The sequence below is a fragment of the Amblyomma maculatum genome, chromosome 10 (genome assembly GCF_055883805.1).
Source record: "Amblyomma maculatum isolate TAMU_Amacu chromosome 10, ASM5588380v1, whole genome shotgun sequence".
NCBI lineage: Eukaryota > Metazoa > Arthropoda > Arachnida > Ixodida > Ixodidae > Amblyomma > Amblyomma maculatum.
The window spans coordinates 104,998,005-105,070,093 of record NC_139353.1 but is presented as its reverse complement, the minus strand read 5'-3'; the positions used below and the strand labels follow the sequence as shown (position 1 = coordinate 105,070,093).

The following is a 72,089-nucleotide window of genomic DNA, read 5'->3' as shown; positions in this document are numbered from 1 at the left end:
CGGCAGACTTGCTCGACCGAGTGTGCGACGATCACAGGAGGAGCGTCTTGCAGTACGCCATCGAAACTGCAGATCATCGGCGAAACTGCGCTTCCTTCGTTAAAGCCATCGAAATGTATATAGATCCATCGTTGGATTACATCGCGGACGAACATCGACGTGCCCGCGCGCTTATTGCACAGTTTGGCAAGCTAGTGACTCGGCGCTTCTGGCACCTCAGTCGCATATGGGGGGAATTTGGCAACACAAGTTTTGGACTCTTGCCCGCAGAGTCGCTCGTAGCAATAGCCCAGCATTTACATCTGGGCGACATTCTCGGTGTCCAATAAAGAAATATGTGTGTATCTCTCTGTGTGTGTCACTCGCGAAATAATGGCATACGGCGCTGCTTCGCCACCCAACTCTTTATTTCAAAAATTAGTGGTCGCCGTCATTGTCCGGAGTACTGCGCTGCTTCTTGGGAGGGAGGCGGCGATGAGGGGTCGGATCTTTGCGGTAACGACGGTGCTGGTCCGGCACGACGTGAAACACGGGCACGAGCAGTGGCGGCTGAGGCAGAGGACGCATGCCGAGCCTGATAGCTTCCTCAACCTGTTTCCAGGCTGGGTGACATTGCAACGGGGTGAGCTGTGTGCCCACGTTGTCCGTCATGGCCTGCAACAGAGAGAGCGCATTGTTGGTATGCGGTGAGGACGGCAGGACCGGCACGATGCGCTTGGCCGGTGGCAGCGGAGACGGCGGCGTCGAGCGCTTCTCGCTCAGGCCAGCCACGAGCAGATGATGCATTATTGAAATCTCGCTGTCGCTGCACTGGCACGCGACGCTGACTTGCGTCGGAGTGCGGCCCCACTCGCCTTCCTCGGCGTCTTCCCACTGCGTCTCGGCGTCGACGGTGGCGGCGTCCTCGGTGCTCGTGCCGCGGTCCCGAAGTCGACGGTGAGCGGTCTGGGAACGCACGTGGGAGCTTTGGCAGGCAGCGTTTGCCACGGGGGCCAGCAGCGCAACCTGGGTGGCCCGTTCGTAGGTGAACTGTCGCGGACGCACTTTAGTAGAGACGTTGCGAACACGCAGTGGCAGCGTTTGCGTGCCAGAGTTTCGCGTGGCAGCCAAGCGGGGATCCCTAGCGTTGTGGGCCGCCATCCACTGTTGCTGTTGCATGGCCGTGGCTAGCATGGACCACTGGAGCCACTGCTGATGCTGGCTCGCGGCTAACCATTGGGTCATGGCATGTGGCAACGGCGCAGGGAGACAGTATTGCCAGAAGAAGCTCGGAGAGGGGTGCTGCTGCTGTTGAGGAGACTGGACAAGCACGGGCGCAGAGTCCCTAGGCGGCAGCGGAGGTGGGGGAGGCAACGGCAGCAGCGCGCGCCGGTTTCGCTGATCGGGACTCATGCTCCAACGTCCACACTGCACTCGCTCTCGTGTCGCGTCGGGCGAGCACGCCTGCCATCTGTGTCCTCCCGAGAGTGACGCGATACCACGCCCCTGAGGTTCAGTGAACATCAACTCTGAAACTAGCTCGTCGATGACGCATGCACCGATGACGCGCAACTGGTGAAAGCCTCGTTATAAGGAAGCCACCCCAGTTCTCCGCCTCAAGCATTTTGCCAAACATGACGGTGTTTCTGAACTTGTCGCGCAATCTGCCCCGCCTCGACGTGTCGATTCTAGGGGATTTGACTCGCGGCTCTACAAGCTTCGAGCTCGCCGCCGCCGCAATTGCCGAGCACGATCCTCTTCTGCGACTGGGCGCGCACGTTGCGCCCTCAGCGCTGGGCGTACTGCGTCCGAACCTCGTCTACTATTTTGGCGTCTCGACGGCGTCCGTCGAGCGAGGGAGCGCCGTGCAAGTGGAGCACGCGAGTGGGCCGCTGTATCGCATCGCGGCTCAGGGCACCGTCGGCTACTCGCTGGACAAGGAATCTCTCCAGAAAAAGAGGCCTTGGTTCGTGTACGTCATCGAGGCGCACACGCGCTACCCGGTGTGCACGCTCGACTGGCTCGTACTGGCAAGCGACGCGTGCCCGCTGTCCTACAGGCCGCCGATCGCTTTCCTCAGCCCCGACTGGCGCGAGGACGTTGAGCGCGTTTCGCCTATTTCGCCTTCCATACACCAGGTGAACTGCTTCAGCTACACGCGTTGGCACCTGCGAGAGCGGGGCCGCGCAAACGACGAGCCCACCGCGGTCGCGCACGGGCGCAGCGAGGCCGTTCTCCGCGGCCGCGCTCCTCCGCTGCTCGTGGAGCCGGAATATCTGCGGCTGCTAGCCTGCTGTCGAACACAGGAAGACGAAGGGGATGGCCTGACAATCACCTAGGTGGCGCAAACACCGAGCCTGACCACTCTGGCCGCGAACCTGGGCTGCGCGGCGCTCGCCCGCCGACACACAGGCGTGGACGACTTTGTGAAACGAATGCCCGGCGACTTTTTCGAGCTGTGCGTGACGCTGGGCATTTCCGAGGACTGGGCCGTAGACACTCTAGCAAAAAGGTACGCGCAACTGGAACAGGTCGTTTACGCGACCGGTGGAAGCAGCGGGCGCGAGGAGTACATCGCCCGGGCGCTGGCCCGGCTGGCCGCGCGGGTGCAGGCCGGCCACGAGGAGCGGTGCCTGCCTGTGATGTCGGCCTTTTACAACACGGTGTACGCCTGCGGCCGAATGCTGACCGGCGGCGCGTGGTAGAACGCCTGGCTGACCAAGCGCGTTATCGACGAGCACAGCACGAGCACTTCTAACAACGAGGAGGACCTGTACAAACGAATCACAGAGCGCGTATGAACGGAGCCGTCGTGCTCAACGCATACGACGTAAACGAAGAGTACAAGGCATACGCGTGCCTGGCTGCAGCCCTGCGCGAAATGCCTCTTATGGCTCCGTCTTGTTGAAAGAAAAAGAGATTGAACACGGTTCCTGTGTGTGTTACTATACCAATCCTGCGCTCCGCGAGTGCAAAATGGTATCATTACAAAATAGGAGTGTGCTAGCTCCCCGTGTGTGTACCATTACAAAAATAGAGCGCTAGCTCCTCGTGTGTGTGTATCGTTACAGAATAGCAGTGGTAGCTCCCCGTGTGTGTACCATTACAAAATAGGAGCAGCTCCTCGTGTGTGTGTACCATTACAAAATAGGAGTGCAGGAACTGTCGAGCGCTCCTCGGGTACACACACATAGGAGTGCAGGAGCAGTCGAGCGCTCTTCTAGTACACACACAATTACAAAATAGGAGTGCAGGAGCAGTCGAGCACTCGCCGAGTACATTCGGAACCCTCCCCGTGTGTCTAGGGTGTCTAGCTTTGTGACCACCCAATTGCTGAGCACTCGTATGCGTGCGGCCATCGTTCCGGGGGGAACCGGTGGTTAGGATGGGCGGAGGAAGGCAACGGAAGCCAATGCGAAACATGGCCAAACCCAAACCCTGATACAGAGCCCTCTGTTTCCCGACGCCCAGCACCCCCCCCCCCGCAACCGCCCACGCTGCTCGAATTTACAGTCCGGAGCTTCATCGGCTGCGTGGCTATCACGGGGGTGGAGTGCGTTGACGAACCGAACGAGCATCAAGTCTCGGGTGGCTGTCGAGTGGAGTCCCAGCACGGGTAGCAGAGGACCGGTGTACGTTCGCGCCGAAATCCTCCTGAGAAGAGGGTCCCTAGCGGAATGTGGGAACCTCGTGTGTGGCGGCACACTGACTGGTGCGATTCATTCCCCTCTCTAAGTGCTAGCAGGATCGCAGTGAGGTTGGTAGGAAAGCGAACGGATGACGGCACGCGAATCGCATAGCTGTCAGATTTCTCAAAGGCCCGCACCAGCGCGCGTCACACTCTTATCGTTGCCAGGGGCCCGGGCAGCGGTAAGAAGTGTGGCGTCGGGGTCAGTTGGTACCTAGCGCAAACGCGGGTCGTAGACCGTTTGTAGGCCGGAGGACGTCTACGATAATAACCAGCACCAGCGTGGCGTGTGCGCGCGATTGCGCTGGGCGTAAGACACACACTTCTCGCGTCGCGCGTAACCGCTTCCCCTGTTGCTGGAATGTGTTTGTGTTTCCCTTGACTGGTCGCGCAGTACGTGTTTGTAATTATGTGCGTGAAGAGGAGCGAAACACTAGCGCCGCCCGCGCGCTTCTATATCCTTGCCAGCTAGCTGCTTCTTCGTTCTTGTGAGACCGGCAAGGAAAATGTCTCCACTACTCTCATTGTTACTCGTGCTTCTTTGTGACCACGTCAGCGCCGAGGATCGCGCACTCTACGAGATGGGGCCCACGCTGCGCGAATATGCGGCTCGAGTCGCACCGGGATACTTTCGTGGCGGGGATGCCGATCTGTTTGTGGAGCACGACTTGTACCTGACGCGGCTGGCCAACTACGAGATGCACAATTGCGACGACGGTCCCGCAGACGAGTGCGTGCTCCTTGACATCGAAGGAGGATTTGAAAGCCGCTCCAGCAAGCACGTCGAAACGGACCCCGTGCAAGTGCTCCAGTGGGTTAACAACAAGAAGCAAAGGGTTCCCTGCAATTCCGATCATCTGTCCACGTACGTTCTGGCCTACAATGTCATGCGTGGCAAATTCGAAGTGCGCGACGCGACGTGGTTGCTGGCCACGTTTGACGCGTGGGGCATGAGCGTTCCCTTGAGTTTCGAGGACGATATTCAGCTGTGCACGAGCAATCCGCGAGAGCGACAGCGAATCGAAACGCAATGCCACGTTAGGGCCGACGGTTCCATGTACGTAGTGCCTGTGGCCTCGGTGCTGTTTGTGCCCCTGCTTCACCTAAGCGTTTCCTGCGAGCCCAAAAGTCTGCCCGCGACCGAGCTGCCCTTCAACACCACGGGTTACTGTCCTCTGAGCAGCGCATCGGGCACGGTTTCGGTGGGATCCAACGCCAGTCCGGCACTAGGATGCAGCGGCGACTTAGTCCAGGTGCGTGCGCGACGTCTTCCGTGTCCCCCCCCCCATTCACCCCCGTCTTCTTTCTTCCTAGGTACGCAAGGCTAGATACACTTGTTCGCGAGCCGGCACTTGGAACCTGTTGGAGGGACTGCTGTGCGAGCAAGCGTGCGCCGTCCAAGCGGTGCGCGACGTCGGACGCAACGTTGCCACCATGCCGCCCCTTTTGGGGCTGGACGGTCGCGAATACGGCTTCACCGTCCGCTGCAAAGAAGGGATGCTCGTGAACGGCCTGTACGAGTCGCTCCAGGTGCTGTGCGACGGACCCAATGGCACGCTGACCGCCAACCTGGCAGAAATGTGTCAGTTACCGCTTCGCTGCCCGGCAATGCGGTACATGTCGAACGAGTTTGCGTTGGCGGAAGCAAACAAGAGCTCTGCCGTGCTTCGCTGGCACAGCTACCCAACTCTGTCAAACTCTTCCTTGGTATTGGAAGTGGGCCAAATGCACGTGCTCTCTACGGATGAAGGAGCGGGCTCGGCATGGTGCGCTCCGGGCCAACACGGGATGGCGGCTCTGTATATGCGCTCGGCCGGCGTTACACACGGTAAGAGTTGGGTGGGGGGGGGGGGCATTGAAGGGGTGTCGTGTAACTGCCTAGCTTTTGCAGGTCCGATGCTGACGGCCGACCAAGTGAAACGTGCGGTCGCGCGGCTGCACGTTCGCAAGCCGGACAACTGGGCTCCGCGCATGCGGCTCTACCAGTTGCACCCCAAAGAAAGAGCGCTAGCTTTGGTGTGGCCGGCGTCCGCCACGCCCAGACTCGTGGGCACAGTGGTGTACCGGGACCCGCGTTGGTTCCTGAGGCAGCCGGCGCACGTCATGTTCTACGAGGACGCCGTGGCCTGCCAGCACGAGGACCGCAGTCGCAAACTCATACCCGTGGGTTACGGCAGAGTCGAGGCGTTCGCCGTCGGAGCCATGTGTAACGGCGGCAATCGCCAAACCATGTCTCTGCGCGAACCGCTCGCCACGCTGCTCTACACGCTCAACGACGAAACGGGCGAGCGGTGGCACGGGGTCGTGTGCGGCGGAAGCGAGATGAGCGTGCGGGTGCCTTTCCCCAGCGGCCGACAGACGGTGGATAACGGCACGGGCGTCCACTTTGCGAACCTGCCATCGGCGACGACCGGGAAACCCAGGGCCGGCACGCTCGTCGGCGTGGTCGATTTTCGCCGCTGGATCTCGGTGGCGTCGAGCACCCTGTTTAGCGATTCGTGGGCTTCGGGCCACATCACTGTATACGGCGCCGAGGCGGTGTACGAGGCCGTGTGCGGGGCGTCCGCGTACGGGGTGGCTCACGTCGATCCCGTGGATGGCACCTTCGAAGTGACTGCCCGGAACAGCTACTACCTTCCCCGAGATCCCGGAAACGGCACGGACAACGTTACAGAGATGTACCTGTCTTCAGGCGGCGACAGCCAGGCTGCAGCGCAGCACTACGAACCGGGCCTGGTCATGTACGCCGAGGGCCACGGCGTGGGATCGTGGGCTCCGCGACAGCTACCGCCCGAATTGCGCTACGGAGATCATCACACCTTGCTGTTGGTGGTTGCCGTGTTGACCGTATTTGCGGTCGTGTGTGCGATAGTTGTGTTGGTCGTGTTTGTAGTTGTCACGAACCGCATATACAAGTACGTGACCGATAACAATGGCACTACCAGTGAATCGTTGCTGCTGCGCGTGTTGCCTAGCGAATGAAAATAATAAAGACGACACCGAGTATCCGTGTGTGTGTTTCTTTATTAGGCGTCCATCACCACGGATGGCCCGTGTCTGCGAGCACGGCGAGCTTGGCGATGCGGCCTAGATTTCTTTGCAGGAGTTCCGCAAAGCCGCTGCACAGCCAGGCCGCCTGGTCGGGGCTCGCGCAGCCGGCCGCGTGCATGACTGCTTCGACGAATTCCTCCCGGTTCCTGACGGCTTCGGCCAGGCTTAGCAGCTCGGGCGAAACGGGGCCGAGCAGACAATGAATGGCGGCTGCTCGGGCGACCTGCAAGAGCAATTCTTTTAGCCCCTTGCGGCCTTACTGTATCATCGCGTACCATGACCGCGGCACGAGAAAGACGATGCCAGTAGTGTAGATCGTGAATGGATAGATCTGCATTGTCGGCGCGAGCCCGGGCCAGCGTGTAGTTGCCTTCTAGTAGGCTCGCTGCGTCCAGAGCCCGTAGCGGATCGGCGAAGCGAATCCCTTCGACGGTGTGTAAAGTGCGGCTGCACAGGAGTGCGGCAATTTGGCTATCGCATCCGCCCCAGGGCATCTTGTCTGCCGTGTGCAGTACCAGCTTGCGCAGAGTGCGATTGTTGGCAGCCACCGAAAGCGCCTCGGCCAGGCTGCGCACGGCTACGAGAGCGTGCGCCTCGAACGTAGTGCACAGCGCCAGGCAGTCGCACAGCGCTCGCTCGTCGTCGCTCGTGGCAAACGAAGGCAGGGCCGACAACAGCCTTATCGTGCAACTGCCGGGCAATCCCGTGCGAGCCAGAATCAGGGCGTCCCGCAGCCAGGTGGCCAGGGACACGTTTGAAGAAGCAGTTGGGTCTACGTTGAGCATGACCTGCATATATAGAGCGCACGCTTAGTTGTTAGCCAGCTACGGCGTAGAGTGGCGCCTACCTTGACGGAGAGCCTGGGCTTCCTATGTGTGGAGACGCGAGAGCCAAGCACCAGGGTCTCTAGGTCCAGCTCCAACGTAATGTGCAGGTGTAAGGCATCCAGCGCCACTTCGAGCACGCGCGCTCCGTACGGGATCGGGGTAACTTTCACGATGCCCCGTCCAAATTGTTCGCGTAGCAACGCGAGCCAAGCGTGCAATTCTGGCAGCAGCGGGGCCGACTCCGAGGTCCCGTAGTATGCGTCGGTGGCGTCGATCTCCCTCAGATCTGGCATGACTCTCGGCCATTCGCGCAGCACCATTTCCCAGGCGAGACGACAGACGGCGTCCAGCGTGTTGAAGCCCTGGTGCGCGTGAAGAACGAGCGATCGCAGACGGGGGAGTTCCGCGGCGGCCCGCACGTACTCGCTGACATTGCCGTAGATCTGGAAGGAAGGAAAGAGTTTACGAACGAACGAGAATGGCCAACCAAATATTCTACTCACGTGAAGCACCCGCAGTTGCATGCAGGAAGCTAGTGCCAGGCGCTGTCCCGCGTCGCATGCCTGGGCTTTCTTGCAGCAGTGCAAATAGTTTGGCCCCACGCGAAGCTCCTGCAAGCTGTACGAACAGCGGGAAATTGCCACGGTGGCGTACGTGACGAGACAGGGAGCTTGTTCTTTGTCTTCTTCGACGTAGAGCGGCAGCCCTTCTCCGTAGGACAGATCGAGCGAGAACAGGGTCGGTGCCACGAGCCCCAGCGCTCCGGCTAGCGTGCGGGGCGACAAGAGCGAATTGCAGACGGGCTTGAAATCGACCGTTTGCCGAGAGCCAGCCACCAGCTCACCGAGGATGTTCCTCGCCGGCTCCGATTCGTGGCACGAGACGTGGGCGAACAAGTGCTTGCACGTTGGCACGGCTTCGCCGTCCCCCGTTGGAACGCCGTGTAGCCGGTACACTCCCCTGTGTCTGCGCTCCCGAGAATTGATAACTGCTTGCTGGCAGCCCATGGCGACGGCGGTGCCGATGTGCACGTTTTGCACACTGATGTGTTGGTAATCGTGACCGCAGCTCAGCAGCGTGCGCAGGAGAAGCACCGTGTCGTAGTGGTCACACACGATGTCGTTGACGCGAACCTGCGCTATGCACGGATGCTCCAAAATGAGGCTCTCGGCCAAAAGTGAAACGCCGGTTCGGTCTCCGAGCAGAGCGAGACATTCGTTACTTCCGGGCAGACAGCCGGTCACACAGAGGACTAGATCGAAGGGCCCCGCGCGGCATCCGAGTGGCAACGAAAATCTCGGCGTCCCCGCATCGTATGGAGTGTTGACAATTCCTAATTGCACGTGAAGTCTCTCGCCGTCAGCCGCGCTGCAAAGAGAGGCTAGTTTGGCCGAAGTCGCCCGAAAGCCTGCGACGGATCGAAGCCAGCACTTGTCGGTGCCGCCGCAAGCAGCCATGCCCGCCGGTGTTGTGTCGTCAGGCCATTATCATCGAGAGCCTTCGCCGTCGGCGGCTATTGCTATCTGCTGCTACTGAAATGTTGCTCCTTCTGTAGCCACCGCTGAGCGGATGTTCTGTGCGCGCCCGCCTCTAACGCGCGGCGCTGGCGCGTGGATAAGGAAATAGAAGGAGGTTGTCCGAGGAGAGCGGATGGGGGGAGGGGGGCCCGTAATATGCACCCTCTTTATTTGGAGTTCCCGTGTGGGCAGGGTTGAGAATTTGGAGTTCCCGTATGGGCAGGGTTGAGAGAGACGCGTTAAAGGGACACTAAAGAGAGAAAGGAAGTGGGTTTGCATCGATAGAATGCCAGTTCCTGATTACAAAAAGACCACTCTTACTGAAAACAGAGCTGTTATAAGGTAGTAAAGAAGAATAACAGAAATACAGGTATCGCCACCACAGCCAAACGGCCGAGTCTCGCAACTACAAATCACGTGACGCGCTAGGGATCCCGGAGGCTGACAAATGCGAATTACGTTGCATGATTGAATGCGGTAGTACGTTTTTTCTCAAACACGATAACATGCATTTATCACACGTAAACGACAGCGAAAAGACAGCAGAAATATAGCCAGACCAATATAAAAATATACTTGGCGGCGCCACAGGTGCTCACTTCAGTTTCGGTTATGTTTCGGCGTGGGTCCGCCTTATCCACTTCGTGCGTAGTTTCGTTTTACCCGCGGCGCCTGAAACACGAGCTCGGAGCAGCGGATGCGCCTAACCTAAGTGCTGATCGAGGATCATCACTCTGCACGCACCTGCGAAGTATTTTCGTGGACTTTTCAGCAGTTTACATCACGCTCAAGCACTGCGCGCTGCTTAGTGCCCCTGTGTGCGACGCTCAAATCCAACGTGCGCGGACGGCAGTACGTCGTAATCTCCTTTTTGAGCGACAAAAATCAGCACCCCCACAGCGTCGTCATCACGTTTTTGATCCGCAACAGTACAACGCCGTTCAGCTGGATGGAAACTGCTGCTACGGCAACAAAAAAGGCTGGGCAATGCGATGTCGTAGGCTGTCCGAACAGCCGCGCCGTGTCACAGCGAGATAGCGGCACTGCCGTTGACGTCGCTTACCATAAGGTGCCAAGAGATGAGCCGCGGCGCTCGGCATGGTTGTTCCGAGCATTTAACACTTCCAAGGAACACTGCTGCAGTTCCATGCTGCGTGCAGTGGAATGCATGGTCCAAATTTCAAATGACGAAAATAGTTGCATTGTAAGTATATTAGCTGACAGAACATTTTTCCTTTCCTCGTAGCGGCCATCGATGTCCAGACGCAGTGTGGCCAGTTGCCTGATGGCGGGACCTGTAGGGAACTGTTTCCGAGATGGTGGTTTGATGTGAGGACTGGGAAATGCGAGCCGTTCGACTACGGCGGCTGCGGAGGCAACGAAAACAGATACGAAACCGAGGAAGAATGTATGAAGACATGCTCAGACCGAAAACGTAAGTCATGTGTCTAAATCACGCACTGAAAGAGGTTTGTAACGGATTCCGTATGTATGTTTACCCTTTAACAATAATATTGCCTACATGTATAAAACTTCGATTATACAAGTTAAAAGCAAATAAGAAAAGCTTGGCTTCTAAATGCGAAACATAAGGTATAACTGACCGCTCAGTGTATAAAGGGGAATTGCCCCTTAAGTGCAACAGGTATATGCGGCGTAGTCAGTAATGAGATAGCAGGAAGCCTTCCATGGCTCCTCTCCGCAGCACAATATGTATTCAGATAAGAACGAAAATTGAGGTCCCATGAACATTTTTTTTTGTTTTCAATGAATTCTTTATATGTGGTGGGCAAATGTCTCCCCACAAAGGAATGAACCTTAGTTTTGCAAGATATGCAGCATATTTTTCATAATAAAATTATATATCACTACAGGTGGAAAACGCCATTTTTGCCATTTGAAAGCGTTGGAAGTTTGGAGCCCGGTTGCACATACACTAAACTGTTCTCGTGAATTATTTTCTTAGCGAATACGTTTATGAAACATTTGCTAATAAAAACATGAAAAGAAAACGTTTTAATGTAATATGTGTTTTATGAACAAATTGTGAACTTTGACTCAGAAGCAGTGCGCTGCACAAAACTTCAATTCAGCCCTTTATTCTGGCATGATGCTCCTAACGTTTTCCGCAGAACGTTTTTGCCTGCATTAAGGAGGTTATATTCTCTATTTGAAGCAAAAAATGCGGTTGTAAAATTGTAAAATTTCTTCCATGGCGCTTCAAAATTTCCTCAGGTTCAAAACCGTCAAAAAACGACCGAACTTGATTTAAATTAAAAAAAAACACCGTCTTCGGTATTTTTTTAATTAGTCAGAATAATTCCACATGTCTCACAATTATAACGCATTAAAACAGTGTTGCATTATATTGTTTCAAATTATAAAAATAAATACAAATTTAAGTTAATGTTTTCATTCATTGGAATTTCTTAAAATTTGCTCTCGGAAAGTGTCTTCTACGAGCCTTCCACCTAGAGAAGGCTAGGTATATTTCTACATATTCAGTGGTGTAGTTTTCTTGTGCGTAAGTGCAAATTATATGCGTTTTTAGCCATCATATAAGACAAAAACTCGTATTCGCTTTGAAAACGTGCGTGACACTGGGGCATGTTTCACTCGCGGTATATTTTAGGTCGTAATGTTTGAGGTCGGACATTTAGTGACAGTAGAGATATGTATTCAAGACGTGCGTTGCTGCTCTCCGTGTATCTTTAACTAGATGCCGCTGCTCACGATTGCAACCGCTCCGTAGGCGTATAACCTCCAGCGCGATCCCGGCTGTGATAACACCCCTTTTGCCGCTGCCGCGTGGGGAGCTAAGCTCGATCCCATCATTCTCAGTAGCAAACTACCTCTTTTTCTAAAACTTAACACATCTGTTTGAGCAATAGCCCTACACGTAGCCCAATCTATCTGTGAGCAGATGTTATCGGGCTTAGAATTTTGGTAAGGTTGCTTTTTCTATCAGGCTTCTCTGCACGCTCCCTCCGCGAGAGTGCTTGGCACATACATCCGCTCATACGTACTGCATACGGCTTTACACAACAACAGTGTTGCCGGTTCATAGCCAGTGAAGTGCGACAAGAAAGTGTGCCCTGGGACCTGCGTCTGCTAACAACTATTAATCGGAAGACACTTCAAAATAGATGAGCGTTTCGGACCATGAAGATCTATCCGAGGCGAATGATTTGCGCTGACTACTGAAAGAGACACAAGAATAAAATTGAAAGTGGGCGAAATTTTCACAGTGTAGTGGATCTAGATGCCGCGGCTCTCAGAAAAGTCCTTCTTCCCGAAGAGGCTCTCCGTGTGCGTGAAACCGACGTAACCTCGTAAACATCTCGCAAACGTCGTGCAACGCACCACAACTTGAGAAAGCCTGCGAATGAGGCCATACAAACGGCAAGCAGCTTCGTAGACGCACTTCAAGGAAGGCTTAAGAATGTCTATATTCTAGAGCTTGCACAGAGCAAGCTCGCAGATTTCCGTGAAAAGAAGGCAGAATGGAATGTAGCAAGGAAAATGGCTGGAGTCCAGCGGAAAAAATTTAGAAGCATCATGCCAGATTAAACGGCTGAAAATTGACTTTTTTGCAGCGCGCTGTTGATGAATCAAAGTTCACAATTTTTTAAATAAAACACATATTGCTTTAAAACACTTTCTTTTTGATGCTTTAATTGGTAAAGGTTGCGCAATACTTATATGCTACGAAAATAATTCACGAGAAAAGTTTAGTGTCTATGCCACCGGGTTCCAAACTTTCAACTTTTTGAAATGGTATGAACGACGTTATCCCCCTCAAGTGATATACAATTTTTTCCCGAGAAATCTACTGCATATCTTGCAAACCTAAGGTTCATTCCTCTGTGTCGAGACATTCGTCCACATATATAAAAAGTTCGTTGAAAATAAAAATGGTCTTGGGACATCAATTTTCGCTCTTATCTGAGCACACCCATATTTAATATATACATTGTGTGTGTGTGTGTGTGTGTGTGTGTGGGGGGGGGGGGGGGGGTGTTCGGCCTTGACCCTCCGTCCCTAAGCCGTCTCCACCCTCCGGGAGTTAACCGCCTCTGTCACTGCAGCGCTTGGCCGTCCCTCGTTGTTCTCTGGGTGCCCGCACCCCCGGTAGCGCTTTCGAACTTCCGTGTTTTTCTGATGACGCCGAAGCGTGGGTTCAGCTTGTCGATGCTGCGGCCCGGCGTTCCGCCTGTTCTCTCGCCATCACGCTCGTCGTCGCGGAAGAACATCTCCGTGGTGTCGCCCAGGCCTGGTACCGAAACGAAGGCAGCCGCTGCACCACTTGGTCGGCCTGGGCCGCTGCCCTTCTCGCGCCTTTACATCCTTGGCCAGTGCGTACGACGTCAAATTCACGACGATGAAATCGCGGCGCCAGGCTTCAGATGAAGACTTCGCCTTATACATTTACAACAAAGTCCGTCTTTTTCAGACCTGCAATATTTAGGGTCCCGTGCCCGCTGCTACGCAGTACATCGTCGACGGCCTTCACGATGCCACCCACGCATCCATTATGACAACACTGGACAACGACAGCCTATCCAACTTTGTCCACCAGACGGCGGCCTTGCATGACACCTCCAGTCGGCGGGGGTTCTTAATTGCTGCCACCGGCACATCAGCAGCACCCCAGCATTATGCCCACATATGCATAAATTTCCAGCACTATCCTGTTCCTTTCCTGCCGGTGCATGTCGACGACATCGGGGTGTTGACCGCATTAGTTGACACCGGCGCTAAGAAAACGGCAGTGCTCCAACGCCATGCACCGGTCCCTCTGAGTCAATTGACCTCGCCTCCATTGCAAGGCTTAGAGGGGAGCGCCGTTCCCGTAGGTGCAGTCGATCTCTGCATCCGCACTAAGGCTGGCAGCAAAGTCTTTGTGGGCGCTCGTGTATTTGTGAACTTACCTACTGACATCATCTTGGGTACGGACTACCTCGTGTCCGGGAAGGTGGCTCTATTCATCCAAAACGGTGAAGTACAGCTCCGCTCGTGCTGTACCGCTCCTAGCCAACCAGTGAACAAGCATCGTGAAGGTAAGACTAACCGCATGCATCGCCAACAGGAAGCGGTGTAGCACCCAAAGAGAGCCTATGTTTCTTGAGAGCGGATGAGTGGAACAGTTAAGTGGTTTAACGTGATCGACGGATACGGCTTCATCAAAAACACTCCCATAAACTTCGCCACATCCAGTAAGGGCAGGAAGTTGATTATGAAGTGATTCCAGTAGCACAAGGCTCCACTGCTGACTATGTCAGTGTGCTAGACGTTATGTCCGCGCTGGAAAACGTCGCGAGTTCGTCGGGAAAGAGCGAGCCCACACCTACCGGCGTACTCAGGGAAGCTGTGCACTGCATTGTGCTTCCGGTGGAAACGGTGCCAGCAGCCACAAGTACTGCGGTGCGGCTTCTTCAATTTCTGTCTCCAGTGGGGATGCTTCATGAGGGAAATTCCAGATCAGGGTAAACCATCGGACACCGCGAAAGGCGAGGAAGTCAACAGCAAGTAACGGCCATTAGGGAAATTTTCAGGAGTATGACTATCATCAAGGCCATGGCAGAAAGTCCAAGTGACAACTACAGTCCCGCACAGAGAGAAATGCGCCACTCACTTAAGCAGACAATATGCAAAGAATATCTGTGCTAATATTATCATGGCTCCGCAGGTGGACAACACGAAAAAAAAGTCATATGCAGCAGATGCGACGTCAGCGATGTTGTGGTGCTTCGATTAAGGACGCACCCAGTCTTGGCCGAGTGTGATGTACTGGCGACGGCGAAGTGAACAGTGCAGGAGCGAACCAGGAGATGAAAACATACATATATTGTAACCTCAAGAGGGGGGAAAACTGGGCAAGTTGGTATGGATTCATATTGTTGTGGCATCACAGTTACGAGGACAAATGCGAAGAGACAACACAGATGTTCTATCGAGTGACAAAATATTATTCGGACGTGGGGATCTTTAACGTGCGCTGACATCGCACAGCACACGGACGCCACTTCGTTTCGCCTCCGGCGGCTACGTTTCGATGGAGGGGAAACGAAGTGGCGTCCGTGTGCAGTGCGATGTCAGCGCACAATAAAGATCCCCAGGCGGTCGAAATTACTCCGTAGCCTTCCACTACGGCTCTCCTTTCTCTCTTTCCACCTTCACTCCCGCCTTCATCCCTTCCCTTACGGCGCGGTTGAGGTGAACCAATTATTATTATTATGTGTTCGTGGGGTTTAACACCCAAAGCGACTCAAGCTATGAGAGACACCGCATTATCTGTCACACTTGCTCTGTGGACACCTGAATCGCGCCATAAGGGAAGGAATGAAGGTGGAGGTGAAAGTGGAAAGAGAGAAAGGGGAGCCGTAGTGGAGGGCTACGGAGTAATTTCGACCACCTGGGGATCCTTAACGTGCGCTGGCATCGCACAGCACACGGACGCCACTTCGTTTCGCCTCCATCGAAACGCAGCCGCCATGGTCGGGTTCGAACCCGGGAGCTCCGGTACAGTAGTCGGGCGTCTTACCGCTGCACCACCCCGACTTTTTTTTTTTATTGCCTACTTGGAGATTCAAAACAAGACGATGGACAATAAAACGTCCCAGCACAATTTCGCGTGACACGGCAGGTTAAAACTTTTTCAGTTTTACTAATACAGAGGAGTTTCCCTTTGATACAATAATGCTCCTGGGCCTCCACAGCTTGTGGAAAACCAGAATGCAGTTTAACAATGCAGATATACAAGTAAATCCTGTACGAGAACATTTTATACACAGTGTTGGGTGGTTCAGGGAAATGCATATGACACTCCCCGAGCAGCCACAATGGATTCATGTGCCTGCACCACCCCGACGGGGCGCTCAAAAATCTTATATTCCCGTTTCTCTTTCAATACCGCAACTACTGAAACATGAGTCCGCCGACTGCAGCATAGTAAAATCCAGTTTGAACAAGCCACTTTGTGCCTTCTGTATTCAAGATAAAGTTGTCTGAGTACTTTTTGTTTGCTGTTAAACCTTTGTCGCAGTGTCTGAGTGATAGGGCGCTCGACTGCTGATTTCGAGAACGGGGTTCGATCCGGGCTGTTTCGAAAGGCACTGATCGACTGTGGAATTTGACTGCACCTTAAACCATCCCACGTGGTCAACGGCACCGAGGCCCGCCCCTACATCATCCAATCGTATAGCCGATGTCGCATGGCACGTTACGCCCACGCATTTAATTTCTTCTTTTTTTCTGTTGAAAAATTCTGCGCATCCGTAACATTGTTAATGAGCACATTTCGCATTAGAGAAACGTTCCAACGCTTGAGAAACTAATCTTCGCAGCACCTGTTACACTATTACATAATACACATAGATCAATGTACACTGGTAGCCGTTTAGAACCACTGGAACACCTTTTCGCCGGTGCTGTGTTTCAAGCAGAATGGAAGTTTCTGACAAGGGGACTAACATAGCTTGATATGGACTTAGCCATCGCTGTTCAGTTCAGGAATAAATACATATTTATTGTCGCATGATAAAGTGAACTCCAACATTTTCTAGACAGTTTAATATCCGGAATCTGTTTTGGAAGTAAACGACAGAACCACCCCGAGTCACTGCTCAACAATAATTTCAATGATAAAGAAATCTTTAGCCTTCAAAATTTCTTGCCAGAACATTACAGCGACCAAGCGCAGTTATTACGATGTCTTCGCAGCGACTGATTCACAGCTTACACTTTAACGTTACTGAAAGTTAATCGCTGGTATTCATAAATTTTGGGAAGGGTGCAAACGTTCTCTCACATGGTGAAATTAATTGTCATTGAAAAGAAATAATTAAAACATTAATTTACCATTTATAAACATCACACACGTTAGAAATTCCTGATACTTCTCTCGAATTCAGGAAGTTATTTAGAGTCATTTCACAGTGCAACGTACCATATTATTTGCCGCAAAAGCATCCGCCTTGTTGTGAGCTCGGCAAACTAAATCCATTCACGGCTCTACACGTGAGCAATAAGCTTTCCTGTGTGGCGAGGTTTCCTGCACTGTGTTGGCGTAATCTCGGTTTTGGGGAATACTTATACCTGATTGTCTATCCAGAGCTTTTTCTTTTTTTTTTACGCGAGAGCTGATTTTACTCAGTCTACGGCAACCCGCCGCGCAGTACGCTGTCGGTGCTATATTTAACCTGCGTAATCTTCGAGTAAAGTACGATATAATGAATCAGGCTGCCTCGATTCATTCTAAAGTACTGCAGATCAGAGCTCGAACCTTGTATCTCCGTGGGCTTGACATTAAATTCGCTTGTCTTACTCGTATAAGACACGCGCGCGCTGTAGAAATGGCGATAATATATGTCATGTTCAGGCCCAAGTATCATGCCTGCGAGGGCCGTACAACGCAAAAAGCGTGCAAAGCGATGGCAGTAAATCTAAAATATGTGTGGCTGAGCGCTTTGTTTTCCTAAACCCCGCGCATTTCACTTTTTTGCTGCATTGGCGAAATCCGCGGTTTTTTTTTCTGCAATATTGGAACGATTTTAACAGTAAATCGCTAATGCATTGCACAAGTCACGTTTTCATCGCCAACAAACCCGCCATAAACTCGGAAGCAGACATACGCCGCTTGCATTTCTGCGACCGCCGCCGGCTGCCGATCCCCACTATCGGAGCGATGGTGGCGCCACCTCTGGGTCGATCTCGCGGCGAATAGACGTCGTATATTTGGCGAGATTAGCTCTTGTGCTTAAATTCTTTTTATCGTAGCCGTTACATTGATTTCCAACGAATAATTTCAATAGAAAGAAAGAATAGAATAGAAAAACAGAGAGGTTAACTAAGCGATGCCCAGTAGGCTACCCTACACGTGAGGTGAGTAACAATATGAGAAAAGGGAAAGAAAGAAGAGGAAAGGGGTAGAGAGCCTACACTTGAAGTCTTGAACTCAATCCCTTAACTTAAGGAGCGCCTTCACTGCTTTCCTTCCTGATGAAGGTGTCGTCCAAGTACCCAGACTCTTAGCTTGTGTAAGAGGACGAGAGTCCAAGCGGCGGAGTGCAGCAGCCAGGAACGCATGCTCACGCTCAAATTGAGAGCACTCGCAAAGTATGTGAGTAATGTTTCAACCCAACCGCATTTCTCACGTGTTGGATTGTCTGCCCTTCCAATCAGATCGGAATAGGCGTTTGTAAACGCCGCTCCTAGCCACAGGCGACAAAACATTGTAGCACCACTGCAGAAATGCTTTAAAAAAGCATGATGAATGATGTGCGTCTATTGTATTAAGCGACAAAGAAAGGCATCTGGTTAGACAAATTTCTAACCTGTACCAAATCTAATTTGGGGTTTATATATAAAGCTGAAGGGCTGATCCTATTTCGACGATAGAATGCATCGGGTTTAGCACCAAAAGCACTCATTTCACTTCTTACCAAATGCCACTGTGCTGCCACTGACTGCGACGATTTCTTTTCGCAGCATCGGTGCAAGATATCTGCCGTCGCCCCGTATACTCTGGTCCGTGCGTGTATATGGAGAAACGCTTCTACTACGACGTTAAGACAAACCGATGTAAGGAATTCCTCTACGGGGGATGCAACAGCAACGGGAACAACTTCAAGACGCTTCGTCATTGCGTCCACTTCTGCGTCCGGATTGGAGGACACGAAGCATCGGTAGCCTAGAGGCATTTTGTGCAGTGTGTGTTCCAGGACAGAGCTGCTTCGCCACATCATCTACCGATCATAACAAACGGCTGCAATAAATTAAGACAGAATGATTTGCCGGTTAGCATATGAAATGTACAAATATATATGAAATAAATACGAACCACATTCAGTATATTTTCAGAAAGTATGGATTGATACTTGCGCAATATTTTAACCTTCTCGGTGATCACCCGAAAAGCACCGACATGTATACCCCCGAAAAATCGGTTAGTCGTTGTAGTCAGGTTATTCGAAGGTTGCCGTTTAGATCCTGGCTTCAGGTTCGTGGTGGCGAAAATTCACAACACATTAGTATTGTCGTTTTACCAAACCTCTTTTAATGTGCTGTTCCAAGTCCGCATTCATAAATAGCAGACTACATATTTGTACCAAAGAAAGATCTGCATATATATTTATGATGATCACATTCCATAACAAAGGGAAACATGCGTGCAATAATTTCATTCTAGAAAGTGTCCAAAATTTCTATGTTTGTTATAAAAATGCTATTTTCCTTCCACTTATGCAGAATTCGAAGTACCGAGTCAACCCCTTTATGTTCCAACAGGTTTACTGTCTTTGATGCGCTATTGCGCTCTACGCGGCAACGCATAGAATCAAATTGGGGAGCCTTGTGAAGCACATGCTATGGGATCGCGTCGGGAGCAATAGCGCAGTTCTCGCAGCGATCGTATTCAAGATAAGGGTGAACGGCCATGATCACTTAATCCCAGAAAATTTAGAAGCCAAGCTGCTATTGAGACATGACCGCGCAAAATGGTATCAGTTTGAGTTCAGTAAAGCAAAATTTATCTTATTTTCTGCTCTGAGTGTGCTTCAATAAGTGTATACTAGAAACTAATGGCTATATACTTTTTAAGCTAAGCGCAAATACAAGCTTTCTCGGCGTGGAAAATAACGTCCTAAAGGCAGCGCCTTCTATCTTTGACAAAACACTCAAAAACACCGCGACACAACCTCCCCACAATTTCTTCCCAATAGAGTACAGGTTTCTGCTTAGATAAGATAGTAATTCAGTTGTTGCACAAGCCCGCGCTGCTCCAGTCGATAAGAATTAAGTCTGAGTGGTGTGTTCACGCAGCGTTGTTTTATCTAGAGCGCTATCGTGACACTCTTAAGAACTGCTTCCTTTCGCAACCTGTCATCAATTCCACGTACTATTATCTCGGTGCTTTTAAAAGTATTTATGGCCATTGATGCCAGTTCGTGCACTTCGTGCATTCAGTGTTCCAGGCAACTCTAAATTTGAGACGTATGTGAATTTTCGATGTAATCCCCTCTTTGACACTTGTAGCTGTTGAGTATTGCTTATGGTGATAAAGGTGAAACATTTCAGTAGCACAATAAAATCGACTTGCCTAGGGCGTCAGAATTAAGTTTTTGTGTGCACTGAAGTGGATTTCAGCACCCATTTTCAAGAAGTTCTTTAAAGTTAGCGACAACACCGGATAAAAGCGTACGCCCGCTCAGTAACAAGCAGGTCCCCGGCGCAACTTAGGCTAGCACCCCTGCCATCCGCAGCATTATAACTTGATATGCACTAATTATTCTGGTCAGGAAAAATCAAAGTAAATTAGAGGCCAAAATAAGATATATCCCGTGTTTTCTTAAGGAGAAAGTGTGCATCCAAAAATTATGAAAGCACTGCACAAACAGCAGTTTTTGAGGTGCTTTGGACTACATGGCTGAGCAATCGCGATCTCTTTTTAAGCCAGCATATAGATGTAGCTTGCACACCCTCGTATACCGTGAGCATGAATTAAAGGAATTGTAACATCGATTATTTACCGCCAATATATACTGGAAGACGGCAAACTTTGTGTCCGTATTGTCAGCTGTAGAAATGCCTCAATTTTAGAATTCGTTGTATATTACCTTGTGTTATACAATTACCTTAATATTGTTACATTAGGCGGTGCATGCACTGATATCTGAAAAAGGACGGAAGAAGAACAATCTTGTGAGTTTCGGTGAAGACGACGTTTGAGTAGTGTCGGTGGCGCCCGGTTGACGCTGCTGTGTTTCTGTGTACTGCTTGCGGTATCATCTTGGACTATTTTCTTGGCCTTACCTTGCCACGTATCATCTTGGTGGAGGTGAATAAAGATCCCCGAGCGCTCAGAACAGAATATAAGAGCAAAATAACACAGAAAAAGCTGGGTTTGCGCAGTGGCCGCCGCATACCTGGGCTCAAAGCGACGTCAGCAATGACCACTATGACCTCCGAGGCAGCATCTGGCATCGCAGCAATATCGGCTCAGCTAGTGGTACTCACAAAGATTCGCCACCCTCCTGTCTTTAATGGCGAAGACAAGCCGCACGATGACGACTGGCTAGATGAGTACGAGCGCTGCAGCAGAAACAACCACTGGGACGCGACCGTTATGGTGGCGAACATATTCTTCTATTTTTCGGGAACAGCTCAGACGTGGTTCCAAAATCACGAGCAAGAGCTAGTGACCTGGGAAATCTATAAACAAAAGCTACAGGACTTGTTCGGAAAGCCGATTGGGTGGGCTCTCGCAGCAAAAACAGAACTTTCCATTCGCACCCAATCGCCGACTGAGTCCCACCTTGCCTATATTGAAGACGTCCTTTCGTTGTGCCGCAAGGTGAACATCTCCAAGCCAAGAAGTGACAAGATAGCGCACATCCTCATGGGTATAGTGGATGATGCGTTCAACATCCTCTTCTGTACGGATTGCGCTACCGTCGACTCGGCAATTCAAGTCTGTCGAAATTTAGAGCAGGCTAAACAACGCCGTCTCGTAAATCGCCTTGATCGCATTCCAAACACGGCGGCTACATCATCTTGCGTTGACCTGCCGCCTTTGGAACAGCCTTCTCATTCAGTGAACATCAGTAGGATCATCCGGAGAGAACTCGAGGCCTTGGCTTCTGCACCATTCACGTCTCCGCCGCCCGACACTATGGCCATAATACAGGCCGTTGTTCGCCAAGAACTCGCCAACGTCGGCATCTCCTCCAGCACCGTGCCGCCACCGTCACCAACGCACCCTGTTCATGCAGTGGCTGCTGCTACCGCCAGCCAAGCTTCCATACGTCGCTACCTTAGCCGCAATCCTGCAGAGCGCCGCACCTCAGACGACAGGCCAATTTACTTCATTTGCTGTCGCGCCGGCCACACATCTCGTTATTGCCGTAGCCGTACCTTCTTCGCCCCTCGCTCTTATTAGAACAACGCCGACCGTCGATACTACAATGGACCCCGGCGCTGCCCTGCCCAACCAGAGGAGCCCCGCGCGGCCTATGATGGACGTGAACATTATCTTCCTCAAACAGATCAGCCTCGCAACGAAATCGTCCCGACTGCCCATCGCTCCAGACAATCTCCATCCCCACTGGCTCGTCGATCCCGTTCACCGGTGCCTCATCGGAGCACCTCCCCATCACACGCCGGCACCTACTCGGGAAACTAGCGAGTGCAGCGCCCGCGAGTGACGCTGCATTACCGACCCGGATTGTCAACTCGGAACCGACCTCCACACCCAGACGTAACCTCATTGACGTTCTTGTGAACGGAGTCTCCGTTTCAGGCCTTATTGACACTGGAGCACATATTTCAGTCCTTAGGTCGTCGTTCCGCCAGCGCTTCAAAAACGTTCTTACGCCCGATAACACCTCTACAGTTCGTGTTGCTGATGGAAACACTGCTGCCATCATCGGAATGTGCACTGCAGGCATCAGCATCGCCGGCCAATACGTCCCTGTGTTCTTCGCCGTCCTTATTACTTGTCCTCAAGACGTGATTGTTGGCCTAGACTTTTTAACAGCCCATTCCGCTCTCACTGACTGTGCCTTCGGACATCTGCGCCTAGCCCTGCCTAATTGTGTTCATGACCCTAGTTCCCACCATTACCAGCCTCGCCTGCGGTCCGAGGCAGCAGTATACGTACCCATGCCACCTTTTCCCTCCCTTCCTGACGGCGACTACGTTGTCAACCCCATCACCGACGTCACTGTACAGTGCAACATCGTCTTACCTCATAACATTGTACAAGTCGCGAATAACCTCACCTACATTCCCGTCTTCAGCATGTCTTCGCAAGTTCTCCCGGAGGGCATTTTCCTTGCTGAGCGGTCACATTTGTCCAGCTTTACTATTATTGCAGTGCTGTCCGACCGTCACGCCGAGGTACCTGCACAACCTGTCTCGTCACATAGTCCGGGGGACCGCATCTCAGTCATGATTGCCTCTAACCTGCGTCCCGAATATGCCAGAGCCCTTGCCAGCCTTTTACGGTTCTACAGCGACTTTTTAGATTTCGGTCACGGGTTCCTGGGGTAGACGTCCGTCATCACACATCGCATTGTTACTGGAGATGCTCGCCCTATTCCCAGACGACTTTACAGAGTAGCTCTTTCCGAACGGCGGGTCATTCAGGAAGAAGTGGAGAAAATGTTGGCCAGCAACATTATTGAGCCGTCGAGCAGCCCCCGGGCTTCTCCGGTAGTACTCGTTAAAAACAAAGACAACAGCTGGATGTTTTGCGTAGATTATCGACACATAAATAAGATAACCAAGAAAGACGTGTACCCTCTTCCAAGGATCGATAACGCTCTCGACTGCCTGCATGGTGCCAACTACTTCTCCTCCAACGATCTACGTTCTGAATATTGGCAGACCTCTGTTGACGAGACATCGCGAAAAGACGGCTTTTGTCACCCCAGATGGCCTCTACCAATTCAAGGTGATGCCTTTCGGCTTATGTAATCGCCCTGCGACCTTCGAGCGCATGACAGACTAGTTACTACGCGGGTTAAATGGACTACATGTCTGTGCTACACCGATGACGTCATCTTATTTTCATCAACCTTTGAGGGCTTCCTCCATTATGTTTCGGCTATTCTTGGCGTCTTCCGACGAGCTGGCCTTCAGTTGACCTCCAAGAAGTGTAGCTCTGGTCGCCGGGAACTGAAGGTCCTAGGACACTTGGTCAACACCCATGGCATCGAGCCGGACCATGAAAAAATTCGAGCTGTAAGTGATTTTCCTATACCGAAATCTAGCAACGAAGTGCGTAGCTTCCTCAGACTTTGCTCATATTTCCGGAGATTTGTACCAAACTTCGCTGAAACCGCCCGTCCACTCGCGCAGCTTCTAAAACAAAGGGTCTCCTTTTTCTGGGGCCACGTACAATCGGCCACCTTCGTCGCTCTTATTGCCCACCTCACCGCTCCTCCAGTGTTGGCTCACTTCAATCCGTTAGCGCCCACAGAAGTACGCACCGACGCAAGTGGTCATGGAATTGCTGCCGTTCTAGCACAACGTCAGCTCGGTTTACCTCGCGTTATCGCCTATGCCAGCCGACTCCTCTCTGCGGCCGAACAGAAATATTCCATCACTGAACGTGAGTGCTTAGCCCTAGTTTGGGCCATTACAAAGTTCCGCCCTTACTTGCATGGGCGGCCATTCACAGTAGTCACCACCACGAATTGTGTTGGCTTTCCACACTCAAACACCCTACTGACCGCCCTGGAAGTTGGGCTCTGCGCCTTCAGGAGTAGGCATTTTCAGTAGTCTGGCCAGTTGCATCGAGACGCCGATTGCCTGTCCCGTTATCCAGTCGACCAGCCAAGCCAAACTGAATATGGCAATGACGCTTGCGTGCTCTGTATTTCTGACTTTTCCAACATTCGCCGGGAGCAACGCCTGGACCCTCAGCTTCGCGAAATTATCAATCGCCTCAACGCTGATCCCCATGACCCTTCCCTTCGTTTGTCTGTGCTCCACAATGGCACCTTATACCGGCACAATATGCGACCTGATGGCCCCGACCTTCTACTAGTAGTACCTAAGCACCTACGCACAGCCGTCCTTGAACAGCTTCACGACGTTCCCACAGCGGGTCATCTAGGCGTCTCTCGCACATACGACAGTCTGCGCCGTCGGTTTTTTGGCCAGGCCTATACCGCGCAGTCCGCCGCTACGTGGCTGCTTGTGACCGCTGTCAACACCGGAAAAAGCCATCAGTTTTACCACTAGGACTCCTGCAGCCGATCGACATCCCCATAGATCCATTTTCTCGAGTGGGTTTGGATCTTCTAGGGCCTTTTCCTCTGTCCGCATCGGGGAACAATTGGATTGCGGTGGCCACTGATCACACCACACGCTACGCGGTCACAAGAGCGATACCAACCAGTTGTGTAACTGATGTCGCTGCTTTCCTCCTTAACGACGTTATACTTGTCCACAGAGCTCCCTGCCAACTGCTCACCGACGGGGCCGTTGTTTTCTTGCGCGTATAGTCGACGAAATCTTGCGATTGTGCAACGTTCGCCGCTCTTTCACGACTGCCTACGATCCACAGACGAACGGGCTTACTGAACACCTTAACCTGACATTAACTGACATGCTGTTTATGTACGTTTGCGATGACCACCGCGACTGGGACATAACGCTTCCATTTGTGACATTTGCATACAATTCATCGCGTCAAGACACTACCGACTACTTTCCCTTCCATCTTCTATACGACCATGAACCTCTGCTTCCTTTTGACATCTTACACCCTTCTGCCGCCACTGCCAGATCATATGGTCGTGACGCCATAGCCCGAGCTGATTCTGCGCGCGTTGTTGCTCGCAAACGACTCGCCGCCTCCCAGCACTCCCAAAAAGGTCGCTATGATTCCTGTTATCGCAACACCCAGTATTCTTGCAGCTCTCTCGTGCTACTTTGGACCTCAGCTCGCCGCGTTGGCAAAACTTTTACCCCGTTATACAGGACCCTACCGCATTTTACGGCAAGTGACTCCAGTGGCATACGAAATTGTGCCCTTACACCCCGCAATGCTACCTCTACACCACGCACCGATACGGCCCATGTTGCACGCCTCAAGCCGTACTACACGGACCCTGGTTTGGACGCTAGTACGCACCGGGACGGTGCTTTTCAGCCGGCCGGGTAGTGCTACATTAGGCGGTGCATGCACTGATATCTGCATAAGGACGGAAGAAGAAGAATCTCGTGAGTTTCGGTGAAGACGACGTTCGAGTATTGTCGGTTAGTGCCCGGTTGACGCGTCTGTGTTTCTGTGTACTGTGTGTGGTGTCATTTTAGACTAATCTCTTGGCCTTACCTTGCCACGTATCAATATATTGCAAATAGAAGTAACTGAACGATTAGTAGGCCATCACTGGGCTTCAAAATAGGCTATGCACAAAGCTGCTATAAAATTTCTAAAACAAAAATAATTTATCCGCAACCTAGGAAGCAGACAGTTCAGGGTGGGCAGAGAAGCCCAGCAAGTGTTGAGTAAAAAATTTCACAAACAGCAATCCCTACCATGAATGATGGTGCTCCGCAGAAAAGGATATGAAAATGTGAATTAGGTAAGGATGACAGGCCCCTCAGAGGCAAGCGCCCTCTGGTTATGAATACAAGCCAGCCTGAACTCAGCACTAATACACTATGTAATAGTTACTGTACAATGATCGCGGTAACAATGAGTAAAAAAGGCAGCAGAGTGTATAAGGAGCAAGTTGCGAGTGAAGAACATTTCAGTAAAAAAACAAAATGAATGTGCATATAAGTGGGCCGTGTAACCCGAAATACGTGTAACAGTTGAATGGGTGCCAAGAAAATACGAAGGAGTCAGGGGCGGGAGAAAATTTGAATTCGAGATATAAATTTTGTGCTTGCTTTTTCTTTTTTCGTTAGACGCAGATCGTTTGGGTATTAGGAGCGAAATATCTACACCATATGTGTAACAGCGGCTCCTTGAGCAGAAAGCGGCCAAAAGGACGGTTTGAGAATTAGGAGCACCTTTTGCAGCTTCCTTCAGTTGAGCAGTGCCGAGGGTTTGTGATTCTAAGTAATTAAACAACATTAGGTAAAAAGCGTTATGAAATTTAGCCCTAAAAATGTAGATCACAGCATCGCGTCTGCGCTGTGTGTTTTGACCCCGAAATTAAGTTTTATAAGATTCGTCACAGTCATCTATCATATTGTCATGTCTAACATCCCTCTGCATTTTTTCTTTCAAAACTGTAATTAAGGGAATTGAATAATAAGCAGCTGTTGGTAGAAAATTGTTGTTTTCACCCTAATCAACACAGATTTTAGGTGTCTTGGAATTCCGGTTTAATTTTCTTGTATTTATCATCTACCGTTTTCCGTCTCTTCACTGTGGATTAGGTTGCATAACGAGCAATGAAGCATTTCAAATTTATATACAATAACCAGACCACAGTAATCACAGCCTCTGTTGTAACACTTGGATCTTTTTATTATATGTCGCAAAACAAATGCGCAACATAGTTGTGTAATTAATAATATGAATGTTTGATGTGCCTAATTGTATTAACACTGCCATCAAGCCTATTTCACCTGATTTAGTGAAATATTTTCTTTTCCATATTTCACATTAGCTAAGTTGTCGACATTCATAGCAACATAATAAAATCAGCAAGTCGGACTCTCTTTTACATATGCCGTATCGATTCCTTCTCTTTTAGCCACTTCGGCAACATGCTTTCCAGAAATATTCGCCAATCAAGCGTAAATTTTTTAGTGCTATTCTAAAGCCGGCGCTTAGGTGCCCCTTCCTGGTCAAGGCTTTGTCGTCGCCATGTCGGTGCCGCCACTCAGGTACTATAGATTAGAACAGAAGCCTCTCTAGTATTTGGGACTGGCCAACTTAGGGCTCTGGATTCGCCTGGGCTTCCCGCATCCTAACGTGTTCCTACGAAAAGCAGACATCTTGGGCAGTATGGGGAATGGCGGCGCGTTGTGATCGTGAGTGACTCTTTAAAGAGCGCCTCAAGCGCTTTTTCGACAATAGTGAGCCAATAGTTGATTTATGTTACTGAGGAGGTATACATCCCAGTGCGTGGTTACATTTTTACAACACACAAAATAATTATAAATAATCAAAATTTGAACCGAATTTGAAACTTCCGCGTGAGGCCCCGAGAGCATTCCTTTCACATGACATCACAGATGATGGCACGTACATGCAGTCGAGCTATGGCGAGCCATCCACACCCGCTGCTGTTATGTCGAGATATGTAAATATCAAACGCTGTCACGTACGGGTTTACGTGGAACATACTATTAAGATTACCGTGACACGTTATTGATGTTCTCGGGTGTTGACAGCCAGGACTCGCAATTCTGTTGAAATTTAAAAAAGCATAAGCAGTACTCGGCATGCATGACCAATGAGGGCTTGAGGAGCGACCCATTTTGAATGCGGATAAATTACTGCCGCGTAAAGCATTCCATAGAATGTATAAAAGGCAACTCCGGTGGCTTTTTCAGCATATTGAGATTTTGGTTCCATTAAATTCCACAGTGTGTCCTGATTCCGAAACAAAAAACCGCTCTTCGAAATTAAAAGTCGAACAATTTAAAAAAAAAAAACGGAAATCTAAAACAAAACTGTTCTCATAGCAAGAAATGAAGTTCCAGTTGACAAAACGGTGGCGTCACATACAGTTATGAAAAAACCCGTGCAAGTGCGTTGGATGTTCGAAATAGAGCATGGAAATCATTGAGCAGTACGCAAAACTTCTTAGGTACCCTAATACACGTCTCAAAATTTCATCATGACACGGGGGTTGGAAAATAACGCGGATATAATGTTTGTGACGTCACAATACATTGTTGCCCACAGACATCGACTCAACTGAAGCCACGAAATCTGCACATTTTAAAATCGTGTTGCGCGAATGAATTATTGCACGGCGCCCCAATTTGATAGAATGCGTCAGAGCGGTGAGGAAAACTGTCACAAGCCGTCGCGTTTGCGATCAACACAGTCTCGGGATCCCCATTACGGTTACGCGTCGTTCCTTTGTGAGATTTGAGGACACAGTTAAAAGTTAGGCTGGTCAACCAGTGAAGTACGTGTCAGTGTGTAACTGAGCTATAAGTACAAGAAAGCCACTTTTTTTACAAACAATTCCATATTGTTACGTATATGCCACCGAAGAGAACGACGATGGAAAACAGTGAGAGACGATGACGCCGAAGCCAGGTTTGGTGCTTGCCAGAACACTTACGTCTGTCATCAGCTGTTGTGGTTTTCTTGAACTAGCCTTCTGTCACGCATCATCTTGGTGGAGGTGAATCAAGATCCCAGTGCGCATAGATTAACTCATTTACACTGCTAAAAGCTGGACTTGCGCAGCGGCCATCCCCTACCTGGCATCACAACGACGTCAAAAACAGCCACGATGACCTCCGAGACAGCACCTACCACCGCGGGAGCATCGCCTCAACCAGTAGTGATCACGAAACTTCGCCACTATTGGCGACGACCACCCAGACGTGGACGACTGGCTAGATGAGTAAGAGAGCTGCAGCAGGAATAACCACTGAGACGCAACTATCATGCTCTATAACATCATCTTCCTTTTGACGGGAACAGCTCGAACATGGTTCTTAAATCACGAACAAGAACTTGTTACTTGGGACATCTACAAGCAAAAGCTTCAGGACCTGTTCGGGAAGCCCATTGGGCGGACTCTGGCCGCAAAAATGGACCTTTCTTCTCGTGGATGAAGCTCGTCTTGCGTTCCTTTGCTGTCGTGTTTGTCTTTAGCGCTGTTTTTCCATCCAATATGTTCCACCAACTCGCCCGTTTGGCTATAGTGTTTCTTCTCGTGTCCAGTCCCCCACGGAGTCCTACCTTGCCTACAAACCGGACGTGCTCGCGTTGTGTCGCAAGGTCAACAGCTCCATCTTGGAAATTGACAAGATAGGGCATATCCTCAAGGGCATCGCGGATGATGCGTTCCACAGACTGTTCTGCACGGACTGCTCTACTGTTGACCCGGTGCTACAAGTCTGCAGAAAATTCGAGGAGGCAAAACAAAGACGTCCTGTGAATGGCTGTGAGCGTCTTCCAAACTAGGCGGCTACTTCATCCTGCAATGACCTGGCCCCTTTGCAGCAGCCCTCCCATACCACGACCGCCACTCGGATCGTCCGGAGAGAACTCGAGGCCCTAACTTCTGCACCACTCCCGTCTCCGCTGCCCGACACCGTGGCCATGATACAGCCGTTATCCGCCAGGAACTTGCAAACGTCGGCCTTCCTCCCCGTGTCGCCCCCGCTAGCATCGCACCCTGTTCCTTCAGCAGCTGCTGCAACACACCAGTCCAACCTCCCCACGTCGCTACGTTGGTCACAATCCTGCGGAGTGGCGCACCTCAGTGGACAGGCCAATCTGATTTATTTGCTGTCGCGCCGGCAACATTTCGCGTTGTGGTCATAGCCGTACCTTCCCCACCCCTCGCTACTAACATAACGCTGACCATCGGTAATATTATGGACCTCGATGCTTTGCTACCAAACCAGCCGAGCCCCACCCCACCTATGATGGACCTGGACACTTTCCTCCCCAACTGGATGAGCCTCGCACCAAAACCGTCCCAACTGTTCGTCGCTCCAGTCGATCTCCATCTCCCCGCGTTCCTCGATCCCGTTCACCGGTACCTCGTTGCAGCTCCTCCTCATCGTAAGCCGGCACTTACTCGGGAAACTAGCGAATGCAGCGCCCGGAAGTGACACTGCATTACCGACCAGGGCTGCCAACTCGGTACTGATCCCCGCACCTACACGTAGCCTCATTGATATTCTTGTGGATGGAGGACCAATTTCTGCACTTATTGATACTGGCGCCCACATTTCTGTCTTCGGTTCCTCGCTCCGACTCCTCAAAAAGTCCTCACACCCGCTACCCAATCTACAATCCGTGCTGCGGATGGCAACACAGCTACTGTTATTGGTATGTGTACTGCACGTCTTAGTGTTGCAGGCCGCAACATTATGTGTTATTTACAGTCCTCATCAGTTGCCCCCAATATTTTATATTAGACCTTGACTTTTTAACTGCACACCCTGCTCTTATTGACTGCTCTTCTGGACTGCTTCATCGAGACTTGCCTCTCACCCTGACGCACCAGCTCAAGGAGCTTCAACGCTCCGTCTGCGCTCTGCTGCATTTACTCGTATGCCACCTGAAACTGCTGTGTACATGCTCATGTCGCCTTTTCCCCCATTCCTGATGGTGACTACGTTGTTTCGCCTTTAACCGACTTGACTCACTCTTCAGCGTAGCATAGCTCTCCCTCACAATATCATGCGCGTAGAGAATAACCACACTTATATTCCCGTCTTCAACTTCAACTTTTCTGTGGAAATTTTTCCTGACGCCATTTCTCTCGTCGAACTGGCACCACTCTATGATTTTAATGTATCTGCACTTTTACCTGACACTACTGCTGGGGTATCGACACGACCTGCACAGTCCCCACCTACGGAGGCTCACATATCAGGAATGGTAGCTCCTGACTTGTGTCCCGATCGTTCTCAAGCACTCACGCGCCTTCCGACTTCGTACAGTGACATTTTTTGATTTTGGTAACCGACCTTTGGGACAAACGTCCCTCGTTACTCATCGCATCAATACTGGACACGCCAGACCAATTCACAGAAGACCTTACCGAGTCGCCATTTCTGAACGTCGCGTCGTACAATATGAAGTGGACATGCTGTTGGCAAGAAACATTATAGAGCCTTCGAGCCGCTCCTGGGCATCCCATGTCGTACTTGTTAAAAAGAAGGACAATACCAGGAGGTTCTGCGTTGATTACCGACACCTCAACAAGGTTACAAAGAAGGACGTTTACCCACTTCCCAGGATAGATGATTCCCTCGACTGCTTACACGGTGCCAGTTATTTCTTTTCGATTGATCTTCGTTCCGGTTATTGGCAGATCGCGGTCGACGAACGGGACCGAGAGAAGATCGCCTTCGTCACACCCGATGGCCTTTACCAATTCAAGATGGTGCCTTTTGGCCTATGTAATGCGCTCGCTACATTCTAGCGTACGTTGGATTCCCTTCAACGTGGTTTCAAATGAACGACGTGCTTGTGTTATCTCGATGACGTCGTTGTCTTTTCGTGCCCTTCTAGAGCCATCTTCATCACCTTGATGCCATTCTTGGAGTCACCCGAAGAGCTGGCTTTCAGCTGAATTCAAAGAAGTGTAGCTTCGGCCGACGTGAACTAAAAGTGCTCGGACACCTGGTCGATGCCTACGGCGCTCAACCCGACCTCGACAAAATTCGTGCTGTGAGTGCATTTCCTACACCCCGCTGTACCAAAGACGTTCGCAGTTTTTCTTGGCCTTTGCTCATATTTTCGGTTTTTTGTCCACAACTTTGCGGACACGGCTCGTCCACTCGCACTTCTTCTGAAGAACGACGTTCCATTTTGCTGGGGCCAAAAACAATCACAAGCATTTTCTGTGCTTATCGCAGCCCTCACAAACCCGCCCGTCCTGGCACACTTCAACCCCTCAGCACGAACGGAGGTACGCACCGACGCCAGTGGCCGCGGTACTGGTGCCATTCTCGCCCAACAGCAGACGGGCCGCACTCGCGTCATTGCTTATGCCAATCGCCTCCTTTTAGCGGCTGAGCGGAATTATTTGATCACAAAACGTGAGTGTTTAGCCCTCGTGTGGGCCATTCCAAATTTCGCCCTTATTTGTTTGGCCGCCCGTTCTCCGTCATCACCGACCACCACGCCTTATGCTGGCTTTCTACGCTGAAGGGCCCTACTGGTCGTCTTGGGCGTCGGGCGCTGCGTCTTCAGGGCTACACTTTTTCTGTCGTTCACAAGTCTGGCCGGCTACACACTAATGCCGATTGCCTGTCCCGCAACCCAGTAGATCCGCCGCCTGAAAGCGAGAGTGACGATGACACCTGTGTGCTGTCCATCTCTCACCTTTTAAACATTCGTCATGAGCAGCGCTTACATTCCAAGCTTTGCGGCATTATCAACAGCCTCAGCACTGATCACCCTGACGCTACCCTTGCTTTGTTTGTTCTCCGCAACGGCACTTTATATCGGCGGAATATGCGCCCTGATGGCGCTGAGCTTCTGCTCGTAGTCCCCGACCACCTGGGTGCCACCGTTCATGAGCAGCTGCATGACACGCCCAATGCGGGTCATATTGGCGTATCTCGTACGTACGACAGCGTCCACCGGCGCTTCTTTTGTCCAGGCCTCTACCGCTCAGTTCATCGTTACGTCGCTTCTTGTGACAGGTGTCAGCGGCGGAAGAAGCCCTCAGTCGTGCCTTCTGGATTCCTACAGCCGATCGACATTCCAATAGACCCAATTTACTGAGTTGGCCTTGATCCCCTCGGGCCTTGCCCTCTGTCTGCATCGGGGAATAAATGGTTTGTGGGGGCTACGGACTATACTACGCGCTATTCCGTTACACGAGCGATACCCACCAGCTGTGCAACTGACGTGGCTGCGTTTCTCCTCCACGACGTTATCCTGCTCTACGGTCCTCCACGCCAGCTGCTCACAGACCGTGGTCGTTGCTTCGTTGCTCGAGTAGTCGAAGAAATTTTCCGATACTGCTTCATTAAGCCCTACTTCACCACCGCTTGCCATCCACCAGCGAACGGACTCAACGAACGCCTTAATCTCACACTCACGGACATGTTGTCACTGTATGTATCGGCTGATCATCGTGAGTGGGATATTACTTTACCATTTGTTACGTTTGTGTGTAATTCCTCCAGTCATAATAGAATGGGCTACTCGCCTTTCTATATTCTGTTCTGCCGTGACCCCTCTCATTCCGTTTGTGAGCGTACTGCCTCACATCGCTGATGCAAGCTCCTTTGTTCGTGATGCCATATCACGAGCTGACGTCGCCCGTGTTGTTTGTTGCCCGCCGCCGACTGGCTTCTTCCCAGAACTTCCAAAAACTGCGCCATGATTCTCGACATCGTGATGTCCACTACTTTCCGGACTCTCTCATCTTGCTCTGGACTCCAGCTCGTAGAGTTGGGCTCTGTGAGAAGCTCTTGCCACAGTACACAGGCCCCTACCATGTTTTACGGCCAGTCACGTCTGTGACATACGAGGTCACCCCTGTGCACTAACGCCGACAGCTCGATACGCCACGTTGCAAAATCGTTCATGTCGCTCGCATGAAGCCCTACCACTTCAGCTGTAGTTTCCCGACGTAGTATACACTGGGACGATGCTTTTCGTGGCGGGGTAATGTTAGTTATATGCCACCGGAGACAACGACTATGAAAAAACAGTGAGAGCTAGACGACGAAGCCAAAGCCAGGGTTGGGGCTAGCCTGAACACTTACGTCTGTCATTAGCTGGGGTGGTTTTCCTAAACTAGCCTTCTGCCACGTATCAATATTTATAGCTAAAGGTCCTCATTAAACTGCATATTAGGAAAACGAAAAAAACGCTAACGCCGCGACACGATAATGATAAAATACGACTCAGTAAATGCCAAGGAAGAAAAAGGCAATGGACAGACATTGCAATAAAAAAAGACTATAAAGATAAAAAGCAAGTATTCCAGGTATAATAAGTAGGGGCCAGAATAACACAGAGGACGGCGTAAAAATGCTGTCAGATAAAGTTTAAACACAGGAGAAAACAACACTCTGTTAACAGATAGTCTGTGACAAAAAGGAATTCTCACGGCTTTCTCGTTAGATGAGGAGTCGTGGTTGCGGAGTTCATCGGTAGGAGCTGCAGTATCGATAAGAAGAACGATGACTTAATCGCGGGCTCGGTGAAAAACAAGACACTGTCCCAGAAGAAGCGGACGCGAGAGAGGTCCGGAAGTCTGAATCTTCCCAAAGCGCACTACCGCAGGCATGCTGCGATCTGCCTTTTTATACTCCCGGCTCCTTGCGCTGCGGCCCATCGTCAAGGACACGCGCTGGCTGCTCGCTGCCCTCAGATTCATGTAGGAGCTTGGTCGTAGGAGCGGGGAGATCCCGCAACTTCTCTATAATTGAGGTAGCTTGTGACATTGTCCCTCACTGAATAATATTGTATCAGAATATGGGTGACTTCCGCAAGCGCTGAATCTGGCTGAACGACGTTATTGTGCCCCAGTGCAGTGGGTTGATTCCGTCCGATGCACTGAAGATCGTTCACCACTCACTACGGTTCATGACGCGCACCACATGCCCACCCATCAGTACCCGCATAGTAGCACAACACTCTATTTCGGCAGTCATACACTAAGCTCATGTCACAAATCACTGATCCCCGCCGGGGTGGTACAGTGGTAAGACACCCGACTACTGTGCCGGAGCTCCCGGATTCGAACCCGACCACGGCGGCTGCGTTTAGATGGAGGCAAACCGAAGTGGCGTCCGTGTGCTGTGCGATGTCAGCGCACGTTAAAGGTCCCCAGGGGGTCGAAATTACTCCATAGCCCTCCACTAGGCTCCCCTTTCTCTCTTTTAACTTTCACGACCACCATCTTCCCTTCCTTACGGCATGGTTCAGGTGTCCACAGCGCAAGTGTGACAGATACAGCGCTTTTCCCTTACCGTGAACCAATTAATAATATATTATTATTATTAAGTCACTGATCCCCGATAATAATCCAGCAAGACCCAATATACAGGCACATCATGTACGATTTCATTCCACCAGTCAAAACAATGCTGCTATGCAACAGTGCAAGCCGTACAACTATTCCAGCCGACTAATAACCTGCTGTACGCTTGTCAGTCTATCGGGAATGTATACATGCGTGATAGGCTGCGTCTGGGAGTGCTTAGGAAGCTCTATTTCTCCAGCGTCTGTGTCTTCTTCTGGCAATATTACTGCACCAACGGCTTGCACAATGATTTCGTCTTCCTTTTGCTGGTATTTCTTTATCATGTTGATATGAGATACCTTTGTGACATTGCCCAATTCCATTTCATAGTCGACAGCGCTCCTGGGGCTGATGACCGTCCCTTTCAAGCATGATCCGCTTATTGATCTCTGTAGGAAAAAGAATAAGAACTTGCTTTCCCGGTTTAAGTGTGCGTTTGCGGCTCTTCATTTCGTAGTGGCAGCGCTAACGCTCCCCTATGCTCCAGCTTTTCATTGGCAAGTTGACAGGTTTTCTGTAGTATGCCCCGCAGAGCAAAGATGGACACACACATAGTTCGCAAATCGTCAGGCATGGTTGCATTAGTTCAAACTCTCTAAGTACAGTCAGGGGTCCACGCACCTATCGCCCAGATAGAAGTTCGAATGGGAAAGAAGCCAAGGCCTTCTTGGGGTACTTTACTCTTTCGAACAGGAGTGGTGTCAGGTACCGATTCCAATTAGTCGGCCTCTCCTGACACATGCACTTCAACATTTGTTTTAGCGTGCCGTTAAACCGTTCGACAAGGCCGTTCGCTATTGGGTGGCAGGGAGAGGTATGCAGCTGTTTTACAGACAACAAACGGTTCACCTTTTTCAATAATTCGGATGTAAAATTACCGCCCCTGTCACTGAGAACCTCTATGGGCACTTCTACACAGGAAAACACTTCGACAAAAGCTTCGGCTACCCTTTCGGTCCCGGTATTAGCAAGCGCGACTGCATCAGGGCACAGAGTGGCATGCAACGCCATGGTCACGATGTACCTATTGCCTTGAGTGGACTTTGAGTTGAATGGGCCAAGAATGTCGATCGCCTCCTTCTGAAGCATCTGAGAGCATTTGGACCGAGCGGTAAAGTAAAAAAACAGCAGAGTTAGTAGCAGTGATATCTTCCTTCCGCACCCAGTCCTTTTTTACCCGCCCCCCGTGTTGCAGCCTGTGTCTCTTAGGGCTCGAACAGTGTAGTCCCCATTCATACGGTCACGACAGGCATGCACTCCCTGGCTGCACATTCCTTATTAGTGAAACCGGCACTGATGACGGGGATCTTTCCTTCGTCCTTAAGTACAAGCTATCCGTTGTCATTGCCTACTGCAGTGAACGCCCGATTTTCCTCTCTGTAATTTGAGGCATTTGCCCAGCATCTCCAGCTTGGATGACCTAGCTTGCCGCATTTTCGGCCTTTCTTGGGCGGTTCTGATTCGTCGCCGTAAACAGCCAGGCAATTTTCGGGCCGATGTCTTGTGGGCGCACTATTAAACATTTGTTTCCATTGCGGCTCTTCGCGTCCGATGATGGAAGCAGTGTTTCCCTTCTCTCGGTAGGTTTGGAGATGGCGTTTTCCGCCTTGTCTTTCGGGAATGCTTTGCTTTCCGAAGTTTGACACGCCATGGGCCTCTATATACTTTTCTGCCCATGGTACAGTTTCTGCGAAGGATGTGCGCGAAAACAGTAGAAAGGGCAGAAAAGTCTGCTTGCTTGCTTGCTTGCTTGCCTGCCTCCTTGCCTGCCCCCTTGTTTGCCTGCCTGCCTGTCTCCCTGCCTGCCTGCCTGTCTGCTGTTGCAGATTCGCATAAAAATCTGCAAGTGGAACGACGAGGAAGAAGAAGAGGTGTTGGACTGGAAGAGGTGCGCGACATATAGACAGAGCGATATTTTGGCACATTGATAGCCAGGGAAAAGTCGGGTATTAAAGATAGTCAGAGGCGGTCGTGGTGTCTCACCCACCTCCCCAAAAATACGTTTCATTCTGTTGGGGGCCTGAGCAAGTTGCAGCTTTCTCGGAGCTTATTGCTGCTCTCACTACTCCACCCAATTGGCCCATTTCAACCCATCAGCTAATAAGAAACTCCGCACCGACGCAAGTGGCCATGGCATGGGAGCTATACTCGCTCAGCGACAATTCCCACCTTCCTCCCTTCCCTTACGGCGCGGTTCGGGTGTCCACAGAGCAAGTGTGACAGTTACTGCGCCCTTCCCTTCCTGTGAACCAATTTAACTTTAACTTAACACGGCCATCCAAGGCTGATTTCGTATGCCAGCCCACTCCTATCTACACCAGAACAAAATTAATCTATCACCGAGCAAGAGTGCCTGGCGCTTGTTTGGCCTATTAAAAAATTCCGCCCTTATCTATTTGTCCGCCCTTTTACTGTCATAAGAGACCATCATGCCTTGTGTTCGCTTTCCCCTTTCAAAGATTCTACTGGCCGTCTGGGGCGCTGGGCGCTACGATTGCAAGAATATACCTTTTCCGTCGTCTATAAGTCCGGCCGGCGTCACCAAGATGCCAACTGCTTGTCCCGTCATCCCGTCGGCTCCCCTAGTCCTACCGACACTGATGATGACGCATCTGTCTTGTCTGTCTCGGCATTTTCTAACATTTCCGACGAACACCATTTAGATCTTTAGCTGCATTCCCTTATCCTCCGTCTTACCTTCGACCGCCCTGATCCATCTCTCGCCCTATTTATACTACACGAGAACACCTTATTCCGATGTAATAGGCGACCAGATGGCACAGACCTTTTGCTCGTCGTTCCCCAAAACCCGCGTTCCACCATTCTTCAACGTTTCCATGATGCTCTCACGGCTGGCCACCTAGGTGTCTCTCGCACATACGACAGCCTGCGCCGACGTTTCTACGGGCCGGGGCTCTATCGCTCCATCCAGCTGTGAATTGCCCCATGCGAACTAGGTCAGCGTCAGATAAGCCCACAATTTAGCCTTCAAGTCATTTGCAGCCGATCCCTATACCGGCTGACCCGTGTTCCCATGCAGGCATTGACCGTCTTGGCCCCTTCCCAGTTTCTGCCTCTGTGAACAAATGGGTGGGGGCAGCGGTGGCGTAGCGGTAGAACATCCGCCTCGCATGCAAGAGGACCGGGGTTCAAATCCCAGTGCCGCGCAATTCTCCACCGGATGAAAAAAAAAAAAATCCGCGTGTCGATGGAATTGCATATACAGGTTTGGGGTGCGACCTGATGCCGGTGAACACCTCCGGCAACGCACTCCCTCACCAGAACAGGAGTTGGCCACCCTGGTGCAGTAATTGGCCACAACCTCCTATGATAAGCTCCATAAAACCCCGGCCCTCAGTCACCAGCGGCTGCGGAACAACTGACCACGGCGGCGGTCAGACCTGTGACGCAGCAGGGGGTGCTAAGAAAGCCTGGCTCCGCTGGACAGGCCGCCATTGGAAACTGACCCTGGCAACGTTTAATGCTAGAACTCTAGCTAGTGAAGCTAGTTTAGCAGTGCTGTTAGAGGAACTAGAGGACATGAAATGGGATGTCATAGGGCTTAGTGAGGTTAGGAGGCCGAATGAGGCATATACTGTACTGAAGGATGGGCATGTACTGTGCTATCGAGGTTTACCAGAAAGGCGACAACTAGGAGTAGGTTTCCTTGTCAATAAGTATATAGCGGGTAAAATAGATGAATTCTATAGTATTAATGAGAGGGTTGCAGGCATCGTAATTAGGCTTAATAAGCGGTATAAACTGAAGGTTTTACAGGGCTATGCACCTACATGTAGTTATGACGACAAGGCAGTTGAAAGCTTCTATGAAGATGTAGAATCGGCAATGCGAAAAGTAAAGACGCAGTATACTGTACTAATGGGCGACTTCAATGCCACGGTAGGGAAAAAACAGGCAGGAGACAAGGCAGTAGGTGACTATGGCATTGGTTCTAGGAATAGCAGAGGGGAGTTACTAGTTGAGTTTGCAGAGCGCAATAACTTACGAATCATGAATACCTTCTTCAGCAAACGGAAGAACCGAAAATGGACATGGAAAAGTCCTAACGGAGAGACTAAAAATGAAATCGACTTCATAATGTGTTCAACCCCCGCCATTGTGCAGGATGTAGAGGTAATCGGGAAAGTTCGATGTAGTGACCACAGGATGGTGAGGTCCCGAATTAGCCTAAATCTGAAGAAGGAACGCAATAGATTAGTAAGAAAGAAACCCATCAACGAATTAGCGGTGAGGGGGAGGGCAGAAGAGTTCAGGATCTCGCTACAGAATAGGTATTCAGCTCTAACTGAGGATGGCGATATTACCTTAGAGGCAAGGAACAATAATTTCAGAGATATCATTACTGAGTGCGCGGTAGAAGTAGGCGGTAGGATAGTTAGAGAGGATACCGGTAAGCTGTCTAAGGAGACGAAAGATTTGATTACGAGACGGCAGAGTATGAAAGCTTCCAATCCAACAGACCAGATCGAATTGGCCGAGATATCAAAGCTAATCAATAAGCGCAAGGTGGCCGATATAAGGAAGTATAACATGGAGAAAATTGAGCATGCTGTAAAGAACGGGGGAAGCCTTAAAGCGGTAAAGAAGAAATTGGGCATAGGCAAAAACCAGATGTATGCTATAAGGACAAGGCGGGCAACGTCATCACTAATATGGACAAGATAGTCAAAGTAGCCGAGGAGTTCTATACAGATCTCTACAGTAGCCAAATTAGTCAGGACCGTAATGAGATTGGCGGTAGGGAAAAACAGTAAGACGTTCCACCAGTGACGAAGGACGAGGTCAAGAAAGCACTAGAAACTATGAAAAGGGGGAAATCAGCTGGAGAGGATCAGATAACTACAGATTTGCTGAAGGACGGGGGGGATATCGTGCTAGAAAAACTGGCCACCCTGTATACGCAGTGCCTGGTGTCATCGACGGTACCGGAAGCATGGAAGAATTCAAACACTATCCTCATTCACAAGAAAGGGGACTCTAAGGACCTCAAAAATTACAGACCAATCAGCTTACTGTCTGTTACGTATAAGGTATTTACTTAGGTAATCACTAATAGAATCAGGACAACCTTAGACTGCAATCAAGCAAAGGATCAAGCAGGGTTTCGGAAACGGTACTCTACTATCATTCATATCCATACCATCAATCAGGTGATAGAAAAATGCTCGGAATATAACCAGCCCTTATACATAGCATTCATTGATTACGAAAAAGCATTTGACTCAGTTGAAACCTCGGCGGTGATGCAGGCATTGTGAAATCAGGGGGTAGACGAGCCGTACGTGAAAGTGCTGGAAGATATATATAGTGGCTGCACAGCAACTATAGTTCTACATAAAGAAAGCAACAAAATTCCCATAAAGAAAGGTGTTAGGCAAGGAGACACAATCTCCCCAGTACTATTCACAGCTTGTTTAGAGGAAGTATTCAGAGACTTGGAATGGGAGCAGTTAGGGATAAGGGTAGATGGAGAATACCTCAGTAATGTGCGATTTGCTGATGACATTGCCTTGCTAAGCAACTCGGGAGATGAACTGCAAATAATGATTGATGACCTAGACAGGAAAAGTAGAAAGGTAGGCTTGAAAATCAATATGCAGAAGACTAAGGTAATGTTCAACAGCCTCGGGAAGGAACAGGAGTTTACATTAGGTAGCGAAATACTGGAAGTAGTAGGCGAATATATCTACTTAGGACAGGTAGTAACCGCAGATCCGGATTATGAAAAGGAAATAACAAGAAGAATAAGATTGGGATGGAGCGCATTTGGCAAGCACTCGCAGATTATGACTAGCAGCTTACCGGTATCGCTCAAGAGGAAAGTATACAACAGTTGCATCTTGCCTGTACTCACCTATGGGGCTGAAACGTGGAGGCTAACCAAGAGAGTTCTACTTAAGTTGAGGACAACCCAGAGGGCTATGGAACGAAAAATGGTAGGGGTAACATTAAGAGATAGAAAGCGTGCAGAGTGGGTCAGAGAAATAACTCGAGTTACTGACATTCTAGTGGAAATTAAGAAGAAGAAATGGACATGGGCAGGACATGTAGTGCGAAGAGAGGATAACCGATGGTCGCTGAGGGTAACAAACTGGATTCCAAGGGAAGGAAAGCGTAGCAGGGGGCGGCAGAAAGTTAGGTGGGCGGATGAGATTAAGAAGTTCGCAGGGGTCAAGTGGATGCAGCTAGCACAGAACCGGGTTAAGTGGAGAGAGATGGGAGAGGCCTTCGCCCTGCAGTGGGTATAATCAGGCTGATGATGTTGATGATGATGAACAAATGGATCGCCGTCGCCGCCAATTACGCTACGCGGTACGCTATTACCCGAGCCATCCCGACTAGCTGTGCCAGAGACGTCGCTGATTTCCTTCTAGAAAACGTGATCCCTCATCATGGTGCCCCTCCTGAACTACTAACTGACCGTGGCCGCTGCTTTCTGTCGCGAGTGGTTGACAAAATTCTCCGTTCTTGCTCCACCCGCCACAAATTCACCACCGCCTATCACCCCAGATCAACGGCCTCACGGAACGTCCAAATTGTACCCTCACAGACATGCTGGCCATGTACGTGTGTTTGATGACCCCGCAGATTCGGGCGTTAACCTAGCCTTTGTTATATTCGCTTACAATTCATCTGTCCATTCTACCACTGGATACTCTCCAATCCTTCAACACCTCGCTACCCGCGGCAGACGCCACCAGTACTTGCGCCAGTGATGCCGCCGCCCGCGCTCATGACGCGCGCCGGATAGCTCGTGCCAGGCTTTCTGCATCCCAAGACTCCCAAAAGTTCCGGTACGACAGTCGCCACCGTGATGTCCATTAAACTCCTGGATCTCTCGTCTTGCTTTGGCTCCCGTGCCGTCGAATGGGTTTGTGTCAAAGACCTTTCCCCCGTTACACAGGCCGCCCTTACCGTGTTTTGCTCCCCGTGACTGACGTCATATACGAAGTAGAACCTGTGTATCTGAAGTCCTCGTCCATAGCGCCAACCTGCGAAATAGTGGATGTGTTCCGTCTGAAGCCCTATTATGCACGTTCTATTTCGCTAACGTAGAACGCACCGGGACTGTGCTTTTCCCGAGGGAGGGGGGGCGGGCTGTGTTGCCTAACGGTATTCGCTGGCCGTGCTGAGGACGATGAAGTGCGACAGAATCCCTGACGCTGAGGGTGCTGCAATCGGTGCTGTCATTAAGTTAGTTGTGTGGACAGCTATCGGACTGTGGTTCTTCCCGTAACAATATTATTCGTTGAACATCACCTGGCTAGATTTGTTGCGCTAAAACCGATGCTTCGAGCGCCCTTTTTGTTTCACGAAAATAAAACAGTTTGTAAACCTTCCTCGCTAGCTACCAACAGTGCAATATAGTGAGCATTTAGTAATCACGGCAACCGCGGTTCTACGGCTATTCTGTCTACTTTGCACACAAAATAAAAATAGAGGACGGTCTTCATTTGTTTTTCATACTTCTAATGTAGCAGTGCTTCTTATTCCATTCCATATGATTTCACGTTTACTGTCTCGGTGTACTTCCCGTCGGAAATAATGTATATATAACTAGATAAGTTCATTTTTAGCACATTTCTAAGGCGCTCCCTGTTTACATTGTCGTTTATGTACTGGGAACCTAAACTGAAGGGACAGTTTTCTGCTTTAGCTTTTTCTAAGCATTGTTTGTGGATACCAGCTGTTCTAAGTCCTCCGACTAACTTGTTTCTTTTTACTTATAATTGCATTTTGTATGTCTGCCTGTATCGTAAGAAATCTGGAGCAGCTGATATGCCTCCTCTCTTCTTTGCTTTTATAAAGGAATATTTTTTACTGAGTCGCCTGCGGCCCGAAATTCGCCTATTCGTTATAACTATTTCCAATGCTTAAAAAGTTCCTTTGCCAATTGAACCACATTCATGTTTCAACTAGTTCGAAATTTTTTCTCTCCTTTCTTATGTAAGTTCAGGTGTAATTATTTCCACCATTGCCAGTTTTGAGTGGTCTTAGCTAAAATGATTTCTATTCTGCTTCCCTGGCCTGCTCCTTTGTTTCAGAAGGTTACCCTCTTAAAGCTCCTTAATAACATAGCTTTAACGTAGTTCAGAGTTTCGCCCTCAAAATATTCTCTTTCGACGTCTTCGTTTCCGCTTTCTTGGATTCTTTTTATCCGTCCATTTATAAGGTCCCCGGAATACAATGACTGTGAATACATTGAATACATTGGCACTAATGACTATGACGTCATAACCAGTCATTACTGCCCCCTTCCTCCTTTTCTTTACAGCTCGGGTAAGGTGTCCGCGCAGAATTGTGACAGATACTGCACCTTTTCTTTGATGTCAAGCAATTTTACATGCTGCTGAGGCCTGCTATACTGTGTCTGTTCCTAAATTCTCTTTGGTGCGGCGTTCGAGGAAGCACCAAATTACGGTAGCCAAATGCAAGGCGCCACATGGACGCCTGGATCGAACGCGCGGTGGAGTCAGCTTCGTATATGTGTGATGTGATCTGATAACAACTTTATCCTAGTCCCCTCCCCCGGAACGTAGGCCTGATGAAAGAACGCCGGGACCTCCGCGATCAGAAGCAGGGAGTGAGGTCTTGGTTCTTTGTGGCTTCTTCCGCCAGGCGGATGGCTTGTTGCTTTGGAGCAGGGACCTCGCTCCGCAGGCCTGCACCACATGGTGTGGACCTGCCCACACAATCCTCCAGATGATCCGAATGCAGTGCCAACAATTGAGGGGTGGGAGGCTGCCCTATCCAGCTCTGGACTAGAGGCCCAACGGGCCATCGTGACACGTGCGCGGGTAGCAGCGGCAGCCGCTGGAGTCCCGGACTAGGGACCCCACCTACCATCCCCCTCCCTTAAATATACTTAATAAAGTTTTTCACTCACTCACTCACTCACGCTCCGCAATCCCAAAACGTCTAAAATTTGGCAATAGAATTGCCTGTCGTTATCAATGAAGTGATGGCTGTTGCAGCAGTACGTAGCTAGCTAGAACACACAGCCTTTGGCAATGGCTCTGCAGGAAACGCGAGGTGTATGGAAGCTTTCAGGGTACAAAAGCTACACTAAAAGCGAGTGCGCTCCGACGCCGCCTGGCAGCGCTTCTTGCCTTCCACGAGATAACACCATCATCATCATCATCTAGTGACGGATGCTGCGCCTTTCCTTCCTTGTGAACGAATTATACAACGCCGGTCAACTTAAACGCGCTCGACATGGAAGCCAAGGAGAGTTTAGCAGCTGGCGAACGGCGCAGAAGACTGGAGAAAAAATAACTTTGATCCCAATGTAGTTACTGCTTTTCGCTACGTATATCCAGGCATAACAGAACTAAGCCATCTGTCATTATTTTCTACCGGGAAGCGGGTGGTTGTCATCGCTTCGCTTCAGCCACCGGCATGTACTGCATGCTCGGGGGCTCGAACACAGAGTTGGCCGCTTCCTGTGGTTGGCCACGCTTGACGCTTCGCTGCATGTTAGTCCTGAGTAGTTCCATCCAAAGGAGTGTCCTGAACAATCTCACCCAAGAATATATATAAATATTGTTGCGAAGAGGATCGGCAGTGGCGCGAGAGAGGCCCTCACGCTAGGCCAGCCATTAACATCATTCATCCTGTCACCACGTTGTGCCGTCTCTTCGCTTGTCACCACGTAAATTTTTGGTTGGAGGTGCAGCGTACGTCATCTCCATTCTCACCTTGGAGCATCGACGCTATCTTTAAGCCGTGACCATCAACCAAGAGCCCTGGGATGCCGCCGCGCAGCGTCGCCCCAGCCTTTCCTGCCCAGACCCCACCAGCCGCAAATACCGCCATCCAGCCCCCAGACAGGATCTGAAGACAAGGCGCGCACACGAACTGACCCCAGATCAGATCAAAGACCTGACGGGGCTGAAGAACCGAAAGACCCGAACACGGAACACCCGCCCGACGCGACCTCGAGCCATCGGTCCTATCGGTGGTTTGTTGGCGGATGGCTGAAGAGCTCCAGGGGAGGCGGATCACTCAATAATCGAGGTCATCGTCATCGTGCTGACAAGCACATCATTCTCTTCTATCTCTTGAACATTCTCACCGTCACTTCGCCCCCAACTTCAACGAACCGATTGGAACGATCGTTCGGTGGCTAAAAGTTAAATTGGTTCACAGGAAGGGAAAGGCGCAGTAACTGTCACACTTGCACTGTGGACACCCGAACCGCGCCGTAAGGGAAGGGAGGAAGGTGGGAATGAAAGTGGAAAGAGAGAAAGAGGAGCCGTAGTGGAGGGCTACGGAGTAATTTCGACCACCTGGGGATCTTTAACGTGCGCTGACATCGCACAGCACACGACGCCACTTCGTTTCGCCTCCAACGAAACGCAGCCGCCGCGGTCGGGTTCGAACCCGGGAACTCCGGCACAGTAGTCGGGCGTCTTACCACTGCACCACCCCGGCGGGGCAACGTTCGGTGGCCCCGGAAGCGTATTTAGGTTTGCTCGGTACGGTGGCTTCGCAAGAGACAAAAACGATAGAAGAGACGAAGAAAGCGGGCTGTTCTGACCGGCATCTACCGCCCCCAGAGGCAACGGAATCGTTTCAGGTGTCCAGAGAAACAAGTATGACAGATACTGCGCCTTTCCCTTCCTTTGAACCAATTGATAATAATAATTTAAAATAACATTATTATTATATATTACTCAAATTATTATTATTATTATTATTATTATTATTATTATTATTATTATTATTATTATTATTATTATTATTATTATTATTATTATTATTATTACGGATATTTCATTATCGCTTCCCTTGCGCAACTCCCCCCTCTCGCTCCACCAGGAGCGTCCAACTGAATCTTCCTTCTCTTCACTGCCGTCGTATCAGACTTGATACCATATTTCTGTACAAACTCCTTCATGGCCACATTATGTGCCCTCAGCTCTTAGAGGACATCCTACTGCGCGTTCCGCGATAGAGCATGAGAGAATTCAGACCATTTCAGGTTTCTCCTCTTCCTTCCCACTCCCCTCTGGGCAGGATGCAGTGGTTATTTAACTCTTTTTGTCGTCACCTTGACATCTTCCAAAACTCGCTCTGTTCATTTACATTGGATGTTCGTAGCGTTGTATTCTAAATAGTACTTTATCACATATAACTCCCACTTTCTAGCCTTAATATTGTATTTACTTCACTTTTTGCTTTTTCTCCTGTTCAGTGCTGTCTGTATCTTGAACTACTTTTTATCCGTTTCTTACTTATATTTCAACTTTAAACTTTATATTCGAATCTTACTGTCCCTTGTTCAATTCTACTTCTTTATTGTATTACTCTATATTTCTAGCCTATGTTTTAAGTACCATGCACTTGTTGTGCCTGGAATGGTTGTTTATTTTATGTATATTTCTATACTACTATAATCAATGTCAGTTATTTGTTGTTGTGTTTTTTTTTTCTCTTCTATCTACCGTTCTTCTTTTATTTTCTTTCCTGATGTGCTCAAAAATTCTATCACTGTGTGTATAAGTGATGCTACTCATTGATTGCTTACTTTCCGTGATACTTTTCGTCTCAGTTTCATTTTATGTATTATTTATTTCTTCTTTTGTATTCTCTGTGTGTGTGTAAACATGTTTGTGCATTTTAAATTTTGTTTCTTTTTTTCTATTTGTGCTGCAGCACGAAGACCACATGGTTGTTCCTGCGCACATTAAATAAAGATTTATTATTATTTTTATTATTATTATTATTATTATTATTATTATTATTATTATTGTTGTTATTATTATTATTATTATTATTATTATTATTATTATTATTATTATTATTATTATTATTATTATTATTATTATTATTATTATTATTATTATATTATTATTATATTATTATTATTATTATTATTATTATTATTATTATTATTATTATTATTATTATTATTATTATTATTATTATTATTATAGGCTCTCTCATGGTAGTGCCGCGGCGAACATGACGCCTATTGAAAAAATATGGCCGATTTGAATAGTTGATCAAATACGATGTAGGTGCGTAGCACCGCTTATCCCCGCCATACCTTTCATGCATACACTTCAGCGATTTACAATCTCTCCAAAATCTTCCCTCAGCTCACGGAAGAGGTGGCCAGCAGTCACAAAGACCAACAGCGCCGGCGGTTGCGCTTCCGAAACACACAACACACAAACCTAAGACCCAAACATTCCGATCGCTGCCCTTGGTCGGTTGCACCCAGGCGGCGGTTTCAAAGGGACGCATGTCCGGGCATCTTCCCAAGAAGGCACCGAACGCAGCTCCTTCTGCCGCGCATTCTCCACAGCCCGTGTTTCGCCTCGTTCCAGAGATTTATGGCCCTCGCGCCCTTTCCCCTCAAACCGAGAGACAGAGCAGTAACGCCGAACCGGACCACGTGCGCGACCAAGGCACCTCTGCGAAAGCAAGAAAATCGCGTTCAAATATCCTGTAGCAGCTTGATTTTTCGCGAGCCTCTCAGAGGCGTGTACATTTTTGGCAGCAGCCTTCGCTTGCAGTCGAGCATCCCGTTGCCCTGGAGTTTCTACCGCACGTTTCTTCCTCCTCGCTTCGGCAACAATTTCACGCCGAAGCTCAGTGTCTTGAGGCGTTTCGTGAGCACGCTCGGCACGTTTCCTCGTTCTTTGTGCTTCTAAATTCATACACCGTTTAGCTGCAACACCAGATTCAGTAGACTCACGTTCCCGCTGCCTTCGTAATAATAGTGCATCAGCACGTCGAGCCCGGCGAACCTACGCCGCAATGCCAGATGGACCTGCTTCGTCCATTGCGACGCGAAGCAAAGGCACACACGCTTGTGCAACGCTGCCCTGGGACGGCCGCCACGTCTGCAACTGACACGCCCCTCTCTGACTGTCTTCTTCTCTAACTGGGTGCATTATGCTGTCGCTCCGCCCCCTCAGGGATGTAGCGTCGCCACTTTCCCTTCCTCCTCTCAAGTTTACGGAGAGATGGATGGAGAGAGAAAGAGAGAAGCTTCTACTACAGCTCCGTGGCTGCTCCACCTCCTCAATGCTGAGACACGCGCGAGCCAAAGTATCAAGGGGCTTTAGCGCGAGCAGCCTTCTCTTTCTCCGCTTCTAGTTCACGAAGAGAGAGAGAGAATTAGCGGCTTCGGATAGACCCCGGCGAAATCCGTGATTGCGGCTAGTAGTGCGACGCACTAAAAGCAATGCGCCGCGAACCGCTAGGCCGCTCGGCTCCTGGGGGCTGTAGATGCTAGTCGGAACAGCCCGCTTCGTCTCTTCTGTTGTTTTGTCTCTTGCGGAACCACCAGACCGAGCAAACCCAAATACGGGCTTCGCGTAGTGTTGCGAGAAGATGCGCAGTGCTACGAGAGGAGCCCTCGCAATAGGCCAGCCATTAAATCATCTTTCATCCTGTCACCTTGTTGTGCCGTCTCTTTGCTTGTCACCGCGTAACAATATATATATATATATATATATATATATATATATATATATATATATATATATAACACCGCCGGGGTGGCGCAGTGGTTGCGGCGCTCGACTACTGTTCCCAAGGACGCGGGATGGAATCCCGGCCTCGGCGGCAGCTTTTCGATGGCGGCGAAAAGCAAGGCGCCCGTGTGCTGTGCGATGTCAGTGCACGTTAAAGAACCCCAGGTGGTCGAAATTTCCGGAGTCCTCCACTACGGCGTCTCTCATAGCCTCAGTTGCTTTGGGATGTTAAACCCCACAAACTAAACATATATATATATACATGGATGTGTGTGTGCATGAGCTGCTCCACGGTGCTCCTAACCTTGCCGTGTAATTTCAGTAACCCCTTTTAGTTTTTTTGAAGTTGAAGTTTCTGATAACAACGATGTGCAGAGGCAGAATGGAAATGTGAAGGTTTTGTAGAATTTAGATTTTTGCGTTTGGTACTCAACTACAATTGTAAAATGCTGATTCTCGTCCTTACCACTTTTATGCGCTTTTTAGAGTGGCATTGAATCGCCCGAGGTGATGCTAGGTGATTATAGACCATTGTAACATTCAATGATGATAGACCGTAACTCTCATGGGATGATGTTCCCTGAAGCCGCAACATTATGTGTGCTTAAAAAATCAACTCGACCTCCGCAGGCTTACGATTAAGAGCATGTCATTTTTGTAAACGTTGGTGATGATCAGATTATTGCTATTCATACAGTTGTTCGCCTAGTTGCCTCCTTTACTTCTTTCTGATAAAAGAGCGTAATTTGTATGCATAAAGGACAATGGTTTGCAAAATAGGGAAAGCCTCCGGTAGCTAAATAGCTGGTTTGAAAAATGCGACCCGTCCTTCCATCTAGAGCGTAATTTGGATGCATAATGGACAATGGTTTCCAAATAGGGAAAGCCTCCGGTAGCTAAATAGCTGGGTTGAAAAATGCGACCCGTCCTTCCATCTCACTGATCGTTTGTAAATTGAAATGTTTGAAACCTAAGTACATTTTTATTAGTGGACGTAACTCTGCATGGTTTGGATTGTTCTGCTTTTTTAGTTGTTCTGCAGCAATAAACTTTTGGGAGTGTGCTTAATTTTGTATGCACATGTTTGCTCTAGCCTTGTATTATTTAGTGACGCAAGAATTGTGCCTCAATGCATTCTTATGTCGGATGGAAAGATATGCTGACTAGATTGCATTACACAAAACATTTTTTTAAAGGAGAAGCAGTGATGTTATGTTCGTGTTCGGCAGGTAGAGAAGCAGAAGACGATGATCTGATGATGGTCAGGAGGAGATATATATTTACAGAAGGAAACTAATTTACATTGGCAAACAGTTACAGTAACAAGAGTCATACAGACAACTGCAACTTAAGACAAAATAGACTCTCACACAGAGAAGTCACTCTACAAGCCCTTCCTTTTCTACCGATCATTTCGGTTAAAGCCTAGGGGCTGTAAATACGTGCTAAGCACGGAGCCTCAATCTTGACTGACAAACATGGTCCGAGGACCGCTTTTTGATGGCAAACATCAACAAAGGCCCGAGGGCGGTCGCCTTCGGTGATCCGCCCCGAAAATGAAGCAGACGATCAAATTATTGAAAAACATGCGACAACCCCCGTGGGTTGGGAATAATCTCGGACCCAGGTCCTTAATTACTTCAAATAAAAATACAACATTCAAAACACACACTCTTTCCACTCGCCAGTCCTCAAACCCTCTCACACGGCGCCTGTCTTTGCCTCCCTCCTCAGCGTGTTTGCGACGCGACCTTGCAGCTGGTGCCTTTGTGAAAGAAACGCCGCGGGGGATCTCGAGTCGAGGCCACTCAGCCGTCCCGTTCGAGGAAAAGGGGGCAGGGGGCACTGTCCCAGAGCAGTGTACAGTCGCCGTCGCACAGAATGTCTCGGGCACAGCGGGAAAGCGCTGGGCTGATTGCCCACTTGGGGGGGGGGGGGGGCAAGGGTCGCGCCTATTCTCGCCCTCTGCAGGCCATTTAGCGAGCGCTTGTGGCAGTGCAAAAAGCTTCATGAACGGCGTCTCCATGCACCCATGCTTGGCGCCATAGCGGGAGATCGCTGAGTTTGCTGGACGAGCTGGCCATGAAGTGGCTCGCAGAAGCGTGCCACTCTTGTTCCCGGCTGATAATTGGAAGCGTCTGTCGTTCGCGTCTTGGCGACGCCTCGGGGCGAAATGACGAAACAAAACCAGGCCTCCCGCGTGCCCCGCGAGTCCGCACCCAAGAAAAGGGTGAAAAGGAGAAAAAAAACAACAGCGCTCGCTCCTTGGCCTTGGCGCGTGGGGGGTTCGACCGCCAGCGCGACTCCACGCGCGAGTAGCTTTTCACTGCGGCCTTTCACGCCCCTCCCAAGAGGGTAAATGAGCTTGGAATCCGGTCATTTCAGCCTAATAAGGCCGCAACAACCCGCGAAGAAAACAAAACATGTACGACACTTCACACGTGAATGGAACACCAAATGAAACTCGCGACACAAGATGGGTATAACACAAAACAAATCACACATTCGCATCGGCTGACCGGACAGTATTCGTGAAAGTCCCGCGCGCGAGCAATTGGATATCCTCACGTCAAGTTCACGCGCACTCCACCGTTCATATCACACATTGCATCGGGTACGCGGGAACATTCACGCGTCGTCGAAAGGCCATGGCTCAAGCGTGTGCTTGCTTTACGCCCCAATTCGCATTGGGGACACGGTTTAACGCGTCGGCTTTACCATTGCTTGGCTCTTTCCTGTGGGTCACCATCACATTGTAGCGCTGTAGGGCCAGCGCCCATCGCGCGAGTTTTGCCCCATGAGGTGTACTAGTAGTGAGATAGGAGAGGGGGTTGTGGTCAGACACCACGTTAATTTCTGCCCCGTACACCCAATGATCCAATTTATTTAGTGCCCAGATAATGGCGAATGCTTCCCGCTCGATCGTCGACCAGCGGGTCTGCGTTGGCGTGAATCGGTGGCTGGCAAATGCTATCGGCCTTTCCCGTCCCTCGTCTGCCATCTGCGCTAAACAAGCCCCCGCTGCAGCGTCGGACGCGTCGGTGAACAGCCAATATGGCCTTTTAATGTCGGGGGTGTTCAGCGATGCAGCTTCGCACAGAGCTGACTTGAGCCTGTCGAGCGCGTTTTGGGCTTCCTGGCTCCACGGAATCGTGTTAGGTACACCTCGCCTCGTCAAAGACGTGAATGGTGTGGCCACCTCGGCGTATCCTTCAACGTAATCGCGGTAGTAGCCACATAAGCCTAGCATACTCCGTAGCTGTCTCTTTGTTGCGGGGGGCACGAGCCCACGAATGGCCGATATCTTTTCTGGGTCGGGCCCATGGGTTCCGCCTCCCACTATGTGTCCTAGGTACTTAATGTGGGCCTGTGCGACCTGACACTTTTCCCGGCTCACTTTAAGCTTGGCGTTGCGCAACAAATCAAAAATTATTTCTAAGTGCCGCAAGTGTTCAGTCCACGAGGAAGAGAAAATGGCGATGTCATCGAGATATGCGGCCGCATAAGCCTGATGTTTCGAGAGGAGGGTGTTCATTATCCGCTGAAAGGTGGCCGCGGCGTTCTTTAGCCCGAACGGCATGACGCGCCAAGCATATTGTCCCTCGTGAGTTACGAAGGCGGTCAGATGTTGGCTCTCCGGAGCTACCGGCACCTGCCAGTATCCGCGTCACAAGTCGATAAGAGTGATATACATAGCGCGGCCCACCCTCATGATGAGCTCTTTAGGGGGTGACATTGGAAAGGCATCCGTGCGCGTCGCTGCGTTTAAAGCGCGATAGTCAACACACATGCGCACCGATCCATCCTTCTTACCCACTCATACAACGGGATGGGCGCACTCGCTTTCCACCGGATACACCAGCCCGAGGTCTAGCAACTCGTTTATCTGGCGGCTCACCTCACTCCTTAATAACTCCGGCACGCGATATGGGAAAGTGCGTTTGAGCTGGTGGCTTTCGTGCAGCTCTATCTTATGTGCACCAACCCGTGCGACTCCCGGTGTCTTGATGAAAAAATCAGCGTAGGCGGCTAACACCTCCGAGATCTCGAGGCAGTTCGGAGTAGGTAAGTGTGCGAGTTTCTCCGCATCTATGGGACAACCACCACATCTCTCAGGCACAGACCGAGGGGTGTACTCGATTTCACCAAACTCCTCGTCTTCCTCGAAAACTACTCCGACATGGCTGACACGTGCGTAGTAGGGTCGCAGCCTGTTCGCATGCACTATCGCTGTAGCGTTTTTTCCCTTGTCGATTCTGTGCGAGTTCTACCTCTCTTGCGCGGTTACGACGAATGGACCGAGCCATTTGGGGGCCATTTTACTGCTAGAGTCTGTGTCAAAGAGCAATACCTGGTCTCCGACGACAAAGGTCTTGCTCCGTGCGCGCCTGTTATACGCCTGCGCGTAATTTCCCTGACGTGCGCTCGACGTCAAACCCGCTACTTCTGCTGCTACTTCTAGCTGCTCGCGTAGCTGTCGCAAATACTTCGCGGGTTCTTCCCTGAGTGTGTTCGGGAGGGGTTGCTGGCCTGTCCATGTTCGCTGCAGAATTGCTAGCGGTCCGATAGGGTTTCTACCGAATAAGAACCAGAACGGCGCCACGCCTGTTGTGTCATGGGGGACTTCCCTGTACGCCCAGAGAACGAACGGGACCAGTCTATCCCAGTTCTTGGGATCTTTCTCAGTAACATGGAACAACATGTTCTTCAAAACGCGGTTCCACCTTTCCACTGTCCCGTTGCTCTCCGGATGCTCAGGAGTCGAAAAACGCGTTGCGCATCCCAGTCTTGCTAACATCTCACGCGTCAGCTGCGCCGTGAAGTTCGTTCCCTGATCTGAACACACTACCTCAGGTATGCTTGTGCGGCTGAAAATCGTAAGCAAGGCGTCGCATGTTGCCCTAGAGGTTAGGGATCGCAAACAGACTACCTCCGGCCACCGCGTGCACAAGTCAACGAGGCAGAGAGCGTACCTATGACCCCTGCTCGACGGAACATCGAGCGGCCCGATTATATCGACATTTACGACCTGAAACGGATGGTCGGGTCTGGTGAGAGGGGTTATGGGAACCCTATCTTTAATTTGCCTGTCTGAGCGGACTTGACAGCCGTGACATGTCCTGCAGTGTCGCGTTACGTCCCCTTCTAAGCCAGGCCAGAAAAAGCTGTACTTAATTCTGGTCTTTGACTTCCTTGGCCCCAAATGGCCTCCCCAAACGTACTCATGCGCAAGGCAGAGTACCTCTTCACGCCTGCTAAAGGGGAGCACAAGCTGCTTCACTTTGCTACCGGAGATCGAGTCCCAGTGATACAACAAGCCGTCTGAAACAAACATGCCTGCCTTCCCTGCCTTTGCGTCAGCCCACGCTTTCTTTAAGATTTCGTCTGATACTTGGTCGGATCTGAATACCTGGCGCTGTTTTAGGGCTGCGTCCGCGTCACCCTGGATCGAGATTACATCTTCCTTCTCGCTTTCTTCCAGATCTACTTCACAGGGCTGTTCCGTCGCCACACCCTGCGCGACAATCCACTCCCTCCGCCAGCTTATCAGAAAGCGCGCATAGAATGTCTACTGCCTCGGGCGCTGCTATGTGCGCGGTGGGCCGCCTGATGCTTACCGCAAGAGTGACCAGTTTCGCGTTAACCGTCTCCCGAAAAGCGGAAACTAGCTTTATCGAGCCGGATGGCTCCCGACATATACTTGGCACGAGGCCTTCCCTAACCACGGTTATCTCGCTACCGGTATCAATTATAGCTTTCGCCGGTATCCCTGCGCACTCAATCTCCGCCTGCTGTAGCTTCGATTTGCGTACCTCGTCGAATGATTGGGGCGTTTTCATCTCTGCTACTAGGGTTGTCTGGGAGGTTACTGACGCCGGTGTTTCGCATGCCTCTACATTGGCTACAGCTACCTTTTGAGCTCGAGCGCGTTTCTCCTTCTTTTCCACGTTTTGTGAAACGCGAGGGCATTCCTTGGCTCGGTGGCCAGGTGCGCGGCACTCATAACCTGAATTGGCCGTTTGCTATCATTGTTCGCCGCTTGCGGGGGTCCCTTCGGTTTTTCCGCATACACAACAATTTGTTTCGCTGCGCGCCCCTTGCCTTTAGCCTGTTCGAACCTTTGGAGAACGTCGGATATTTCATCCGGTTTTAGCCACCTCTCCTCCTCACGAAAACGCACATACTCTAAGCCCTTAGGGCTCAAGCTACCCTTTATGCGATCTGCGATGATCAATGATACCAGGTCGTCTTTGGTTTCTACGTTCCGTGACCGAAGGTAGTACTGAAAGTACGTCTTAGTGCGCGAGGCGAACTAGGACGTACTTTCAGTACTACCTTCGGTCACGGGACGTAGAGTGCGCGAGGCGAACTGCGCCCAAGTTTCATCGCGGCGTATCGACGCGCGCTCAAAGCGTTCGAGGTATTCTGAGGGGTTAAGCTTCACCTCATTTAAAACGGCCGTTTTTACCGACTCGTAGCTGCCACACTCATCGTCTCCTAGGTTACGGAGAAGGTACCTGACACGCTCAGCTAGTGCTGGCATGATTAAGTGAACGCGGCTTTCGTTTGTCACCTTGAACGTCGTGAAAATTCTCTCGACTTCCTCGAACCATAACGGCACGTCCGCGTCACACGGCAGCTTCAGTCCCTTAAGGACTTTAGCGCATTGGGAGACTGGATCGGGCCCCATTCGACGCTGATCGTCAATGTCTGACCTTACAGACGTCTGCCCGCTTCCCGCTATCGCCATTGCAACCGCTGGATCTAGCCCAAGTTTCTGTAACTCTAGGCGTTCCTGTGAAATAATTTTCAATTTTTCCAGCTCAAAATTTAGTTCCATGCGGCGAATTGCAACCGCATCGGATACCGACATCTCCGCTACTTCGCGTAGCGCTCCTTCTACAGGCTGAGTTGTCGCATGCTCCGACTGCTCGCTGTCATCTGTTATATTTCCCCCTGTCTCTCTCTCGCCTACGCTCGCCATCATGCTGCGTGTTAAAACCATGCGCCACTTTACACTTGAGCCATAGCCACTTCAACAAAGCGCAAGAAATCCCGCTTACCCGTGCTGGTGTCGCCAGTTGGGGCCTCCGTCCCTTGGTGCCGCAGCCTCGTCGGAGTCCTTCCCCAGAACGCTTCTCTGGTTCGGGGCCTGGATCACCTTGCTGCTTCTGGCTGGACGTGCGGACGCTTGTTGCCCAGTGGGTTCCCAGGGCCTGGGTGCTCTGGGTGATGCTCGTGGTCGCTGGTAGCCGAACCCTGTCGTGCTGCGCCAGTGATGTTATGTTCGTTGTTCGGCAGGTACAGAAGCAGAAGACGAGAACAGTAGACGATGATCTGATGATGGTCAGGAGGAGATATATATTTACAGATGAAAAATATTATTTACATTGGCAAACAGTTACAGTAACAAGTCACACAGACTACTGCAACTTAAGACAAAATAGACTCTCACACAGAGAAGTCACTACAAACCCTTACTTTTCTACCGAGCATCTCGGTTAAAGCCTAGGGACTGTAAATACGTGCTAAGCACGGAGCCTCAATCTTGACTGACAAACATGGTCCGAGGACCGCTTTTTGATGACAAACATCAACAAAGGCCCGAGGGCGGGCACCTTCGGTGATCCGCCCCGAAAATAAAGCAGCCAATCAAATTATTCAAAAACATGCCACAACCCCCCTGGGTTGGGAATAATCTCGGACCCAGGTCCTTAATTACTTCAAATAAAAATACAACATTCAAAACACACACTCTTTCCACTCGCCGGTTCCCAAACCCTCTCACACGGCGTCTGTCTTTGCCTCCACTCCTCAGCGTGTTTGCGACGCGACCTTGCAGCTGCGCCTTTGTAAAAGAAACGCCGCGGGGGATCACGAGACGAGGTCATCCAGCCGTCCCGTTCGAGGAAAAGGGGGCGAGGGGCGCTGTCCCTGAGCAGTGTATAGCCGCCGTCGCTCGGAATGTCCCGGGCACAGCGGGAGAACGCTGGGCTGATTGCCTACTTCGGGGGGGGGGGGGGGGGGGGGCAAGTGTCCCGCCTATTGTCACCCTCTGCTGACCGTAAGCTGGTTCGCAGAAGCGTGCCACTGTTGATCCCGGCTGCGTTCGCGTCTTGGCGACGCCTTGGGGCGAAAGGATGAAACAAACCAGGCCTCCCGCGCGCCCCGCGAGCCCGCGCCCAAGAAAAAGGGGGGAAAAGGAGAAAAAAAAACAACAGCGCATCGACCGCCAGCGCGACTCCACGTGCGAGTCGCTTTTCACTGCGGCCTTCCAGAAGCGAAATCCCAAAACAGCTTATTAATTCTTATGGGCAAGCCACTCGTGACTCCCTTCGTGTAAAATGCACTCACCGTGAGAAATTCATGTATTGGCTGGCAAACAAAAAACACTCTGCAGTGCCAGTCGTATAATTGCACAGTTTCAACCGGCCGTTCGGGCTTTTTTCTATGGTCTGCAGTTTAAACCTTTGCCTCATATTCCAGGATGTTCACAAGTTATCCGAGTGCAGGGCATTAGTCTCGCGGCCCAGAAGAGCGATCAAAAGATACCTATGGAATCAGCTGCTTTTGTCTCATCTGCCAAATCAAGTCAAAACGCGCTATTATGAAATTGCATTTATTATGCTTGATTTTATCATTTTATTGATTGTTTTTTTTAAATTTTGTTGTATTATATTGTTTGTATTAAGCAGCTTTGGCACACATCCTTATGGAAAATATTGTCGCTTTGGTGCAGTTAGTTTTTGAAATGCAGCCTGGGGTGACATTAGATAACACTGGCCATTTTAGCTACATAATTCTGCATAAAGTGGCATTCGTTCATTGCCATACTTTGGTTTTAGTCATAAAGCATGGTGAAAAATATATTAAGTCAGGTGTTCATATCTTTTCATGTGTTATAAAACAAGAAATCTACATTCCGATGTAACTCGTTATTCATTGTGGGCGCACATTGCGGTTGAAATTATCGCCAGTGTACCTCCGTGTGTTTCCATTCGGTAATGGTTCAATTAAGTGAAAGTGGGCCACTTGCTTATACAGAGAAGTGTTCAGGAATTCAGCTATCTTCCTGGTCTTTCGCTGAATAGGCTTATTTTTTTGTTCTCCTAGCGCATCACACAGATGCGTATATTTTGCCTGCGAAATAAAGCTGTGCGACGTGGCACACGGCGGAACGAAACCCGACACGTAGCTTATCAATATATCTGAAAAGCATGACAAGATGGCCAACTCCGTTTTCTTCGAACGAACGTCAATTCAAAAAGGCACCTACAATTACTATGGTCCGGTGTGTACCCCTGCGGACAAAAGTAAAGGGAGTGTGCTAGTTGCTTCTAACATTTTTCATGCGTTGCATAATTGAAACCAGCAGTCGTGGTATGCGCGAACCGGTAATAGACGCCAGTGCCCTTTCAACTGAACAATTACTGTTTTCTCATTTCCAGTGCACAATGAGTGATTTTAATTTGAACGGAAGAGCGTGCTCCTTTCAATTATGCCCGCAGCTGTACCTGCAATAGAGCTCTCGTTATGACCAACAACATTTGGATGGACTACAGTGATACTTTTCGGAGCTGAAGAGCACACTCATTGTCTCCAGATGACGTTGTGTCTATCTCGTGTGTTGTACTTACGAGAGTTAATACAGAACAGCCCCTCAAGCGGACAGTGAATCGCGCATCGTCTCTAAGCACACGCTGTTGGCTCCCACAAGCTTGGCTCCCGTTGAATAGAATTAGAGCTTTAGGACACTGTTTCGGAACCCGCTTTTGTCTCATTGCGTCTGTAACTTTGTAGACTATTTCCTTGAGAAACCTGAGTAATGGTATGCTTGTGTATAAACGGCATAGCTAGAAGCAGAACAAAAACGCCTGAGCTTTCACCAGACATTACTTCACCATATAAACGGCGCCGGAGCTAGATATTTCATCTTCAATATCTAGCACATGTTTCTTGGTTCCCCTGTTTCACTTGATAAGCCTAAATTTTTAGGTGGCGTTCATTGTTTACATTTAAATACCACATAATATGTCTTTACTTATTCCAACATCATCTTATAGTGATAGAATAAATAAATTAGCACGGCAATATACGAGCAGTAGCGCGATGAGAAAATGAAGTTCTGAAAAACAATAAATTGAGGGTTAATCATTTTTCGGACTGCACGACGTATGCTCCAAGAAAATGTATAGCAAAAATTGTCTCTATACTTACGTTGAAACATATCTTTGTAGACAATACCTCAGGTTGAATCACAAAACAAGTATCTTCTGTTCACAACACGTCTTAACCTTGACTTTGACAAAACAAATTACGATGATTCGAATTAAAAATTAAATCCACAAATAATCTCTGAAAATTCTTACGGCCACTTCAATTACATTCACTGCTATAGTAATTGTGTTTGAAAGTTTGAAGATTTTCTTTTTTTGACATAAAATGAATATTCAAAAGAACTTGAGCCACTCGATTAATTTTGTAAAGGTCCACCAAAGGTAAGTTAAGCTTTCTTTTCCGCAGCATAACGATTTAACAAACTGCACGAGAGCAGTAAGGACTAACAGCAATGTTGTTTCCTACACTCACATTGTGTTTCCTATTCTGCATATTCCCAGGTTATTATAAAATTACCTCCTACGTAACATGGAGACGTCGCTGCCCCTGCCATATGGTCACGTAGACTTAGTAGCGATGCCACTGCAGGAAACAAACACATTGCAGACAGCAAAACTTCAGTGATCCAAAATAATTTCGTTGAATCGTACCAGCAAAAACATTTCTTTTCATCGATCATAGGAGAATTGCTTATAAGGAATGGTTGTCTACATACCTCTCACGTCTGGATATATTTCTTGCTATGCTTGCTGCCTTTCAAACCAAACTGCTTTGCTGGGTTCCGCTGAACAGGAGGATGTATAAATACCAGGCATATTGATTGATCCTCTCTCCTTTCAGAGACCGTGCGGAGGACAACGATTTTTGGATTGCTGGCACTAAGTCACGCACACAAGAATTGACCGCTAAGCAAGAAGATCGACGGTAAAAACTTTTGTAAACTGCTCTGATAAGCCATGCGTGTTTCCGAACCTAAATCTACGGAATAAAGTTTGCATATGTCGAGCGTATACCTTTGATCGACAGCGAGAGTGCTGAAACAACACCTACCTTATCTGTTTTGTTTACGCTTTAAACATTACCGCATCGAATTCCGCTCTCATGGCTTCAAGACAATGCAAAGTTCTACTTCAATGACTTCGATTCCGCGCAACTACCAGCTCAGCAGCCTAACGAGTACTATCAGTGACAGTGACGGTGACGACTTTATCAGTTTTACGCTTAACATCCAGATTGGTACAACACTTTTTATGCTTCATAATGTGTTTTTCCATGGTCGGAACGTCTGCCATGTTGTTTGTTGCTGTTTGTTTTTTTCGCTTCATTCGCTACAATTTTTAAAATTTTTTATGCTTTGAAATGTGTAGATATGAACATTTTATCAAGCGCAATCTTGAGAATCCCATTTTCATCCGTGAGAATAATGCGTTTGAAGAATGGGAGGTCATGTAAAGTTTGCCGAGTGGGGGTACATGTACCCTCTTGTTGATTATGACATGCTTTCTCAATAAGCTTATGATGCCAAAGGCGACAAAGGCCGCAGGCGTTGCAATGGCCAGATCGTTGAGCAACAAAAGGAGAAATGCTTGAACGGCATCGTATTTGAAATATCTGCAGTTATGGCGGACATGTGACAGTGGCTGGGAGTTCGCTCTGGCCTGCATATGTAAGTGAAGGAAGGGAAGTATTCGACTCAAATCATCTCATGAATAAAATGAAAGGGTCTGGCAGCAAGTCAAATCTGATTGGGTGGCTCGAACATGTGTGCAAATAAACAAATTTCATAAGTGTTGGGCTCCCCGCAGACTGACGCCCTAGACACCCAAGCCTGTGTGCCGAGCGCTCTCGCGCGCTCACTTTTCTTTTGAAGCGACAGTTTCACTGCGAATTCGAGTATGGGCGGTTTTCACCTTCAAGTGACCTTAACAGATACTGCGCCTTTGCTTTCTTATTAACCAGTTTACAATGGAGGGGAAATCTTCACTACGCTAGGTATAACAGGTCTTTGTTTGATACTAAATTTGCCGTTCGTATCCCGTTGACCAAATTATATTGTTTCAACGATTTCTTGGTGCTCACTGAAATGATACTGAGCCTTCCTTTCTCTAAAACACGAAGAAGCAGGCCCTGCCGTGGTGGTGCAGTAGTAACACGCCAGACTACTTTAACGAAGTACCCGTGTTCGAGTTAGTAATTGAATCAACTTTATTGTCCGACGAAAAAGCCTCTTTTCTACCCAGGTCCTCCCTGTAGAGGAGAGGCGCCATCGGTAGTAGTAGTAGTAGAAAACGTTTATTAGCCAGGAAAATAAGACTCGACGAAAATAACGATGGTTTGTGTTTTCATTTCAAAACTCCACTGGCCTTGGCTGCCGCTCTAGCCTGAGCAACGAGTGCGCGCTGCACTTCAAGCTCTGAGCTGAGCAGAGTGGTCTCCCATTGCTCCTTCGTTTTATATGTTTTGATGTTCGAGGGTTTCGCGGCCTTGCATCCCCATGTGATGTGGTATGTGTCGGGCCTATCGTCGCACTTGGAAGTTCAGCTTTATGGCGCTTGAGAAAAGGTATGCTGTGTTTGTGGAGATTGGAGAATGTGTCTGTCTGGAGTTGCCTCCAGTTCCGAACTTCCTGAGCATTTAGCTTCTTGTGTGGAGGGGGAAAGTGCTGTCGTTGCTGTCTCAGGAATTGGTGTCGTGTGCTGTAAGTGGCGGAAACTTTGGGAAGAGAATTTCAGTCGGCGTTGAAGCCCGCTTGGTTGGTATGTCCTCGAGCTAGTGCGTCGGCGACCTCGTTGCCCCCTAATTCCGCGTGACCAGGCACCCACGTGATCTGACGGCCTCAAAGTTTTTTGGGTACTCTTCCTGCAAGTAGGAGCCGACAGGCTGCTTGGGAGTCTGCCATAACGTGTACACTCTGGCCTAGGCCATCGCCATAATGGATCGCTAGCAGGATTGCTGCCACTTCTGCCTCCGTGCTCGTCGCGTATTTCAACCATGCGCTTACAACCTCATTGGGGGATGAGTTCACAGCAACTGCAGCCGCCCTCGTGATCTCGCTGTATGTTGCTACGTAGACATAGACTGTATGGGGGCAGCGGGCCACAGTTTGCTTAATGTATTTTATTCTGGCTCATCGTCTGCCGGTCTCGGCTCCGTTCGACATGTTTTTAGGAATTTGGGTGACGTGGATCTTCGAGCGATATGTGGTTGGGAGGTTTGTCGTGCTCTGGATGATTTGGACTTCTGCCGGGTAGCCTACCCGCTCCATAATTTGCCTTCTGGTGTCTGCACGAAGTAGGCGTGCGCGTTGCGAGAGGAGGACGGCCTCATGAATCTCCTCGAATGAGTTGTGGAATCCAAGAGCCTGTATTGTATCGGTCGGCGTACACGCAATTATTGCCTCAGAGACTACGCTAACTGGTTTTCCTGAGATGCGTTGGTTTATCGACGCAGCGGTGAAATCGAGAGCCTCGGTGATGAAGAACGGCGGCGAGCAGGCGGTCGGTCGGCAGCGGTATCAAGGCCGATGGAAGAGAAGGCACGTGACGTGCTTTTAGGAGTCGCGTAGTCGTAGGGCCGGGAGTAATCTGCAGGCGGCACGACGCGTCGACGAGAATAACGCAAAATGTGTCCAGGGACACCACACTCATAATAAATTGGTAGATTCTCCTAAATACTCCAAGGTTTGAACGAAGAGGGGTCGGTCACTGAGGAATGAAGGCATCTGGAGGCGAAGGAGGGAAGAACGGGATATCTCAATAAGCGCGTTGGCTCCCGAGGACGTCGCCGTACTTCGGCGGAGGTGTGTCAAGAGACTAAATGGCTCTTATGGCACTATTTCCACCAGAAGGTGGCCTGTTCTGTGCTTCTTTGCTTTGAGGTTTCGTCCAATGCAGTTTTTGGTCATTTTGGCGATGACGAAAGCAGACAAGTTAATTATTGGATCATCTGTAATCAAGTAGATTATCAAGAGGTTTCCGTTGTCTGTGCCATCAGTTTCATGTATCTGCGGCCCCTTGTGAAGGGCCGATCTTTCTTTTTTGCAGACTATTCTATACGGATTGTATACAATACGTGTTCCTGAAATTTTGTCGCCTCTGATTCACATTCACACAGACGAAGGTGCCGGAGCCCGTCGCCTGGTAGACAGAAGAGTAGTCCACCAGCCGAAGCTTGACCTTGAGCTCCACCGCCACGGATCATGGTTTCTGCCCTTCACCTCACAACTTATCCCCACGGTAGGAATGTCAGCTTCAGAATGGGCGCTAGGGATCCTTGGTGGCGCCAAGAATCATAACCTCTTGCTCAAGGGGCACATGTGGGTGCCTTGTAAGGAGTGCATATTATATGCCTAGTGTTGACGGATCGATTAGGGTGATTAATAGTGTGACTGGTTGGATAATTGGTTAGTGGATATTATTTGGTGATTAATGAAGGAAACAAGCGTGGTGAAAACAAATAATATATTGTGTGTGTTGCTGAATTAGAACACGTGAGATGACCTGTGGCTGGTACTGGAGCGACAACGTTGTCCGACATTGTACAAAAAGTATGTCATAGTGCGGGGTTTCATTTGAGAACATGTTTTGTCGTTCGGCCCAGCTGAAGCGTCAGTGTCAATAAATAATAAGGACATGCTTTCAGATGTCCTTATTCATTAGGGCATCTACATATGTACATTAGGCATGACAAGCAGGTTGTATCAAATGTAGCGTAGAAAATAACCTTGGTGGAACGTGGCACAAGCTGTATCTAGGAGCGATCGGAGGGATTCCTATCACGATTCAACATAGCGAATAAATCAGCAAACAGTAAAATATCTAATTTTGTAGTGCACATACTTCGAAGATAAACTTTAATGTCAATACTATCCAAGAGTTAGCGGTGAACGACATCTGTCCTCAAATCTCCATCAGATTTCTGGGGCTGACAGGAAATATATTTTAAAATTGTAGGATGCTCTACATTAACCAGCATCCATGACGCACGAGAATTCGTGTCAATATTTGTTTTTCCACGATCCTACTTTATTTGAACCTCTTTCAGCAATCTTTTTCGGCTAGTGGCGATAGGGCAGTCATAGCAGGTGCGCTCGAGCTTCACATGCAGAAGGAGAAAATATCTGTTCGCTGCTTCACAACATAATTTGATACACTTCGGTGTTACATATCAAGCCTCACTTATTATGCCAACGCAGAGCAAACTGCTGCGAAAGAAGTCAGGACTGTTGGAATAGTGTGTGGACTCAGCAGCCCCCGCTTCCGTATGCGCAGGCAAGCTGTGGTGATGATTTATAAAATTTATATTCACTAAATTTCACAATTTGGCTGTGTTTTGTTTTCTGGAGCCGCTGCATATAAATTACGTAATCTTCTGCTCTTAGAGAGAGAAGCTCTTCATGTTTTTCGGACTCCCTAAGTCCATACCCAACAATGTTTTATATCTTGAAGCACGGTTGCAATCTCTTACCTCGATATTTCGCATTCTGATCGTCCAAGTATTCTTAAAATTTTGCAATTTGGGGGACATGTGACCATGTTGGTTTTTCTTTTGCATCCAAGGGAATTCCTAAGTGTTAGGTGGTCTCGCTTTCAGTCTCCCCAAATTTGTTTCGTTGAATCCTTTCTGGAACCACTTAATGTGCGAATTTCTGAAATTGTTCTCATGCGATCAATCATATCATATGTAAATACAATTGTCGATGACATTTATTCACGCAATGTAAAATGACTGCCTTTCTCCTTGAAAGACGGCATACCACAGGACTACTTTAGGACCAGTTTCTCGCTGTTATAATTCGACTAATGCCTTGGTGTGCGAAGAATAGGCAGGCGTGGGTATTTGTTCTCAGTTCCTTGACTGGTCTTTTTCCCCTAGTCTTCCCGACTTCACAACTATTTATTTAGCGGAGTTACTAGCAGGTTGTTTGGGGTGCTCGTCACAGGCTCCTTCATTTCAATGTGTCCTCTGATGCTTAAGAAAAGGCAGCCCTGAGTGGTCCGATCATTGACTTCCTTCCGACTTGTGCGATCGTCACAGCAGCACATTTTTGTACATATATTTTACTGCGAGAATTAAGCACCTCTGCGCTTACTTCACCTGATGATTTTCATCGCCTTCTATTCCCTTGGAGGGGTAAAGCCTGGCGGTCTCGCAAACTTGGTTTCCTTCAAGCGACTTCGTTGTCGTGTCCCTCAGCTAAGTTTTGACCGTTACAGGCCTGACCTTGCAACCTCTCTTTCGTGCCAATATTGTGATGAATAAGAAAGAATTGAAGATTTGTTCCTCTTTTATCAGCAATATACATCGCAAAGGAGTCGGTTGTTAGAAATGCCATTACAGAATCGTAGCTTGCGCTAGTCGTCAGCAGTTGTTCTTTCTCTTCGGGCTTCTCTGCGTCGACGTACTGATGGGAATGTATGCTCTGCTGTACAAAACGTTTTGCTAGAATCAAATCGCTTTCCATCATAGCTGGTTGTTATAATTCATTGTCGTTTATTTTTTATATAATTTTGTTACTTCTAATTGTGCTTTTCTTAGTTATTATTTTATTATTGGTATAATTATTATTATTTATTCGCATACATTTATATTTGAGCAAGCCGATGCACCACCCTTAACCATAACTGTCACTGAACCGGATTTGTTCAATTTTCTGATCTCAGTTCTGACGAATGAAAGCTCCGAAACTGTAATCACCGGCTGGTCTTGGCCAATCCCTCTTGTGGGTATGCGAAATGTTTATGAGGACAACAGCAACAGCCATCGCTTTCTCGAGTTTCTCGCCGCGTCATACCGTCTGAAGATACCTCCACTCCCCAAAACATGCACCTCTTCTACCATGAAGCTGCTGCAGTGATAGAGCAGCAATGTTTCAAGCCTGTTTTAAGGGCAGGCAGGACGCCTTGTAACAGATGCCGTACAATATGCTGAGTGCATGGGACGCATTTTGGTAACAACTAGAGAAGACAGGGGCTCGATAGTGAGCACCCGACACTCGACCGCAATGAAGACAGAAGAGGCAACTATTGCGCTCGCTTAACCCAGCAACAGGTCAAAATCATTGTCTGTGACTCAAAGTCCGCGATTTGAAACTTTGACGCGGGCCGTTTTAGGCCATAGCGGTATCAGTATCGACCAGTGGTGGCCACCCGCCGGCAGGGAAGATCACGCGCGTTTGGACACCGGCGCACTAGGGGTTGAGAGGGAACGAGAATGCGCAATTACTGGCACGATGATTAGCTGCATTCCGGAATATCAGTGACGTCTCATGCGAAACCCCGTACCCCTTGAGGATGATTAGCCATTACAGTTCAATGATAACTTTAATACACATCATGATATCCTAAATCATTACAAATTAGGCAGAGGCGGTTATGAGGCGTGAGCTACAAAGCGGTGAATTTCCGAAACCCTTGCTTTACAGCACGTTTCACCCGTACATGTTAGCCCCTGGTGCAAACGTTGCGATGGCATAGCGGGCATGATCCACATGATATGGTAGTGCCCTAGATTTTGACAACCTGACAAAACAGACCAGGCTTGGGAGGCACTACTACACAAACAGTACGAAAAACCCTAAGGTGAAGTCATCCGTCTCGCCCTGACCGCCACTCTGATCCAGGAGATTCCGGTCGATGGTTGCCGTATTCCATTCCCCGAAAACTGCAGCAACGGAAGTGCCAGATGAGTCACTCAAAAATAAAACACAACAAAATGAAAGTCAATAAAGCTATACATTTTTTGAGTATACATTGCAGTACATAAACTAAAATGCAAACGAAATAAAATAGTTTGCTGGATTAAAATTGCCTATTGGATCACGTCCACACATGACGGCTCCGTCATCTTCACATGATTCCGCAGTGATTCCTGTCCATTTTCACCCAAGTTCTTGCACCAGCAGTTTCGTAAAGTGGCAGGGAATTCGTGGATACCTGATTTTGAGGTGGGTCTTCATTTTTCAAGAATCTACAAGTACGTTTCTACCACGTGAACGCCGCCGCCGAACTAAGCCAAGGCGTGCACGCCAGACGCTAGCGCTAGCCAGAAACGCGCTAGCTCGGCGAGACGCCAGCTGCCCTTCGCGCTGGGCGCAACACGAAGATAATGGCAACCAATGAAATGGATAGCTGTGCGGAGGATTTACCACAAGTATCGACTACAGAAGACGACACTGGTTGGAAAGTGGTGACCAGCCGGATAACGAAGAAGGAACGCGCCCAACCTACTGCGCAACTTTCACAGCAAGCACAACATGCAAGCGACGGGCAGGTGAGCTCTTCTCGCAAGCCTCCTAACATTAACAACCGGGTGATAAGAGCCTCACGCATGCCACACCTGCCGCAAGACAACATCAAGATAGTGCTTCGCCCAAAGGGCGGCTTGAACTTCAAAAAGATCGGACCTACCTTAGTAAGCAAAGCCATAAAGGCAGCAGTTAATCTTGATCCACATCAGACCACGGAGGATATAATATGCCCCAATATTACGCAGAACATCATGGTGGCGAGCACGCCCTTTCGAGAAAATGCAGACAAGTATGCGCAAATAAGGGCTATCCGAATAGCCGAAAAAGAGTACGCAGTCAGCGCTTACGAAACTGCCCCAAGCGACACCTGCAAAGGGGTAATCAGACACATCGATAGTGCCGACGATCACAGGACGATTGAAAGAAACATTGTGAATGACCGCAACCCCTTGGCACTAGCGGCGAAAAGAATCAAGGGCTCAGGATCAATGATCATTGTGTTCGATGGTCTTCGCGTCCCAAACTTCGTTAGGTATGGACCCACACTGGTACCCTGCTACTTATATCGCAGACAAGTAGACATATGCTACATATGCGGCAAACTCGGACATCGTGCGGACGTTTGCCCCGAGCCACACTCAACCGAATGCAGGGGTTGCGGACGTCTTAACCCCACCTCATCCCATGTGTGCGATCCAAAATGCAAGCTGTGCGGGGGCTTGCACGTGACGGCGGACAAGGTGTGTAGGAAACGCTATCTCATTCCATACGTAGTACGCGCACGACGACAACTAGCGCGACAGGAGCAACAAGAGGAAGTACAGCCAGTTGAGGAAGACAAGCAGCACGCGGCACGAAGCCGATCTAGGTCCAAGACGCCGACACGCAGCCGCTCCCGCTCTCAATCGAAGAGCCGCACACATGCGAGGACAAACGGAAGTCGTTCTCAGGTGCGCTTCGGTGGAAAGGACAACTGAGGCGATGGCACGTGGGCGGACAAGTTCAGAGACGCTATCACGCCTCCAAAGAAAAGTGAGTCCCGCAATCATGATAAAGAGCGAATTGCTATGTTAGAACAGGAACTAAGAGAGCTAAAAGCCGCTTATATTAAGCTAACGCTCGAATTAACTGCAATGGGTAAAGCGAACAGCCGTAAACAAACGCTCACACCTGAGCCATCAACGGCTATCGAAATTCCCCAACTCGTTGAGACGAAGAGACATGAACAAATCGAAGAATGCCTGCCTTCTAAGAAGCGCGCTTTAACGCAACCGCGAACCACGAAGGACGCTATGGACGCCATGAACGAGAATATGAGGCTAATGCACGAGAGCATGGTGCGAATGAACGAGAAAATGGACATATTTAGCTCACGAGTACAGAAAATAGAAATGTATCTAAACAATACGGTAGTACCGGCAATGGCAAGGATGAGTTCACAACACATCGGTGCACAAGGCCCACCTCGCGATGGTCTCATTGCAAGCGAAGGAGGTTACAACGGCCAATATGACAGTGCCAAATAAGACACGCAGTCTCCGCGTCTGGCAATGGAACTGCAGGGGGATCGCATCAAAAAAGGCGGTCCTCCTGCAGATGGTCAAAACAGAAACCGAGAAACCACACGTCATCATGCTACAAGAAACACTCACAACCGAACTGGCCATTACGGGATATACGGCCGAAGCCCACAGAAAAGAGCAGGGCAGAGGCGTCGCTTTACTGATTGGAAAGAAGATCCCGTACATTCGGCATGAGATCCGCCACACAGCCTGCTATCTAGAACACCTCACGATTGAGATCATACCGAAAGACCACGTAGGGAACAAGCAAAGCATCTTCCTCACCAATCTGTACAGCAGCCCTAAGGATACGAGGCAAGGGTTTAGAGGCATTCTGGCCAAGATTGCGCACATCGCCAAAGACAGTCCGCTGATTATAGGTGGAGAATTTAACGCCCCACACCAGGCTTGGGGCTACGCGTATCCCTCTAGCAAGGGAAATCGTCTTCTCACGACTGCCTCCGATCTTGACTTCACGCTGATCACAGACCCGGAGACCCCAACCAGATGGGGCACTTCCACATGTCGAGACACCACACCGGACCTTACTTTTGTCCGGCGCCTAGAAAAATGTGCCTGGCAGAACTCGGGAATAGACCTTGGGAGTGACCACTATATTCTCCGAATTGATGCAGAGATACCGGGAAAGAGGCAAAGGGAATACAAACTTATCGAATGGGACAAATCTCGTGCAATACGGGCGCAGCCATCCAACTTATCAGGAGCAACCACAAAGCACACGAAAACGAGCTGGACCGAGCAGCTCAAAGCAGACATCGCAGCCTCGGAACGGGCAATTACCACGGACGTTAAGGTAGAGAGGATGGACAGTCGGCTAGCGAATCTTCTTGAAGCCAAACATTCCATTCTAGCCAGGTGGAAGGATCAGCGTCTTAACAGAAGACTATGAAGGAAACTTGCCGATCTCAACAAGACCATTGAATAATACTGCATGGTTCTCTCCCGACAACAATGGGATGAAGTCTGTAACTCCCTCAATGGGCAAATACGAAGAGGAAGTGGGTGGGCACTCATAAAACACCTCCTCGACGAACACGGAACAAAGTCCAAAACTATGCAACGGATCAGGCTAAGTAAATTAGTGCATCGCGAGAAGCAAATCAGTACCGCCGAAGCCCTTCTGGATGACCTTGCCAAACGGTACTTACCGCTTAAATTGGGGCTACCCAGTACCTTACAAAGGCAAAGCTATGACGGTGCCCCAAACTCAGAGCTAGATACGGACTTCATAGAAAGCGAAGTACGCTTCGCAATTCACGAACTCAACAGTAACTCTGCAGCCGGCCCCGATGGTATCACAAATCGGGCTGTCCGAAACTTAGAGGACGACTCGGTCACGTTCCTAACGCAACAAATCAATGAAGTCTGGAAAACTGGCCCACTACCTGCAGAGTGGAAGCATGTCAATACGATCCTCATCCCAAAACCGGGCAAGCCGCTGGGCCTACCCAACCTAAGGTCGATCTCACTGACGTCCTGCCTAGGAAAGCTAGCCGAACACGTCATCCTGAATAGACTATCGGAATACGTAGAAGAAAAGGAGTACTTCCCTTACAATATGATTGGCTTCAGGCCAGGTCTCTCAACGCAAGACGCTATGCTACGCATCAAGAAAAGTCTGTTGGATCGCCCCACACGAGACACCAAGGCGCTACTGGGACTCGACGTGGAGCAAGCTTTTGACAAAATACAACATCAAGCCATTCTCAAAGCCATATCTGACCACAATCTCGGAACACGCTTCTACCACTACGTCAAGGCGCTTCTGCAGGATCGAACGGCCACTATCCGGATAGGCGAACACCTCTCGAAGAGCTTTAATCTGGGAGATAAGGGAACACCACAAGGCTCAGTACATTCACCATTCTTATTTAGCATGGCGATAACAAAGCTTTCTCGCGCATTGGGTGAAATTGCTGATGTGGAGCACACCATATACGCAGACGATGTTACCATCTGGAGCACCGGTGACAGCGATGCGGAATTGGAAGCGCGCATGCAAGAAGCCATCACGGTTACCGAGGCCCATCTTGCCCCAATGGGACTTCGCTGCTCTTCTAGAAAATCCGAGCTACTCCTCTATCATCCCCCAAGACCAGGGCGCCCATCCAACGACTGGCGCCGACACCACACACCATGCATAGAGTTACACGACAGGGGTGGAAATCGCATACCCACGGTCGATAAAATACGAATTCTAGGACTAATCATCCAAAGCAACGGGTCCAACTGGGCGATGCTTGACAGCATCACGATCAAGATAGCAAGCGTGATCCGGATGTTTCGGCGCATCATGAATAGGCACAGGGGACTGAGCGAGGACAACGCTATTCAAATGGTCCATGCTTTTGTACTCTGTCACATCACATACGTGGCTGCAATGCTCAACTGGAAAAAGGAACATCAGAGAAGGCTTGAAGTACACATACGCCGAGCTTTCAAGACAGCGTTGGGGCACCCCGATAATGCCTCTACTGAACTACTCTTACAGCTAGGAGTGCACAATACCCTTGCCGAAATCATCGAGGCACAGCACACGGCACAGATTGCACGCCTATCAAGCACCAAAGCGGGCAGAGAGATTCTCGTTAAGCTCGGCCTGAACACCATAGTAGAAAAGGACAACGTCCTGCAGTTACCTAAAGTCGTGCGAGAAGCGATCAAAGTGTCCCCCTTCCCAAGAAACGTACACCCGATCCACAATCAAGGAAGAAGGCTCGCCCGCGCCAAAGCCCTCGCTGCGGGCGCGACACAGTTCCCCGACCAGACAGCTTTCGTGGATGCAGCGTACATACCGGGAAAGCATGCCTACTCGGTAGCAGTAGTCGACGGACACGGGCGTACGCGCAACTCACACTTTACACCAAGAAGCCAGAGGTAGCTGAACAAGCAGCGATAGCACTAGCTCTAAAAGACTCGGACTTCACAACTGTATACAGCGACTCTAGAGCAGCCACTCGAGCTTTCGCCAAGGGCGGGATAGACAAGACGACGCTACGGATCTTAGGCGGAAGTAACATCACCGATCACTCCATCGTATGGTTCCCGGCACACATGGGCAGCTTAGGGGGCGGCCTGCGGAATCTCAATGAGATCGCACACGAGGCGGCGCGAGGACTCATCGACCGCGTCCCTCATCTTTTCCCTGCTACTCCACACATCCAGTACAGAGATCAATTATTCACGTACAACAAGCTCACTAAGCACTTTTACCTAGGCAGACGAGCATTTCCCCTCCCGGATAAGAAATTAACCCGCAGCCAATCAGTCTCGTTACGCTTGCTCCAAAAGTACTTATACCCCAACCCCTGGCGCATGAAGCACATCGACCCAGACTACGACGGACAACATGTGTGTGAACGGTGCCGTGACCGTGTAGACTTTAACCATATGTTGTG

The 72,089-nt window shown here is 49.7% G+C and overlaps 1 protein-coding gene across 1 annotated transcript; it reads left to right on the top strand.

Moving 5' to 3' along the window:
• The first annotated feature begins 22,024 nt into the window (after positions 1-22,024).
• LOC146177180 (uncharacterized) lies at positions 22,025-68,085 on the top strand. The gene is made up of 2 exons (XM_084581481.1): positions 22,025-22,081; positions 67,105-68,085. The coding sequence occupies exons 1-2, from the start codon at positions 22,025-22,027 to the stop codon at positions 68,083-68,085; spliced, it is 1,038 nt and encodes a 345-aa protein (XP_084437607.1).
• Positions 68,086-72,089: the final 4,004 nt, after the last annotated feature.

Coding starts and splice junctions, on each gene's coding strand:
- LOC146177180 (XM_084581481.1), top strand. CDS start 22,025: ATGGACCCCGGCGCTGCCCTGCCCAACCAGAGGAGCCCCGCGCGGCCT. Junction 22,082..67,104: donor CCGCGCGGCCTATGATGGAC/GTGAACATTATC, acceptor CAACTTTCACAG/CAAGCACAACATGCAAGCGA.